Here is a 69203-nt window from a genome sequence, read left to right as displayed (position 1 = left end):
GCAGCCCCGCCCCAGCACCGGCTCGCCCCGCCCCGCATGCTGGGGACCTAGCTTCTTTCCTGCGTGGAAGGACATCCCCCCTGCTTAAGGACAGAAGTGGCCACTGCGTTGCTCTTTCCTGGCCTCCTGCACGTGCAGCTGGAGGCTGCAAGGCTGGCCTTTAACAAACGAGTGTTGTTTTCCACTGGGGCGAAAAAGGGCGAAGAGGACCATTGGTGCTCACCCATCTCCATTAGCATCTGAAAGTAATTTACAAAAAAAAGAAAACTGAAGGAAAAGAAATATCCTTGGTTGTGCCAGGTGGTAGCAGCCGGCCCAATATAAAGAACAATTCATGGAGTTTCCATTCCATAAAGGACCCCCCATTCGTAGAAATTCTGGAGGGACCTTGAAACAGCTGCGTTGGAAACAGGAGCTTGCAGGTAGGTAGACTTGTTAACCTCTCCCAGCGTCAGCCTCCTCTTCTGCCAAATGAACTTAATAATTATCTCCTCTTCTCTAGATGAATGTAATCCTGACTAGACTTCCGATGTTCAGAGGATATCGCAGGACGTGGGATACTGCACGTCCTGCCTTCAGGAAATGGTAGATGTTGTAACGACAGTATTCAACTAAGTAAGTTCATTTCCCTCAACCAACATCCTGGTGTGAGATTTACAACGCCTCCTCTCGACCATGCACACAACGGGTGCTTAAAAAGTGTGTGCTTTAATGCAGTGAACACTGGCGAGTGCTCAAAGTCCCACTTGCAGTTAAGTCCCCTAAACCTGCTTGTGCACATGTTATTGGGGATCCCCTCTAGCGTAGGCCCACACCTAGTTCTCCTGGTCTGGGCCCCTCTCTCAAGCTTCATTTTTTATGTCTCTGGAAGAGATCCTAGGCAATTTTGATTGCTGGAGGTGTTTAAAATCCATATTGTATTTCCTGACAATGGAAGAGGACACCCTTCTCCACACTCAGGCCTCAAGCAGGTATAGCCAGCCTCCTGACCTTGATGCTTCTCACATCTCTGAATTTCCAAGCACATAGTAGTTGCTCAATAAATGTTTGCAGAATGCAAGGGTTAGAGGGCTGTGTAGAAACCATCTAGTTAATATAGCGTTCTTTGCCCATTAAAAACAAAAAACTCATACCCTTTAAATATTGACATTTCTGTCTCTCCCACTTGATATTCCAACTTCCAGAGGAAACATGCCTCTCCAAACCTAGTTGAGGAACTTTACAAACAATGGAGTACTGTCTGGGTTCAGTGGTGACACACCTGCAATTTGAGCTTGCTGGGAAGGCTGAGGTGGGAGGATTTCAAATTCAAGGCCAGCCTCAGTGATTCAGCAAGACACTGTCCCAAAACTGAAAAATAAAAAGGGCTGGGGATATAGCTCAGGGGCACATTGCCCTGGAGTTCAATCCCTAGCATTGCCAAAGAAAAAGAAAAAAGAAAATGGAATATCTTTTATAATGTTTCCTCCAGGAAGATGCCCTGTACTTTGAATGACAAAGTCATTTTATTTCATTTTCAAGTTATAAAATTATACCATGCCTGTAAAATACTTGTCTAAACTATATCATGTCACAATACATGAATTTCCTCCCTGTCCGCACCCAGCCAAGAGTCACAGTATTCTGTTTTTCCATGGAACCCTGAGAAGAGGTAAACTTGTTCAGCAATCATGTATTAAAAAGAAGCAAGGAGACAGCAAGGTGGCACATGCCTGTAATCCCAGTGACTCGGGAGGCTGAGGCAGGAGGATCAAGAGTTCAAGCCAGCCTCAGCAACAGGAAGGCACTAAGCAACTCAGTGACCTTGTCTCTAAATAAAATTCAAAATAGGGCTGGGGATATGGCTTAGTGGTCCAGTGCCCCTGAGTTCAATCCCTGGTACCCTCCACCAAAAAAAGGAAGCAGGTATGGGTGTGAGATTGGTTCTCCAAGTTTCCAGTCCTCTTGTATTCTTCACCCATTCCGGGTGGATGTTCCCACTTCCAGATCCACCCAGCCAAACATGACCCACTTTGGTTTCCTGAATCTGGAAGGGTGGCGGACATTATGCCCCTGCTTCCTGCTCAGGGCCGGGCTGCCCTGGCAGGAGTGCTGAGCCCTGTGGCTGCAGTCTGGCATCCAGGGCCTAAGGGCCCCGCCCTCTGTCTCCAGGCTTCAGTGCCCACTGTTCCTCCGATGGCCATGGGTGAGGACAGGCGGATCACAATGACTCTGAAGATGCCCAGGAAGCAGCTGGGAGGGGCTGGCAGAGGGACCGTGCAGGGGAAGATGGACCCTTCCAAGGACTAGCCTGTTAGAGGGCTCTAACCCTCAGGGACCCTTTGCTGGCTTCACCCAGGAGCCCCAGCAGGGTGAGTGTGATAACACCCAGGAGCCAGCTTAGAGCTGACCAACAATCTGGGGGTGGGTGTGGCAGGGAGGAAGCAGGCTCAGAGACCCCCAGCACCAGAGCTGAGGGGGTGACCAAGGCTCTCCCTCCCCAGAGGATGGGGGCTTGTTATAAATGAGACGGTTTGGGATGTAGCCTCAATAGGAGATCCTGGTTGATGCCCAAAGCCCCTGTCCCCAAAAACTGTCTTAGTCCACCCCAGATACAGAATCAGAATCTGGGGCGGGAGATGGGGGGAAATTCGGGCATATTTTCAGCAAGCTCACACTGTGAGGGGGCTTCTAATGCACCACCAGGACTGGGAGGCTGCTGGGGCTGGGGGCCTCCTCTTTTCAGGATGGTTCCAGGTTTTCCTAGTTCCGCGTGGAGCGCTTACAGTAATAGCCTCCAAGATGCTAGGTGCTTTCTACCAGCGCGGGGCCCTTTCACTGTCACAAAGAGGCAGGTGCCCACAGAGGAGCACAGGGAGAGAGCGCTTGGAGAAATTCACTGGCTCCCCAAGTTTACAAAACTAATGAGTGGAACCAAGACCCCGAATACTAGTCATTTTGAACATAATAAGAATGGCCGCTTGCCTCGGTTGAGTATGTTCAATGTGCTTGGCACTGTTCCAAGCGACTGACATGTACTCGCTCATGTAAACGTCACAGCAACCCAAAAAGGTGGGTACTCTTGCCGTCACCACTTTTTCAGGAGAGGGAACCAGGGACTGAGCGGGTTCTAGCCTTAGGCCACTCTCTGTCGCCAAGCCGGTGGCATTGCCCCAAGCCGCACTGCCCCACGCGGGAGACCCGGGTCTGTCCTATGCCCTCCGGTCCAGCGCGCACGCCGCCCACCGCCCAGGCTGGCGTGAGGACGTCCTGAGCTGAGCTCAGCGCCCAGCATGTTCCGGCGTCACCCCGGCCGGGGGCCCCAGCAGGTGGCGCCCAAGGGGTGTCCCGGTGCTGGCGATCGACGGAGACCCCAGGTGCTGCCCAAGCTGCCCTCGCCGGAGCGCCGAGCCGGCCGTTGCGCGGGGTGCGCGGGGTGCGCGGGAGCCTCGGGGTGCTCACACGCCTCCAGGGCCTACTCTCCGTGGGTGGCCAGGAGCGGGGACACCAAGCCCGGGCGGGGCGCAGGGAGTCCACCGTCGCGCCTGCCCAGCCTGCACACCGTGACCTCGCGGGGCGCGCAGGACTGCGCGGGGCTGAGGACCCTGCTGCTTGCCGCCGCTGCTCTCCACCGACCGGCCGCGGGGGTCCGCGTGCCGGTGGCCCCCCGCCTGGGCGGGGGCCAGGACCCCAGAGGGGCGTGGCCGAGGAGGACCCCCTGGGCGCGCTGCTGGGAGAGTTCCTCCCCAGCAGGTTCCGAGAGTTGCCTGCACCAGTTGCGACAGAAGTGTGCGGAGCAGCCCGAGCCGCAGAGTGAGGCCGGGCCCGGCGGGGGCCGGGGGCGGGAGTTCGGGCCGGCTCGCCAGCCCGCGGCTCCAAAGCTGGTGCTGACGTTAGCTGAGGGTCTCAACTCCCTGAGGTCTGCGGACGCCCCAGGGTCATGAGTAAGAGGCTCCTAGTAAGGACTGTCCTCTAGCTCACAAGCACTTCCCTCCCGGTTCCCAGTGTCGGCAGCACCACGATATCAAAAGTGTGTGTACCAGCCCCGGGGAAGTTCTTCTCAGTGCCACACCTGCCCACTCCTCTCAGACCTGTGGTAAGTGTCAGGGGCCTTCTGGGCGGCGACTAGGCGTCCAAGGATGCTTACAGGTCGGGAGACCCTGACCATCTGACCACTCACGCTTGGCGTGGCCTATTTGTCTCCAAGGGGCCAGCCATCACACTTCCAGGACAGTTGTGGGAAGATTTCGCTCCATCAGACACGGTCCCTGAGTCACCAAAGAGGTGATCCGCCACAATTCACCACGGGCAGGAACACCAGCCAGTGAGTGGGGGCAGGGGGAGTGGTCGGGAGTGGGGGTGGGTGTTCTTTCCTCCCTACTTCCTGTCTTTTACTCTCAAATCTATCCATTCATTCACCTCTCCGTTCCATCATCCGTCCGTCTGTCCATGTGTCCATCTATTAATCAGGTCTTCCATCGGTGCGTTCCTAATTCATCCCTGAACCCATTCGTGTCCACCCATCCATCCTTGCACACATCACATCCGTGCACCAGCTCTGCTACAACCCATGTGTGAATCTTGCCAGCTATCCCGCCAGCCATGTAGCAACTCCCAGGGTTCTGTGCACCCATCCATGAGTCAGTGACAACCATCTACAGTCCTTCCATTCACTAGTAAATCCTGGACACCGTCCAGCCCTCCAGCCTGCTCCTAGTCATGAACCCGTCCACACGTGGCCATGCCCCTCTGCATATTCAGCCACCCCCATGTTCACCTACCCATCCAGCCAGGCTTCAGTCTTGCCTTCAGACCTGTGCATCAATCCAGCAGCCCATCCACCATCATTCATTCCTTTCTTCTTCTAACTTTTATTAGGTTTTACTATGTATCAAATATTGGTGGAGAAAATAAGAGATGGGCAGTCAGAGAAGAGCTTGGCAGTGGAGCTGCCTGGTCCTGGATGCCAGAGCTCTAAGGGAGGAGGGGAAGAAACCAGAAAGCCCCTCCTGCTTAAGCAGATTTAAGCAAGGGGAAGGGTGGAGAGCGCTGCAGAGGAGCTCCAGGTCCGGCGGCACAGATGCATCCCATATATACCACCCGCCCCTGCACGCAGCAGAGGCACTGAGGGCCCCTCACATCCCTCTGCTGGCCCCAGAGCCCTTCAGGCCCCAGTTCTCCACGCAGACACTATTGATGGGTCAGAGTAGGAGCCATAAGAGCAACACATTCACCAGCCTAGACACTAAAACAGACCAACAAGCGCACTGCTTCTCACCCGATGTGTCAATCTGTGTCAGTTGTGCATGGGACTAGGCAGGGACAGACGTGCACATTCAGGAGTGCAAACTTGAGCACCTACCAGGTATGAGATTCCCAGTGGGGGACACTGGGGTGCAGGAGCTCAGGCTCCAAGCGGCCCTCCCTGGAGGCAGAGACACCACCATCTCACACGGCAGGCAGATTTGGGGAAGGCTTTGTCTGGCCCTCAGCATAGAGCTGAGTTCTCAAACCCATGACTGTTGACTAGCTAGCTTGGACCCAACGCCTGTGGCCAGGCACTGTCCTCATCTCCCAGCTGCCTGGTTCTTTGGTGGGCCAAGGAGAAGCAACCCCTCTGCATCCACACAAAAATGTGGTCAGGTAAATGGATGCAAACATACAAATATGCTTATATATAAGGTGGATGTCAGAGCCCTGGGTGGGCCAAGCAGGCCTCCTGCAGCTTGGCCCTTGAAGGACAATAAATTACAATTTCACATTACTTTTTTTTTGGTACTGGGAACTGAACCCAGGGGCGCTTAATCACTGAGCCACATCCCTATCCCTTTGTATTTTTTATTTAGAGACAGGGTCTTACTAATCTTAGGACCTCACTAAGTTGCTGAGGCTGGCCTTGACTTTTGATCCTCCTGCCTCAGCCTCCCCAGTTGCTAGGATTACAGGCATGCACCACTGTGCCCAGCTCTTATGGTACATTTAAACATAACAGATAGACTTTATTGAGCACAAACCCCTGCCAGGTCCTGGACTAGATGCCACACTTGACACTCATCCAACTCATATGAGGCTGGAATTATCACGTCAGTATTATAGAAGACACGATTTGGAGGAGAAAATTGCAGAATGGAGATCTGAGGGTGGTCTGCTGACGGACATGCAGCTGGGACAGGGCATGATTGAGATTGAGATGGACAGATGCAGAACCCCGCCAGTTAAGGGTGTTCACACTGAGCCAGCTGACGGTGCCTGGTGGGGTGCTCTTCCACCTACATCATGTCTTTGCAACCCTGAGGTGTGCAGGATGCCCACCCCCATTTTACATACAAGGAAACCGAGGCCCAAGAGTCCAGATTGAAAGCCAGGACCACCTGATGCCTGGGCGTGAATTCTTACCCTTTCTGCTCACTCTGCTACATGAGCCTGCCGGCTCTGGAACCAGGACGCAGATCGCAGCTCCATCCCTTTCCAGCTGTGTGACTGCAAAATCTCTGCACCTCAGTTTCCTCATCTACAAAATGGGCAGAAAAAGCATATCCCATGAGGGAGTGTGGGTTTGGTGGGCATTCCTCGGGGGACCCGTGACCTCCAGGTGGGTCGTGATCTGCCAAGCCGGCAGCTGTGGCTAGGGCTGCTTTACTTCCTTGACTTACGGACAAGGGGAGCCGCCTGTTCAGGATCACATGGGAGACCGGTCTGGGGAGGTGTGCTGTCAGGTGAATGGGGGCTTCATGCTCAGGCCCCGCTCCCCCTACCCCTCTCTCATCAGGCTCCACAGCACACAGGTCCCCAAGGCCAAGGCTCACAACTCCTCTGGGGAAGGCTTGGGGTACCGCAGGCGCTGTTGTCCTTTCCGGGTCCGATTCGCTGACGAGACCCTACGAGACAGCGCCCTCCGCTACTTAGAGCGCCACTGTGCAGGTAAGCAGGCAGGACGGGAAGCCCTGGGACTCCAGAAAGTTCCATCCTGGAGTGTAGCGGGCAGAGGCTGTGAATCTGGGCTCCCAGAGTCAAGGGCGGCCCCTGGCTCTGCAGAGGAAGTACCTGTGGAGAAATTTCTCTTCAGAGGGTTTCCAGGTGACCTTCAAGGACCAAGGCCCAGAGTGTCCCAAGGTCTGTGATGTCAGGGGGCAGCTGCAGTATGAGCCAGAAAACAAAGGCCGCCCAGGTCTGGCCATCACTACAGGACTCATGACTGCCTCACCGCACACCGGCACAGGGGCTGGGAAAGGTCCGGAAGCCACCAGAAGAGGAAGCCTCTCTGCTGGGGATGGTCGACCCCAGCAGCCCACAGGATCTCAGGCCCACCAGGCCCAGGTTCCCAGGCATAAGTTTGCCTTCAGTTCTCCAGGGACGGACGTAATGACGTGTGTGTTGGTACAGTTTCCAGGAAGGTCACTGACGTGGGTGGTAGGAGGCAGGAGGGGAGAGGCGGAAGTCCTCGCGCTGGCTAACTATCACGCGGCTCCACCTTCTCTGCAAATCCAGCGGCACTAGGGCTTCCAGGAGGCGACACCTCCACAGCATCTGCTATATGCACTTTCAGGAAATGCCCCCAAACTTCCCTGTTCGTCGTCCTGCAAAATAGGACATTTGCTGATTCAGGAGGGATCCTATTTAGCCTCCTTAGAGTCACAGGAAATTGGAGACCAAAGCTGTCATGATTTTCACCCAACTTCTTGTTGTTCGATGGGGAAACCAAGGCAGAAAGGGCTTATGGAGGTGACATTGAAGCCAGGAGTAGAAGGCAGAGTATCCCTGGAAACCCAAGGACAGGATAAGCCTGAATGCCAGTTGGGAGACACTTGGTTGTTGGCCACAGGAGCTGAGCTGTACCCCAGAGCAGCAGGGCCTGCAGGGGACATGGGGACATGGGCCTCAGGAAGCACTTAGCCACCCTTTCCATCCCCGGGCAGTCACTGCGGGTTCCGGATCCCTGACCAGCTTGAATGGCCGCTTTGGGACCAAGGCAGGCTCCCCGCTGGGAGACACCCCTCCCTGCCTCTCCTCAGGATTCTCAGCATTGTCTCTGGGATTTCCGTGGGGGGAGGGTGATTGGCCATCGCTTTGCAGGAAAGAGGGTCTCTTTGGGGCTGGAGCCAGAGTGTGGGTACTGGGGGCACAGCTTGCATAATAGCAGCACAATAGTCACGCGAAGCAGTTTTAAAACCTGAGCCTTCTCTGGAGCAGCCAGAGGCACTGGGGAGCCTGGGGTTGCCATGGAGACAGGGCTCTGCCCGGCCTTGTCTGCCAGAGGGAGGAGGGAAGGGGGTGCCAGTGTCCCTCCAGGGCAAGACTCACAGTGCCCTCTCTCCTCTAGTCCCGTCAAACATCAAGAGCAGGACCACCCTGCTGCCAGCGGTATCGGATCAGGTGTTCGGGAGCGTTCAGAAATGGCTGGAGAGTTTGCCCAAAGCCGTATCCCCCAGGGCCAAGGAAGAAGCCAGGACCAGCTCCTGGTGCCGGGACTGCCCGCGCCTGTGAGGCTTTGGGGAAGGTGACGGGACTCACAAGCACTGACTGGCCGTGCCCCGCGGCCCTCCCCGTTCGGCAGCAGGAGGGCTGGGGGCTGAGCCTCATGGGGTACCTGACTTGGGGTCCACGGAGCTCTCGGGCTCCTGTCTCCCCCAGGTTCCCCCAGGAGCTGCAGGGCTACCTTTCTAAGGACGCCTCAGTGAAGAGCCGGCTGCCAGGGCCGTTCATCCCCAGGGCCCCCACCCAGAGGCAGAGGGGGCCCCTCAGAACCTCCCTGGACACCCTCAACATCCTGGATCAGGTGGGCAGATTGCCCTGCTCCTGGAGGCAAAAGCTGGTGAGCACCTGCTGGCAGCTGCCACCCAGTGCTCCGTGTGTGCCGAGGGCTCACAGTGGCCGGGAGTGCATTCCTGTCTCCCTGCAGGGGCACAGGAGGGGGCGGGCTGTCCGGCTGCACCCACAGGCCCTGCGCCTGTCTGCATCTCAGTTTCCTCGTCTGTAACAGGGGGTTGACGGCAGCACCTGCCCCCTCGGGCGGCGGTGCCGAATCCTGCTGGCCCCAGGCAGCCCCGGCTCCTGCCTGAGGCCCCGGCAGCGCCCAGCTGACCCTCCTCACTCTAGGAGTCCTTCCTGCCCAACTTGGTGCTGCAGTCCATCCTGAAGCGAGGCCGCCCCGAGGGCTACCAGCTCCTCCTGCCTTCCACAGTCCTGCAGCAGGCTCGGAGGTGAATGCCCATGCAGCCCCAGTCCAGGGGAGCGCCCAGGCCCGGCAGTGAGAAGGGTGCCCCCTGCCCCACCAATAAACGCACATCCCAGGTGGCCGAGATCTGCCACTAGGTCTCACGTACAAGCCTCTCAGTGCCTGATGGGGGCTCCAGGGGCTCCAGGGCTGGGGGAGGATCGGGCTAGACTCACAGCAGGGACGGGGCCGAGTGGGGAACCACAGCTTCCTCAGGCTCCGGGCTTGTTCCCAGAACCTTCCTGCTGGAAGGTGGGAGGCCCTGCAGGGCCTCAAGCCTGGAGCCAGTCTGGCGACCTAGACCAGCTCACACTCGAGAGGGGTCCCAGCCGTGCTCTCAGCCTGAGGTGAAGAAGGACACCCCTTCACCCCACCTGTTTTTGATGCCAGAGGCTGATCTGCTGACCTTCCTCTATGGGGTGAGGGCATCCAGACCCCAGTCCAGGAAAAAAAGCCCTGTACATTCCTGTGGGTTCCTGGGACCTGGTTCATGTAGGGCAAGCATGGGGCAGGCTGTTGCCCGATGGGCAGTGTTGGGGGCATAGAAAGACAAGGTGGTAGGTGCTGCCTGGAGTGTGGTCCCGCTGCTGCACTGACCCGGACGTCCCCATACACCTGTGTGCCAATCCCTGGGCAGAGTTTGAGCCCCCTCCTCCTCTCTCCCTGCCCTTTGCCCCCATCCCCTGGTCCTGGTCGGATCCAGGTCTTTATCGCCACCTCCTGGCCAGTGAGGAATCAGTCATGGAATCCACAATGGGCACCTCCTTGAAAAGGGAACAGGTTGCTCAGGGTGGGATTTGGGTTGAACAGCGGTGGGTGGGTGACCCTGGGGCCCCGATGGGTTGCGCATGCCGGAAGCCTTTTATGGAGAGAAGCCCCGGCTCGAAGAAAGGCAGGTGGCAGATCCAGACACAATTTGGACACACCCTGCGGGGGAAGCGATGGGCTAGCCCTCAGCCCCGACCCCGCACGGGGGCTGGAGCAGGCTCAGTCGCTGTATGGTCCTCCCCGCATCTGCCTTTCACGCCCAGCCCTTCTCCCTAACCCAGGATTTAATGTCCTGCAGAGCCGGCGGGGCTCGGAGAAGGCGGGTTCTACAGCACCTCCCCGCGGTGACCTTGAGCAGCCCACCGCGCCCGCTCTGCGCCTCAGTTTCCCCGCCCGGCCGCCGGCTGCAGCGGCCCCGCGCGCCCACGCGGGGGCAGTGTTGGCCTGGCTTTGGCGTCGCCCGGCGCGGCCCAAACTTCTCAGCCTCTCGCTCCGGGGTCGGAAACTTTTCCCCTCCCGCGGCGCGGGCTGCGCGGCCGCCTCCCCTCCTGCGCGCCAGCCCGCTGCGTCCCTCCGCCGCACCTGCCCGCGCCGCGGCCCGGCCCGGGAGGCGCGCGCCCCTGCCTCTCTCGTGCTTTGTTGTCATCGTCGTCGCCGAAGCTGCGGACCCTAAACTGCTCAGCCGCGGCAGCGCGGAGGGCACCTAGCCTGGAGACCCAGGCCGCGCCCAGCGCCGGGTCCAGCCGGTGCTCTCCGGGCGCGTCTGCGGGGTTCGGGCGCCGCGCGAGGGGACCCTGCGCGCCGCCACCTCCCGCCAGTCTCCTCCTGCCCTGCGCCACGGACCGGACGTGGAGACTGCGACCAGAGGACGCCGAGTCACGCGCCCCGCAGCCCACGGATCGCACACACGTGCGGAGACACGCGCGGGCACAGTGACACGCACGCGGGGACGCGCGCCACACCCACAGGCACATTGACACGCACCACCTAGAGGAACAGCACCCCCACGCGGAGGGGCACACGCCACACGCGCACGCCACGCAGCGCACACACCAGGGAGGCGCGCCGTGGGCAGGGGCGCACTCCGCAGCGCATTCAGGAAGGCAGCACGCCCCTCAAAGACACCTCACAGATGCCACTTCACAGACACCCCTGTGCACACCTGCAGCCCTGTGCCTGGCGCCCCACGCTTACAGCCAGGGCCTTTCGGGCACCCCAGCCCCCATATTTGGGCATCACGCGTTGACCTGGAGTCCTCAGGTACTTTCCCTCGGGCCTCTGGCCTGAGGAGGTACCTGGCTGCCCAGCACCGTGACCCCTGCTGCAAGCAGAACCAGAACTTGGGGTGACCAAGATGGGGGTGAAGAGGGAATGGGCATCTTCTGCTGTCCCCAGTCCTAGATCTCTCACCCTCCCTCCTGTGACCCTGATCCGTCCCCCCAGGGTTCCAACAGGGCCTTTTTCACTGGTACATTTCCGTTTAGGGCTGGCCACCTGCCAGCCTGGGCTCCAGGGAGGGGCATGGCGGGAAGGCTGGAAAATTCCTGCTCCCCCAGATTCAGGCTGCCCGAGCCCCTGGGGCAGGATGGGGCACCTTCCGACCACCTCACTGTGAGCAGCCGCAGCCAGTCTTTGGCCCGAGACCGGTGGTTGGGCACTGGCAGCCTCAGGGCCAGACCAGTGAGGGCGGACACTGGGTCTACGTGGGGGGTGCAGGGGGGGAGGCGGCAGGAAAGTCACTGCTCCTTTTTCCATGATGCTCCCACCTCAGAGCGTCCGCAGCCCTGCAAGGCGCTGCTTTGTCCCCTTGCTGACAAGGAAACAGAACCCTCAGAAGCTGGGGTCTCCCCACGCTGGGTCTGTGAGGAGCCAAGCCGCATCAGCCCCAGGGGGTCCCACACAGCCCTCACCACACACCCAGGAGTGGTCTCAAAAGCTGCTCTCAGCAGAGCCACTTGGTGGGGAAACTGCAGCCCAGAGAGGCCCAGCTCTCATCAAGGTCACACAGTTACCGAGTGTTGGAGCCCGCGTTCCAACTCAGCCCTCCACTAAGCACTGCGGGGGGCTCTCCAGGGTGCGTGGGCGGGGCGGGAACCCCTGCCTGCAGCATGCAGCCTCGTCCAAGGCAGGGGGAATCAGGGCAGGTCGGGAGAAAAGGTTTATTAGGAGCAGGTGGGGTTGGCAGGAATGTGGAACTGGACAAGCGGAACAGAGCAAGGGGTCCCTTTAGGGCAGGCGGACTCCGGGGGGCTGGAGGGAGAGGTGGGGCAACGGGACCCCTGGAGATGTGGAAGCCCAGCAAAGCCAGCTGCAGGCAGGTGCCCGGTGGCTCAGTGACCATCAGCCTGCCGGCAGCTCCTGGCTGTCCTGGGTTCCTGTGTTGGCTTCTAGTCCCGGGTGGTGGTCTGAGGAGGGGGCCAGGAAGGCATGGGGTCGTGAGGGCAGCGCCTTCCCACGAGAGGAGTGTCCTCTGAAGGGCAGCCATCTAGCTGGCCAAGCGAGGACGAGGACGCAGCAAGAAGCCAGCCCTCTTTGACCCGGAGAGAACCCTGGCCAGAGCCCGCCATGGGGCCCAGACTGCCAAGAGTGACCTCTGCTTCTTAGAAGCCACCAGGCTGTGCTGCAGCCACCGGAGTGGACGGCGGCACTGAGTGTCCCCACGCACACGCGGGCTGAGCTCGCAGGGGTGCAGAATGCCTGGCCTGCCCTGGGGAGCCTGCAGTCTGCTGGGGACGGGGACCCCCGTGGGCAATTCCAGGAGCCAGCCAGGGGTGCTGTGGCTGTGAGAGACCAGAGGGTCCCAACCCTCTGACAGCAGCAGGTGGGCGTGGTCAGAGCCAGAAGGGGAGGGAGGGGGAGGTGTGGGGGAGGCAGGGGCAGGCTGGTGTCTCCCTGCCAGGACGGGAGCACACACAGTCCCGCCCTCTGCCTCTCTGGGTCCTTCTGTCATTACCTCCTGAATCTGCCCTGAGTGGCAGATGGTCTGCAGCTTCCAAGGGCTCCTGTGGGAGGAGGTGGAACTCTTCCGTGCAGACGTGCAGACCCGTGTTGCCGCCTCCAAGCAGCCCCAGCAGCACAAGTGACATTCACGGCACCATTTGGGCCCATTGGAATTAGACTTGGGTGCTGGGCAGGGTCAGCCAGAATCGGCTCAGAACCACAGGCCAGGCCAGGTATCCCCCGGCTCTGGAACTCTCCCCAGCAGCCAGCCTGGGTATGAGGAGCAGCTGTCTGTCCCCCCACGGTGGAGCTGGAGAACCCCCAACAACTCCCCTGTTAGGGTTCCCTAGCTGTGGGACTTGGGACATGCCCTTGAACTCCCAGGAAGCCCTGCTGGGCTCTGAGCAGACTTCCAGCTCTGGTGACTGAAGATCCAGTGACCCCAAAAGACTTGCAGGAATCTCCTGCACCAGAAGCATGTTGTCCAGAGGGACGCTCCTCGCAGGCAGGCCGGTGTAGCCACGGGCAGTTCCGCAGTGTTCACAGGCACCTGGGATGCATGAGGGCAAGGGGGACCAGGCCGGCCCTCCCCGAGCTCAGCGCCCAGCAGAAATCGCAAAGAGCCACGAGTGTGCTGTGTGCACACTCCCACGCTGAGAGCCCACCTCCCCTTCAAAGAGGGCACAACTCTGGGAAGTAGACATGTCCCTATAGACAAAGAAACCAGGGCACAGAGAGGCCAAGTGCTTGGCCGGTGTCACACAGCTGCACACGCCCGAGGGTGAGGTGTCCTCGAGGAAGCAGGTCTGAGTCCCTCGTCCAGAATGCAAGGCTCTGAGGGCAGGCCCAGTCAGCAGGCCCCGCCTGCCTGCCCCTCGGGCTCCTTCCAGAAGGCAGTCCTTGATGGCTGTGTATCTGGGCTGTGAGGGAGGCAGTGGGCTTCTCGTCCCTGCACCAGGTCCTGGTGGACGGGTCCCGGATGGATGCTGCCCAGGTGCGGGTCCCGAGCTGGTTTCATGCTCAGCTGCTGCCATCTTGAAGTGTGTGGTACTTTATGATTCCCATTTGGCCCTGAACCTCACCAACTGAGGCTGCCCTGGACCTGGACGCTAGCCTGTGCTGCACTGTGGGGCCCAGGGAGGGCGGCGGGGGGCCCGCAGGGGATCAGGGGCGGGAGTGAGGCTGGAGATGATGGCAAGGAGTCCCCCAAAGCCCTGTCAGGGGCCCCCAGACTCCTCAGGACACCTCCTGGGCGGTAGCTAGCATCGGGCAGGGTCAGGACCAGCAAGGCCCTAGAGAACTTCTGAAGTACCCCTCCCGGCACTGGGGAGGCACAGACAGGAACAGGCGCGGAGAGGGGAAAGCCCTGCCCGGCGGGGGCGCCCCCCTCCTGTGCAGCCCCCTTCCAGGACCTTCCGGGCCCACCCACCTGGGGGCGCGCACATGCGTGGATTTTGCTTCAGTGTGGATTTCACACACGTTCTGCTCTCTCTGGTGCTCAGCTCCTCCCTCACAATCTAACCGCCATAAAAGACTCTTTCAAGGTCACTGAATTGTGTAGATGGAAAAACTGACCCAGTGTCACACGGCAAGTGGGGGCGTTCTGGTGGCCCGTGCAGGAGCCTGGCCTTGACTCGACGTGCCCGTGGGACACTGTGTGCCATAAGCCCTCCTCCCCAATTGCAAGGGCTTCAGGGGAGGGGGTGAAGGAAGGTCTGTGATTTTCCACAGGAGGCACAGAGAGGTGCGGCCACTGCGCCAGGGTCACACAGCCAAACCGACACTTTGACTGTGACTCCCCTCAGGGGTCTGACTCCCAACATCTCAGCTCCATAGTGCCAGAGGGGAAGCCCCTACGTCAGCAGGTGAGATTTAGGCAAAGGACCCTCCCAGCTGGCTGTAGTCCTGGCTAGGCTGAGGTCAAGCTGGACCAGGTGACCTGCCAGGGCAGGGCAGGTACTGGTGCCTGGTACCCGAGGTCCTGGCTACTGCCATGCCAAACCAAGGCTCCTGGCGCACAGGACAGCCTGCTGGCCAGGGAGGGTTGGGGTGGGCCTGGGGCTGTGGCTCTTGGTTCCACCTGAGCTCCCAGCACTTACTCACCGTGTTTTTATCAGGAGCCCCTCTGAGATCTGTTTTCTTGTGTTCCCACCCCAGAACAGGGAGCTGCAAGATGCTGTGTTGTCTCAGCCCTAAAAATATCCTGCCGGGGGACTGGGGACGTGGCTCAGTGGCAGAGACCCTGCCTGGCCTGCCCGGGGCCCTGGGCTCCCTGCCCAGCACGCTGCTCCCCTGTGCCTGTGCCTGTGGTAGGTCTGCAGGACAGTAGGGCACCCACCTGCCCTTGCCAGCCTGGGGATAGGGGACAGTTGCATGAGAATGAACTTTGGCTTGATGGGGGCAGGATGCATCTGTCCAAGAAAATGTCCCTACGCACAACACCTTGCAATGAATTCCAGAAGCTTCTAGACTCTTCTGAGACACACCCACAAACCCCTCCTTCCAATTCAGAACCCTTTTCTAAAGGAATTCCACAGTCTGCTTTTGGGGAATAGTCATAGGAGCTAAAATCCAGGCATCATGCCGTGAGATTTCTCAGACTCCCTTATTTTTCATGATTCAGGCACAGAGAGGTTGGGTCACTTACCCAAGGTGACACAGCAGGAAAGAGACTAACCAGAATCCAAGCCCAGCCAGTCTGGCCCAGGTCTGCACTGCTAACCTAACACACACACACACACACACACACACACACACACACACACACACACAGACTCTCCACCCTGGAGCCCCTGCCTGGGGGCCTTCAGCCCCACTGCCTGGGTGACTGAAACCCAATCCTTTGTGAGCCTCAGGTGAGACCCACCTGGAGATCCCCTGGCACAGGGCCAGCAAGCAGGTAGGGGCTGATGTTACCTTGAGGGCCGTTCCAGACAGTGGGACAGCCCTCGCCAGCGATGCCAGCCAGCAGCAGCCTGCCAGCGGCCTGTCCTTCTCCCCCCTCCCCCCTCCCTCCCCTGTCTTTTCCTGCCTCATTTCTCCCCTTCCTCTGCCTCCTCCCCTTCCTCGCTCACTGCTCTCCTTCTCCCTCCCTCCCTCCCTCCCTCTCTCCCTCTCTTCCCTTCTCCTCTGCCTCCCCCTCCCTCCCCCTCCCTCCTCCAGGCTGCCGGCTGTCCCCTCCCCCATGCCTAGACCTGGAGGACTTGCTCACCCCACCTCAGCCTGTTCCTCCTGGGGAGGAGCAGCCAGCCCTGTCCACAGCAGGCTTCTGAGAAGAGCGGCATTGTGTCTGGGGACCCTCTGGTCCTGCCAGGCTTCTGTGGGCAGAAGGCTGGCCGGCCAGGGCCAGGGCAGGGCCTCTGGCTGGGGGGACAGGAAATGGCCTGCCAGGCAGTGGAGTCAGACCCCAGTGCCATTTTCCAGCAGTGTTTGGTGGTCAGTGGAATGGAAGGTAAATCTAACTTGTGAATTCTCCCTCCCATCTCCTGCCCTCCCTAGGCCCCCTCTCCCTACTCAGCCAGCTCCTCCTGTGGCCTCAAGTCCTACGTGCCCGGCCTGGTCAGGACAGCCTGGATTCCTGGCTCCCCAAGCCAACACCTGCTAAGCAGGCCACTCCCAGCCCCAAGATCCCTGCTCTGCCCCCTCCTCCCGCCCAGCGGCTCTCCGTGCAGCAGGCCTGGGCTGCTCCTTCCACTCCACGCTCAGGGCCTTTGCACATCCTGAGCTCACCCTGAGCGCCCTTCCTGTAGCTCCACCCACCCCTCTCACGCTTCTCCGTGCTCCCTCCGTGGTTAGGCGCAAGCTCACCTTACGGCCCTAGCTTCCGTGCCTACCTGGTTCTCCAGGGAGGAGTCCTGAGCTCGGGCTGGGCGGTGTCTGCAGGATGCCTGGCACATCCCTCCTTCCAGCCTATGAAGGCTGCCCTTTCCGCAGGTGAGGCCTGGTACCCTCGAGGGCTCCGCACCCGCAGGGGAGGGACCTCGGCTGCCTTGCCAACGCTGTAGTGTCAGGCTGGGGGGGGCGCCTCAGGAGCCGGACAGGCTGGGGTCAAATTCTGACTCGGTCCGGACCAGTGAGACTGCCCCCCAGTCGGGCGTGTCCAGTGCGTCCACCCAGCAGCTCCCGGTGGGGCTCCGTGGGGACACTCCCTGCATGGCCCCTGTCCTCACTCCAGAGGCGGTAGCTAGGCCTCGAGTCTCTGGCGTCAAAACCTCCAGGTCAGTGCCCAGTTCTGTGCTCAGCAGGCAGTGTGACCGCCCGGTGCCTCCGTTTCCCCGTCTGCAGAAGGGGCTGCGGTGTGCGCCTGCCTCTCATGGTGGCTGCTCTCTGTGTTCCCAACGTCTGCTTCCATTATTCCCAGCCCACCCGCACCCCATGGTGCATGCAGGTCAGAGGAACGCATCCACGGCACCCTCTTCAAGGATCTTGCACCGGGTTTCACTTTCCCTGCTGGCTGTGTGACCTGGGGCAAGTCACCTCCCCTCTCTGCTCACCTGAGAAAGGATGGCCTTTATCTACCGCATAGATCAGTGCGGGGAGAGAGGCTGAGAGCGGAGGAGAATGGGGACAAGGGCAGGCGCGGTCCTCTACTGTGGTCTTTGCAGGCTGAAGGCAGGGCGGCCCCCAGGCTACTCAAGGCTGAAAGAAGGCGGGTGTTCATCTCAAACGGAGGGAGGACGCTCAGTGTCCACCCTGCCCTTCTAGGAAGCCCAGGCCCAGGGACAGGGAGGCAGGGACAAGGCCGACCCAGGGCTGGGGCCGTGCGGAGCGGTGGTGGGGTGCGTGAGGGCAGGCGCCCCAAGGTCAGCCCCGCGCTGCTCAGCTCTGCTTCTGTGCAGCCATCCACAGGCTGAGAATGTTCCCGAAGGCCCCTTCCCCAAACTCCCCTTCCGCCGAGACCCGTGCCAGGGCTTCCTGAGCAGGGCGGCTGGGCCCAGAGGCCGGCAGGGGCTGGCGCGAGGTCGCCCGGCCCGGCGGCCCCTCCCGGCCCGACTCGTCCTCCCGCCGCCGCGGGGACTCGCCCGGGGGCAGGCGCAGGCCCTTCCGCAATCTGCGCGCCGCGGGGATGAAAGGGGCCGCGAAGCCGCCCTGCGCCGCCCGCTCCGCCGGCTCGCGGCTTTGATGTCCGCGCCCCCGGCGGCCGGGACTCCCGAGGCCGACTTGAAAGGCAGCCGCGGGCCCTGCAGCCCTCCCGGACCGCGGGACTGGGGGTCCCGCCACAGCCCTCCGCAGGGCAGGCCTCGCCCCAGGAGCCGGGAAGCCGGTGACCCTGCGTTCCAGGTCCCACCGCCTCCCCCTTGACCCGGGAGGTCAGGACGTTGGTGGCCGCAGACATGGCTGGCCTGGGCCCAGTCGTTGCCTCCCAGGCCTCAGGACCCTCCCTGGAGGTGTGAGGGACTTGTGGACCTCCCTGAACCCCGTCCCCTCTTCTCTGGGCCTTCCTTCCTGCCTGATGCCCAGGGACCTCCGGCCCCGTGCAGACTCGGACTCCCCTGCCCCACACTTCAGAAGGGAGCTCTGGGGGCCCGGTCCTCCAGTGTCCCAGCCTGGACAGCTCGCGGTGAACTCTGAGATAATGTTGCTTGAAAATACTACCAAGCCTTGGGGACAGGCCAGCCCGAGGGCAGCAGCTGAGAGTTCAGGTCCTAGTTCAGGTCCACACACCATCCTGTCTCCTCCTTGCACCTCGGGTCACAAAGTAGGGGGACCCTGTGTCCTCACTGCTGCCTCCAGCCTGCCCTGCTCTCTGCCTGGGTCAGCCTGGTCTCCACCTCTGGCAGCCCCAGCCGCCAGGCCTCTGCCCGCATCTCCCATGATGCCTTGCAGCCCTGCTGGAACCCTCTCCTGGCCCAGGGGGCTAGCTGACTTCTTGGGCCCCTTCCAGCACCTGGGAGCTCATGGCTAGGGGCAAAGTGTTGGGTGCGAGTTGCAGATAAGGGCACTGAGACCCAGGGAAGTCCGGGTCCCCTATCTGGTGACTGAGGTGGCTGTGCCAGGACTCAGGACTCAGGACAGTCAAGAGAGAGGAGCCCAGCCTAGGACTCGGTTCAGGGCCTCCTGGGTCCAGAGGACTCAGCACCCCTCTCTGGTGCACAGGGAGGAGGGGGCTTCAGTACGTTAACTGCAGAAGCACAGTGACCTCAGGGCTCAGGGCAGCTTTCCGTGTCCCCTCCGAGGAACGGGTGTTCTGTGCACAGGGCACCAGAGGCCTGGTCGGCACATGCCCACCCCAAATCCAGTTCAGTCTGTCCCGGAGGCAGAAGAGTGAGGGGCCAGGCAGGTGCGGGGTGGCCCTGCTGCCTGCAGAAGCTGTGGCCTGGGCGGGGGACCAGTGATTTCCAGACTCCCCTCCTACCAGCTCCAGTTTTCTGGCCCCACCCCATTACTCTGGCAGAAGCCCCCTGCCACCTCTCCGACTTCCACCCCCAGTGCCAGTTTGAGCAGGGGAGGAGAGAGAAGGGGGACGGAGGCCATAGCCTGGGTGGCAGGCTGGAGTCACCCCTCCTAGGCCGGCTCCTTTCCCATCTTGCCAGGACTGCTCGCTCCCGTCTTCCCTTAACGGCAGAGAGCAGCAACGTGCCTACTCCCTGCTGGCCTGCGCCCCACGCTGCCATAGACCCACCAACATGTGCTGGGTGGCCAGGCCAAGGTGGCCCAGAGGAGGTGGGGCCCAGCCACAGACGTCAGGGAAGGCTTCCTGGAGGAAGTGGCCTGGGCGGAGGGGACGGGCTTGCAGAGGGGGTAAGGCAGGGCGGAAGGGGGAGTCAGGGGATGGGCAGGGCCCCCAGAGTCTGTGGAAGCCAGCCCAGGATGTCCCCACTCAGCTGCGGGGACCCCCAGGAGGGCTGAGATGGGATTAAAGTCCTAGCCTAGCTTTCAGACCCCCTGGAATGATCGGCCAGAGACTGCAATGGAGAAAGTCAGAGCTGGGTGGAGCTGGCTGCCTGGGTCCTCGCCCCCAGCCCACATGTCCCTCCCCTCTGAAGACCTCCCAGGTCCTCCCGGGCTGTGCCCTTCCATGGTTTCCTCCAAAACAGTCATCTCTCATCAAGCACCTACTGTGTGTCAGCTACGTGCTGAGCCCTTTGGCCCTGAGAGACAGTGGCTTTCCCAGGTCCACAGTCGGAGAGAGACAGGGCTGGGTGTAGTCGTGAGCTCCCTCCGAGCTCCTGACTACGTGGGCTTCTGCAGGGGTGCTCGCCCCTGTGCAGAGCTCGGGCATCCTCCCAGGTGGCCAGCGCCTCCCCCGCCCTGTCCCTCCTCCGGGCTCTTCCCTCAATGGCTCCTAATGCCCCCTTTGTTAGGTGGTTACTGTCTCTCCCCACAGAAGGACGAAGCCCTGGAAGGCAGGGACAGTGCGCCTTGCTCATACTGTGCCTGAGTTAGGAAGGATTCAGGAGCTGGGCTGTGGCTCAGTGGTAGAGCCATTTGGCCCTGGGGTCTGTCCCCAGCACTGGAAGAAAAGAAAGGCAGGGGATTAAAAAAGCAGGCAGACCTCAAATTATAGTGGTTTTAACAAGAAAGGCTTCATTTCTCGTTCACATAAATACAGGTGGTCCAGAGCTGGCACGGGGTCCTGGGGACCTGGTCTCCACTCTTACTGCTCTTCTGCCCTCAACACGCACCCTCCACCTCACAGCGCACAATCACTGCTCCAGCTCCAGCCTCTGTGTCCACATTCGGGTCAGCCCGAAGGAGGAGAAGGGGGAAAGGTGTCACCCTGTCTTCTAAAGAAAGCTCCCAGGAAGAGGGACAAATTACTTCTGCCCATATTCCATTGGCCAGAACTTGGTCACGTGACCACACTTAACTGCACAGGAGGCTGGGAAATGTAGTCTCTGTGCCAGGCAGCCATGCGCCCAGTTGCAGATGGAGGGATGCTGTTCTTATGAAAGAGGAAAGAAGAGACCCAGCAGACTCTGTCACGGCCCCCACCTCCTCGACATCGTCATAACAGCTGAGGCACACTCAATATTTACTTCGTATCTGTTCATTTAATCGTCGGAATCACTGTCGACGGTGGGGAACGGTCAGGAAGAGTGTTGGTCAGACTGCCTGCCCAAGGCCACCCCTCTAGAAACTAGAAGAGCTGGGATTTGAATCTGGGGCCACCTGGGGCCAGAACTAATGTTCCTCTGCTTCTCTGTGGGCCCTACTAATAGTGGCATAGTGAATGATGATCCCGACTGGCTTTGCTCTTGACTCCATGTGCCCATAAGTGAATTAGGCACCTGTCAGCATGCACTCCTCCCTCTGCCCCTGGCCCAGGGCAGGACGGATCCAAGAGGGCTCGCAGAGGCCAGCTACTGGATGGGACGGGGCAGCTCTGATGGAAGGTTCCAGAGAGCCAGGGGGTCTAGAGTCCAGGACTGAGTGGGAGTGAAGGAAGGCCTCCCAGGGCAGTGCAGGGCCAGCATGGCCCCACCAAGACCCCCGCTATGACCTTGTCCTGACCCGGGGCAGGAACAGGCTCCGACCTGGTCCCCAAGGAGCCCTGGGTGTTGCCCGGCTAGCGTCTCTGCGACCCTCTCGTGAGCAGTGGCTGCTTCTGCCTGGGTGTCTACCAAGGGCTCTTCCTGGGGAGGTTCCTACTCAATCTGAGCTTGGTGGCACAGGGACCCTGTGGTGACATGGCCTCCAGCCTGTGGCCTCGGCCATCAGGGAGAGAGGCCCAGACAACCAGCGGCTGCACTCTCCTCCCCACTCGGCCCTGGTGTGGACCCTGGTCACCTGCCTGCCAGGCCCCGTCCGATTCCCTCGAGTCTCCGGCTGTGCTCTGGGAAGCCCGAGGGCCTACCTCCTCCCCAGCGTCTCTCTCTGCAGTGGGGGTCAGGGGTGCTCTGGACCTTCACTTGGCCACCTTCGGCCGGGGCATCTAGTGGCACATTATGCCCTGCCTTGTTTGTAAATGTTTGTAGGGGGACGCAGGAAACCAAGGAACGTGAAGTGCAGCTACCAAGGCATCCACAGAGATGGCGCTTAAAGCCACGTGTGTCGGGGCTGGGGGTCCAGCTCAGGTGGTAGTGTTTGCTGCATGTGCACATGGCCCTGGTTTCAGTCCCCAGCAGCGCATGCGCGTGCACACACGCACACGTACACACAGGCACACGTGCACACACGTACACACACATACACGCACACATGCACATGCACACACACGCGCACATGTACACACAGGCACACGCACACGCGCACACACATACACACACGCATACATGCACACATGCACACGCACACACACACGCACGCACACACGCACTGGTGATGTAGCCACAGGAAGGCTCCTCTTTACTAAGACCCAGTGGTGGGTCTGAAGCGGAGGGCGGAGGGTGAGGTTTTAGAAAGCTGCACCCGCTCTGGAGTGGCCGGCAGCTCCCACTGACCTCCGTGGGGTCAGGGCTGCAGTGCCGCTGGCTGCTGGGTTCCCCGGGCACCTCCGTCACGAGGGAGCAGCTCAGCCGGAGTTGGACGTTAGTGAAAATGGGAACCCTTCCCGCCTGCTTCGTGAATGCACTGAATTCTGTCCCAGCACGCCCCAGGTTAAGGACCCCCGCTCTGCGCCAAACACTGGGGTGCAGAAGTCACGCCCACCAGAATCGGGGGTGGGGGGGGAGAGTGGGATGGGGTCCGGGAGGGCCAGGAACTGAGGGAGGGAGTGGCTGCCTGCACACTTGGTGTCATGGCCCCAGTGCTGGCTTGGTGCTGAACTTGGAGCTGCAGGAGGGCTCAGCTCCACTTCCTGTGGCCTCTCCAGGATCCAGGCAGGGACGAACCCTGTGAAGGACATCTACCTATTGAGTGGGTTTGTGCCCAGGGTCCTGAATTTTTTTTTTTTTTTTAGGTATCGGTGATCAAATCCAGGGCCTCACACATCCTGGGCAGACACGCTACCACTGAGCCACATCCCCAACCCTTTTCTAGTTTTTTCATTTTGAAACAGGGCCTCACTGAGTTGCCGAGGCTGGCCTCAAACTTGAAATCCTCCTGCCTCAGCCTCTTGAGTGGCTGGGATCATAGGCATGGCCATTTTGTGAGCTGTTCCTTGCAGGCAGCGCCTACAAGCAAGTTGTGTCAAAGTCCCCATGACCCAGTAGGAAGGTGTCACAATGTCCCCATCTTCCAAATGGGCCCTGAAGCTCGAGGGGGAGCAGCAGTGGCCCTGGATGGCCAGTGGGTACCTGGCAGAGCACGGATTTCCTGGCTCCCTGTAGGTGCCCTTCTCCCCTTGGGAGGGAGCCTGGAGCCCCGAGGGCCCTGGGTGGTCAGCTCCCGGCACCTGTCCCCCAGAGCAGTCAGGCCTCGGGCCACTGCAGGACTCAGGTCTGGCCCAGGGAGCCCGAGACCCTCAGGAGCATCTTGCTGTCTTCCCAGGAGGCCTGGGCCAGGACTCCCTGTCCCCTAGTTGTGGTGACGGGCCCTGCTGTGGTTTGAAAGTGGTTAGCATGTGTCTCCCAAAAGCTCAGGTCTAGAAGTTCAGTCCCAGGGTGACTTGAGGGGAAGGAAGCCTGTGGGAGGTCATTGGGTCAAGGTCACTGCCCTCAGAAGAGGCCATGTAGTTCCCCAGCCACTCCCTAGTTCCCCAGAGAAGGGATTGTCATAGAAAGAGAGGGCCTGGGCCCTGAGTCTCTCTGGCTCCCTGTCTTGTCATGTAATCTCTTTTGCGATTGCTCCTGCCATTGTGATACCCTCCCCAGAGTCTGCACCCATGGGGCTACCTGATCTTGGACTTTGAACCTCTGAAACTGTGAGTTAAATAAGCCTCTTTTTTTTTTTTTTTTAATAAAGTACCCAGTCTAAGGTCTTTTGTTATAGCAAGAGAAAATGGACTAATTTGGTTTCCATTCCTGTTCGGGGCAGTGTGGGGCAGCTGGGCTAGGCAGAGATGCACTAGGAATCAGTCAGGCTGGGAGATGGGCCCTGCTGTGGTCACAGGGGTCCTTGTAAGAGAGAGAAAGCCCACTGCACTGCGGGCTTTGGAAAAGGAGGACTGGGCTGCAAGCCAAGGAAAGCAGGTGGCTTCACGAAGCTCAAAAAGTGAGCCCACTTCCCGGGGGGCATGTGCCCTGCAGACACCCTCACCTGGGGACTTCTGACCTCCCAACTGTCAGAGAACAAATCTGTGTCATTTAGGCCACTACATTTGTGGTCCTTAGTTCCGGTAGCCAGGGGACGCTGATGCGGAGGGTTCGGCAGCCCCCCTGCCCGCTCTCAGCCAGCCCTGGTGTTCCTGAAAGAGTGGGGTGTGGCCCTGCTCTGTGAGCGGTCAAAGGTCAAGAGCGGGGGAGCAGCACCAGGCCTCCCTGGGTGGGGGGTCCTCCTCTGGAGCTCCTGTGACACCGACCAGACCTGCAGTGAGCCTGCAGGGCCAGCAGGAAACCCCCGAGGTGATAAAAGAAACGGGAACTGTCCGCGAAGAGAGTTGCTGGGCTTCTCTGGGTCCCTCTTCCTCAGGGCCGCTGAGCCCGGTGGTCCCGAGCTCAGCCTGGGGGCTGGGGTGTAGAGAGGGAGACGCCCCGTCCTGCCCCTCCGGTGCTGCTGACCTTGGCTCTAACCACGTCTGTACTAAACCTCAAGAATGTCCCTCCTCTCACAGGCCACATGTCCCCGAGGACTGGGATCCACCCATCTCATTCTCCTGTCCCTGGTGCCCGGCAGGGGCTGGGGCACTTTCCTTGAGTGGACGGATGAGCGAGGACCTGCTCAGGGTGGGTGAGCAGCAGCAGGGGGTGCAGAGGTGGGCTCCTGCTTTTAGCGCTGGGGACCAGGGACGGGGCCAGGACCCGCCTTGGAGGGCGCTGGAGGGACGTGCTGAGCCCCAGTCCTCTGGCTGAGGGGGCCCTGGCGTCAGGGACAGGAGGAAGTGTGCCTGTGGCCTGTAGTGCCAGCTCCTTCGGCTCCTTCCTCCTCCATGACCTCCCTGTGACCTGCGCCGCCTGCCTGGGCCCCTCCACTGAATGGGAGGAGGGGCAGAGACCTCCCAGGTCACCACAGGATGCCCCGCCCAGCGGCCCTTCTGTCCTGCATCCTGCCAGCTCCTGACTAGCCTGGAAGAGGTCAAAGGAGGCCGTGGGGGAAGGTGGGTGGGGCCCAGCCTGAGCCAACATCCTGCCCAGTCTGCTGCCTGCGCTGCCTCTGCCGAGGCCTGGAGCAGGCAGCCCAGGCTGTGCGGCTCCCAGCAGGTCACTCCACCTCTCTGACCCTGATCCTGGCAACTGTGAAAGGACACAACGGCAGCTGATGGGCTTGACACATGTCTGGCAATGGAAAACACTCAGAAAGCATAATTTTGGCCAGGCATGGTGGCGCACGCCTGTAATCCCAGCAGCTCAGGAGGCTGAGGCAGGAGGACCGTGAGTTCAAAGCCAGCCTCAGCGACTAAGTGAGGCCCTAAGCAACTCAGTGAGACCCTGTCTCTAAATAAAAAATAAAATGGGCTGCGTATGTGGCTCAGTGGTAATGCTCCTCTGGGTTCAATCCCCAGTATCAAAAATTAATCAATTAATAATGATGACATAAGTCGTGCCCAGTATGTAACAGAAGTGAAAAATAAATGGTAATGTAACCATGGTAATAAAATCAGATGGAGTCGGGCACGGTGACACATGCCTGTAACCTCAGCCTCTTGGGAGGCTGAGGCAGGAGATCTCCAGTTCAAAGCCAGCCTCAACAATGGTGAGGTGCTAAGCAACTCAGTGAGACCCTGACTCTAAATAAAATACAAAATGGGGCTGGGATGTGGCTCAGTGGCCCAGCACCCCCTGCAAAAAAAAAAAAAGGAAGCCTGATTTTTGCCACTTGGCCGTCAGCGTTTCCCCCCACCTCCCGTTTCCCTTCCTTCTTCCCACTGCTCAGGACCTGCTGTTTGTCCCCAGCACATGACCGGAGGGCAGGGACAGGTCTGTCTCCCATCTCTGCACCCCAGGCCCCCAGGGTCTCAGTAAGTGTCAGATGGAATCAGTGGCACATCGCTGTAGTAGCCTCCTGTCCCTGGGCCTCAGTTTCCTTATCTGTCAACCAGGTTCCCATGGAAGCAGGTGTTGACCCGAGTGTCCCTCCAGCTTGGTGGTGAGGGCTGGATTGGGCACCTGTCCGGCTGCGCTTTGTCCTGAAGCCCATTTTCCCTCTTTTTGAACGCTCATGCTGGCCAGGCCCCTGTGTGACCAGTGGACCTGGACCTGCACCAGCCTCTTGGCTTTCTTTCTTTTTCCGGGGAGGGTACCGGGGATTGAATTCAGGGGCACTTGGTCACTGAGCCACGTCCCCAGCCCTATTCTGCATTTTATTTAGAGACGGTCTCATTGAGTCGCTTAGTGCCTTTGCTGAGGCTGGCTCTGAACTGGAGATCCTCCTGCCTCGGCCTCCCGAGCTGCAGGGATGGCAGGCGTGGCCACCGCCGGCTCGCCTCTTGGTTTTCTCCAGGCTCTGTTCCCCACCACGCAGCAGCCGCACAGGGGCCTTGGAGAACGAGCCAGTGCAGGACAGAGACAAGCGTATTTACTCATCTGTCTCCGTGGTGCTGGGCAGGGAGCTCGGGCGTCGTGCATGCTAGGCAAGTGCTCGACCACTGAGCCCAAGAGTCACTGTGGTCACATGGCCTGCGTGCTCAGCCCTCAAGAGCCTTTGCAGCCTGTCCAGCGGCCTCGGCCCAGCTCGCCGGGCCTTCTCTCTGTGCTGGAGGCTCCCAGGCTCCCCCTGCACGGGCCACTGGGCATGCTGTTCCCTCCAGCTGCAGTGCAGTTCCTCCCCTTCAGCTGGGTGGCGCTCATCCTTGACAGTTCCACCCGCCACTCTTCTGAGAAGCTTTCCCAGCCTCCTGGATGGCGTCACCCCACTAGGGACCTCCTTGGCCTGTGCCACTCTGTCCCAGCCTTGTCAGCAGGGACTTAGGTCTGCTGCGGAATCAGGCCTGTATTTCCGCCTGCCTCTGCCTGTGCTGGGCCTGGCCTGGCTCCTGTTCCTTAGCTGCTGCCCAGTAGGTGCTACTGCTAGCAACTCTCCTTGGAGTGGGGGTCTTCAGAGCTTCCTGAGGAGTCGGGGCTGACACAGGAATGAGCGTGGGGCAGGTGCAGGACGGAGCTTACTCCATGGCGAGGGTCAGAGCCACGCAGGAGGGGTGGCCCCTGTTCCCCGTGCCCAGCTCCTGCCCGTCCCTCCACTGCAACCTGCTCTGAGGGAAAACCTTTTGTGAACCACATTTTGGACTAAACAGCATTATCCGCATTTGGTTCCTGAAGAGATGCTGGTCCTGTGTCCCAGGAGGAATCCCATCGCACCACTCATTGCTGTGTCTCCTTAGGCAGAGTCCCTTCCCTCTCTGGGCCTTAGTTCCTCATTATTCCACGGAGACAACAGTAGCCCCACTGCCTGGGGTGGGAGTCAGCAAGAGGATCCACGGAGCGCCTCGCACCAGGCTCCGCACTGGTGGAAGCCCCTCGCCGGGCAGCGGCAGAGGTGTGGTCTCCAGGGGAGACCCCAAAGCCACCCTGAGATTGGTTTGCAGCAGCATTAAGGAGGCAGTCAGGAGAGAGAGCCTCGAGGGTGAGCTCAGAGAGAGGGAGGAAGGAGGAGGGAGGGAGGCTGGCAGGAGAGCCTTCAGAGGAGGGAGGGAAGGGAATGAGCTGGAAAATCTCAACACTGCAGCACCAGGGAGCCTGAGCCCAGGGCGAGAGGCCGGAAGAGGGGCTCTCCATCCTGGGAGAGGGTCGGGAGAACCCTGGCTCCTGGGCACCTCAGGTCCAGAGCTCACACGGGCCGCAGATCCCGCAGGCGTCTGGGTGACGGGTGGGGGGAGGTGCGGGGGTGGGGGATCCTTTGCCTCTCAAGACCTCGACTGTCCCCGTGGGAAATGGGGATGAGAACAGATGGCAGTGGCCTGTTTCCAGGGCTTCCCTAACAAATACCGCAGCTAGCCGGCTGCAGGAGGCTGGGGACCCCCTGAGCCCAGGACTTTGGAGCCAGTCTGGGCAACACAGCGGGACCCTGTCTCTTAAAAAGAAAGGCAGGAAGGCAGGAGGCAGGAAGGAGGATCCACAAGAAACCGCAGCCCGGCCTGCGCTCTCTCGCAGGCCTCTCCCCTGGCTTGTGGACACCTTGCCCCGCATCTTCCTGTGTCCTCTGTCTTTACCTCCTGGGTCCTCCTGTCCTCTTCTTGCAGGGACACCATTCATGCTGGATTAGGCCACTAGTGACTGCATTTCAGCCTAATCTCTTTAGAGACCCTATACAGTAGTCTTGCCAGCTGCTGTGACAAACGCCCTAGCTGGGGGCTTCCCACGACAGAAGACCTGGAGGGGGAGGTCCAAGATCAAGGTGCCCCTCAGGAGACTGGGGAGGACCACTTCCTGGGGCCTCTGTTATAAGGTCACTCACCCCTTCAGGAGGACGGAGCCTCCCACCTCCAGAAGGCCAGCACCTCTTAAAACCCTCAGGGTTTCAACGTTTGGACAGGGGGAGGGGCAAGCCTTCAGACCCCTGCCTCCAAACGTGGTCCCTTCAGAGGCCCTAGGGGTGAGGACTTCAAAAGTGAATTTGGAGGGACGCAGTTCCCCCCTGAACACCTGCTTGTGTCCGGCTTCTTCTAAGAGCAGGCCACAAAGGAAGGATGGCCCAGCGGGAAGGGTCTACGGGCGTCCTGCTAGGCACCCGGCGAGGCGTGGCAGCAGGTGAGGCAGCAGAGAGCCTCACAGACCAGGCGCCCAGGCTCCCAGGGACCAGCTCGGGATCATCTGCCCGGGAAGAAAGGGGGAGGCCCCAGGCCCCCATGAGAGCTGGCCGGCGGGCCTTACCGCTGCGGCCTCTGCGCTGGGAGTGAGCAGGGTTTGCAGGGAGCAGGTGGAGCCGGGGAGGGGCAGAGACCAAGCTCCTTGGCTGAGGCGCAAGGGCACGGGTTACGGCTCCTTACGCCCGTCCCTTGCGCCCCAGCTGGGCCCTGCCCTCCACTGAGCCCACTGGGCCACCCGCAGGCTTTGCACAAGGGGGTCACTAAGATCAACAGAGCAGCCACAGTGGGGACCCTCACCCACACCTGGCGGGTAGCCCCTTTCTTCGCCTGCTGGTCCTGGCCCATGGCACGAAGACCCCTTGAGCCCCCTGTGTGCCCCGGAGGCCTCTCCCTCTGCCCTTCTCCCCCTCCCCCGCCCCTGCTCCAGGTGGCCAGGACCTCTCTTCTCACAAACTGTGAGAATACAAATCCACAAGGGCACAGGGAGTGCTTGGGGTCATCAATCCGTCCCCAGACCACGTGTGGAGCTCCTGGGGACACACGCCAGGGACTGACTGTTAGCTCTGGGCTCAGGATGTTGCCCGGGCCTGGCTACCCCAACATCCTATGGGGTCCACTCTAGGGTGCCCACTGAGACCCTCCCCTGCCATCAAGTGTGCCCTTGGCCCTAGGGGGTAGGGCCTCTCATCCCCAGACTGGGCATTCAGCTGCCTTCCAATGCAGGGCTATGGGGTTCTGTGGGTCTGGCTGGGCAGGAGGGGAGGTCTAATGGGGCAAAAGAGGGGTTGCACCACCCGGAGGGCTCAGAGGGCAGGCAAAGGAGAGTTCAGCGCCGCGTCCGGCTCCTATCAAACTGCCATCTGCCCGTTTTACAGATGGGGAAGCTGAAGCTTGGCCGAGGGCCAGTGCTAGGGCCACAGAGCTGGGCTGGACCCAAACCACACACATCCTGAGCCCCTCACCAGGCTGTGCCACCCCCGCCCAGCTGGCCCACCGGGTTCATTTCTCTTTAAAGAAGGGCACTTGTCCTCTGCTGCACCGACCCAGGGCATGTCCAGGAGGCCAAGGCCACCCCAGATGGCCTTCTTGGGCAACTGTTATTCAGAGGCTTTCAGAGATGGCCAGCAGCCAGAGCCACCCACCAAGGGACAGAACAAGGGGACTCTGAGCCCGGTCAGCCCCCACCCCCATGGCCTGGTTCCTACTAGAATACTAAAGTCCTGCCCAAAGGCTCAGACAAGGGGTAAGGGTCTGGGGCTTGGCAGACTCGAGCTCACCCCTTCTAACTTCAGGTGTGGGACTCAAGGTGAGTGTTGGTCTCTGTTCCTGCATCTGCCTTTGTGGGGAACTGAGGGGCTGTGTGACATCTCAGGTGGGAGGACCTTGGCCCAGACTTGCTATTAATCCAGAGCCATCCCCTCCTGGGTAGCATGAAGAGTCTACTAAAAGTCCTTGGTCAACCAAGGCACAGAGAGGGCGAGGGGCCTGCCTGGGTCACACAGCAGGCCAGAGTCCTGTCCTGACACCCAACCCAGTGCCTCCGTGACCGTAACCCAGAAGATGATGAGGGTGGACATGCGGGATTGAGGGGAGGGATTGAGAGTGAGTGTTCACTAGGCATTTGCTCAGCCTTCAGGTGGCAGATGGATGGGCCAAGGGGCCAACAGGTGGACCGGAGCCTGCTCTGAACTGCCCTGAGCCCCAGCGCCTGGCCCAGGGTCCCCACCGGCCTCCTCCTTGGAAACAGCCTGCTCTCACTTCCTGCTGACTCACTGCTCTGCTCATCCTGGGGCTGCGCAGGCTGACGTGGAGGGCAGACAGACAGGCAGAACCTCCACCTCACTGCCAGCTCCATTGGCCAGATGAGCACGTGGAGGCAGGGAGGGGAACACCTCCTCCCCCAGCCACCTCCCTACCCCTGCCTGGCTCACCTGCCACCACGGGGAGCCTTAGGATTCCCCTTCAGGGCTTTAGGAAACTGGGGAAGGGGCCATGCCGCAGCCGCCCTGCCAGTGGCGCTGGACCCTCCTGCAGAGTCACACACCACCAGCAGCTCCCAGGAAGCCCTGCTGGCCTCTGAGGGGGGCACCGCACCAGGGCTCTCTGGGCGCGCCAGCAGGTGGGCCCACCTCCCCTCAGAGATTCTCTTTCTCCCTTTTCCTCTCTCTCTGGTCCCTCGTGCCCTGCTCCAAGGTCTGAGAGCAGGGCCCTGGAGCCACACTCTGTCCCCTACAGGTACTGTGGCCTTGGAAAGCTTCCTGCACCCTGCCGGGTCCTGAGCCTCAGTGGCCCAGAGGGGCGGGCTGGCAACCTTCCGGGTGCCTTGCGAGCCCTGCAGGGCTCCTCCGCCCGAGCGTTCTCCCGCCCTGCACCTGCTCAGCTGCCCCGCAGCCCCACCCTCTCTCTCGGTCTTTCCGCGGACTCTCCCAGAGGGAGCGCTCCCACCCACCCTCGCCGTCTCCCTCCTCTCGCTCTCCCTCCTCTGCCCACCCTCCTCGGAGAACGCCAAGTCTGCAGGTTTCCAGCGACCTTGAGCAGCCAGCAGTTTGGGAGGCAGCAGCTCAGCTCCGCAGGGGAGCCGGGCGGGGCCTCTGGCGGGAGCCCTGCGGCTGGTGCTGGGGTCCTGGGGCCGCGCCGGCCGCGCTGACCCGGCTTTCCTTTCCTGCGCAGCTCCCCCGTCCTCTCCCTCTACTGCGTCCCCCGTGGGCTCTCTACCGTCCCTTCCACAAACTGCCGGCTCCACAAAGCCAGGGATGCCGCACCAGCACGGCCGGGGCCAGCCGCTGGCGCACAGTAGGTGCTCCAGGCGCGGCTGACGAAGGCGCCCCCTGCCCTCCGGGCGGCCCGCTCTCCGAGCCCTTCCGGGGCCTCTCACGCCTCGGGGCACCTCTGCGTGCCCGGCACTGTGCCAGGGGCTTTGGGGCGACCAGGCACACGGTGGGCAGAGACCGCGTGCCTGCGCATTGGGCTTTTCCCCTCCAGCCAGGGGTGGCCGCGCTGGCCACCGCCAGGAAAGCCGAGGGCCCAGGTGGGTCCAGCCGCGCCCCTGCTGCTGGCGCGGAGAAGCCGAGGCTGGAAGCCTCCTCGCCCAGCCCGCGCCGGACCCCGGCCCGAGGCGGAGCTCAGCCCGCGCCCACCGGGAGCCGGGAAGGGAGAGAAAAATGAGTTTTCCTGCCGCCCGGTGGCGGTGTCAATTGATCGCGCGGGCGGGGCTGCGCCGGGCGGGGGCCGCGCTCGCAGCTGCTGGCGCGCAATTATCGGGAAAAAACTGGGGCGGCTGCTGCGGCGAAATTAGTTATCGATCCCTCGGCGGGGCCGCGGGGCCGCGCTCGGCGCTGACGGCTGCAGACCCCGGCCGGCCCGCGGGGCGGGCGGGGGCAGGAGGGCCGGCGGGGCGGGCCTCCGGGCCTCCCCGGCCTCCCCGACCTCGCCGGCCTGCCGGCCTCCTCCGCCCGCCCTCGGCCGCCGCGCGCTCCCCTTTCCATTCATCCTGCCGCCCTATGGAGCGGCGGCCGACCCGGCGCCCCCTCCACTGCCCTGTCCTCCCGCAGCGCGTCTCCCCCAGGCCGCAGGGTGCCGCGGGGTGGAGCCAGCCCGGACCACACACCCCCACCCGCTTCTGGGAAAGTTGGAGAGCTCTCGGAGCCTCAGTTTCCTCATCTGTAAACTGGGGCGAAACTGCGCGATGTCGTTCCTGCGTCCTGCTGGTGGAAAGAATGAGATGAGGGTTCCTGGGAAGTGCCTGCACATGCTGAGGGTCCCCAGCCCGGAAGCTGCTGGGCCTTAACCTTGAGTTTACACTGATTCTTCTGGACACTCCAGGAGATGGCAGGTCCCTGGCTTAGAGATGAAGAATCTAAGTTCAGAGAGGGGAGATGCCTTCTCCAGAGACACACAGCAAGTGCCCCTACGACTGCAGAACCAGGCTCCAGAGGGCTGGGGTGGGATGGAGAGGTGAATTCTGGCCCTGCGGTCCTGCCTGCCTGCTGTGGAGGGGGGCCTAGCGCAGAGCCAGGGATGAAAGATGGGGACAGGGAATCAGTTCTGCCCGCAGGCTTCCCCGGAGAGGGCTCTGCCGCCTTCAGCGAGGGGGGAAGAGGGAGAAGAGGAGAGGGGAGGGAAGGCAGGAGGAGGAGGACTGCCACCCTCCTTTCCCAGCCCAGACTAGGGGCGGGGCTCCAGGCTAGGGCAGGAGACCTGAGTTTGAAACCTCACCTGCACTCGCCAGGGCCTGACCTGAGCAAGTCTCTGTCCTCTTGCAGGCTTTCTACAAACAGGGGTTGGACCTTATGGTCCCCAAGGCTGCCTTGGGCTCTGCTGGCCACAAGCCAGCCACTCTGCGTCCTCGGCAAGCCCCGGCTCTGCGCCAGGCTGGGCGCAGTGGCAGAGCTGAGGACAGACTAGCCCCTTTCCTGCCCTCTTGGGGCACAACAGGGATGGAGCACCTCACTCCACAGTCACATCCCTGTAGTGTGGTGAACCCAGGGACCGGCAGGCAGGACTGCGCTGGGGTGGTGACACATGCCTGCACTGGTGACACTGGAGCTGAAACTGAGGGAGACGCCATGCAGGGAGAAGGCACTGCCCGGCCAGAGCCCGAAGAACTCGGAGGAAGCCAGGCGCATGGTGCACCTGTAATACCAGCAGCTCGGGAGGCCGAGGCAGGAGGGTTTCGAGTTCAAAGCCAGCCTCAGCAACTTAGCGAGGCCCAAAGCAGCTCAGCGAGACACTGTCTCTGAACACAATATAAAAGGACTGGGGATGAGGCTCAGGGTCAAGTGCCCGGGTTCAATCCCTGTACCAAACAAAGACCCAGAAGAGGCCCTCCTCTGTGACAGGAGGTGGCAGCCACCTGCCCATCACGGGAGCCCTAACCTGATGCTGAAAAGCAGGCTGAGGAAACTGTCCCCTTGCTGCTCTCAGCCGAGCACAAGCTGGTTTGTGGGGACAGGGACAAACACTGGCCCTCACCAGCTCCGGGCTCCCATCCAGGTGTGTTACAGGACTCGCTTTGTACGGACGCCTACAAATGAGCACCTGGGATGTGCTGCAGGCCACCTGCCCCCCCCGCCCCCCGCCCCGTGCCTCCGGTGGCTGGCGCACTGCCGCTTGCTGGGTAGGAGCCAGGATCCCCCTGGGCAGAGGGCAAGAGCGCGGCTCTCCACAGGCCTGGGAGGGCACGTGGGAGAGAGACCCAGGCTCGTGCCTGCTGGGGGCTCTGCCTCCAGCACCCCCAGGCTCGAGGGCCCACCTTGCCAGTTCCTGGGATTGCTGGGATGGAGATGAGCTCCTTCTAACTGTCCACCAAGAGGACAGTAGCTCCCTAGGCATCAACCCCCGTCTTCCCCGGCCAGGGAGGAAAACCAAGGCACAGAAAACAAGGGACTGGCCACACCTCCCAGGACAGCCAGGATGGAAGCAAGGCCTGTTAACCTGGTTCTACTGCCACGCATCTTCTGTGACAACCCCCTCCCCGTCCCCAACATCTGACATTCCGCCTCCCGTGAACACACAGGAAGCCGGCAGAGGAGTCTAGTGCGGATCAGGGAGGGAGGAAAAGGAGGTGGGGAGGTGAGCTTCGGAGAGCTGCCAGCCCAGCCCGTCTTCCGCTGGCTTTCCTCTTCCTCTCCCACACCTGCCCCACCTTGTGATGTCCAGCCACATGGGACTCCTGGCCACTGCCCCACCTGCCCGTCACCCTCTTCCTCTGAGCCTTTGCCCAGGCTGTTCCAGTATTCCACCTAGCACATCTCTGTGCCGGGCGCCAGGGTCGCAGCTGAGAACCAGGGGCCGTGGTCCTGCTCTCAGGTAGCTTTCTGTGGAGCGTGTGTCCATGCAAGTGGGTTAGTGCTTTAGTTGGGCTTATGTAGTAAGCACGCAGGTACATCTGAGGTCACATGTGTATCTGTGTGTACGTCCTTGTAGGTACATAAGCACGCATGCGTTGTGTCTGTGGCGTGGCTGCCCATGCGCTTTGCTAAGCTTACAGGTACAGGTGCACATCTATGAACAGCACCACATATGTGACTGTGTGTGTCCTCATGCACATGCCTCCACATATATGTGCATGTTCCCATGCACATTTGCATGGGCCTGTGTCTGTACTTGGTCATCAGTGCACATTTATATGTAGGCGGACGTTCCTGCGAATATCAGTGAGCATGTGAATGGGCTTCTCCGCAGAGGCGTGGAGTCTTGTGGCTGTGCATGGGTTGACTGGGGGCCCGGGCATCTGACGTGTACTATTTGCACACATGTGTGCCTGATCTCTGTGCGCACCCGCGTGGTTTATTTCCCTGTGCCTGTGGTGGTTCTTCCACAGGCTCCTAGTGCTTTCGCGCGGGGGCTCCCCAAGCACATGGGCACACGTAGGTGCTGGCGTTGGCACCAGGTCCACGTTTGCCTCTGCACACGGAGCCCGGGGTGTGCACACCCCTGCTCTGCCAGGGGAAGGGGGTGCTTGCCTAGATGCTGCGGAGCGCTCGAGGGCAGAGAGGACAGGGTGGGGCGCGGCTGCTGGGTGCTGAAGAGGAAAGTAGAAGCGGGCCAGGGCCGCCAGCTGCCCCGCACTCAGCTGGGCCTCCTGCCGCTCCCCCAGGCCTCCAGGGCTGGCAGGGACAGGAGAGACAGCAGGTGGCCTTGAGGAGCAGGCCGAGGCCTCCCCTGGGCCCCTTGCCAAGGGAGGCTCTTGTGAGCCTCTGAGCTTACAGGGACGTGCCGCGCTGCCCCCATGTCCGCGGTGCAAGCCTCGCACACCTGCGCCCTGGCCTCTCCACCTGCAGAATCCAGCACCAGTGGCCAGGCGGTGGGGCCTGGCGTCTCTCCACTCTTTCCACATCCAGAGCCCTGGCTTCAAGGCCCAGCCTGGGGCTGGGCCAGGATGCTCCTTCCAGGCAGCTGGAGCTGCTGCAAAGGCCACAGTCCCAGGGACCCCCTCCCCGTGCTGCCCACCTGGGAGAGTAGTGGAGCCTGGTGTGCAGAAACCAGCAGCCCCATCTCCCTTCTCTCTCTCTCTCTTCCTCTTTTTACAGCACTGGAGGTTGAACCCAGGAACACTCTACCACCGAGTCACATCCCCAGTCCTTTTTATTTTTAATTTTGAGATAGTCTCACTAATTTGCTGAGGCTGCCTTGAACTGGCAATCCTCCTGCCTCAGCCTCCTAAATTGGGATTACAGCTTACACCAGCCTCTCTGTATTCCTCCCCCATGACAATGCCCAGCCTAAGTCTGCGAGGCCCTGCCCCTAAAGTCCCTCCCCTCTTTGACTCTGGCTGCCCTTGTCCCCAGGGTTGGCCACTCACCCTCAGGCACAACTCCTCATGCTCCCAAGACTTTGGGGCCCCTTTGGTCAACCTACTGGCCCTCCCAGGACCTCTGCAGGGCATCTGTACTGTGCCCCACCCTGACCTGGCTGTCACTTATATCCTGAAACCTGGAAAGCAGACCTACCCCCCCCCACCCACCCGTGCCTCACCCAGCCCTCCCTCTGCTAAGAAGGGCCGAGCTTCCTCTTCCAGGCCTCTGTCCCCTAGGTGCCCCTTCCCAGGACTCCTCATGTCTACCACTTTCTGTGCTCTTGACAGCCCCGCCCCGAGGAACCAGCCTCCCCCCGCGTGGCCTCTAGGAAAGGGCGCTGCCGCCCCTCAGTACCCTGCTCCCTCTCCGCGTGTCCCCTCAGGGCAGGGGTTGTTTTGCCCTGCCTCTCGATGAACAGATGCTGTGTCCTGGGCTCTGACCCTGGCTCCTGGCTCTTCCTGGCAGTGCCCACATGCCCACGGCCTCCTGGACTCCCACCTGCGGTCCCCTCACCCCTGAGGAAGACCCAGTCTGCTGCCCTGGGACACCTGCACCTAGTGTCCCCAGCCCACACAGGTCCTCCCCAGCCTGGTCCCACTCCAGCTGCCCGCCCCACCCTGCCCTCCACGTCCAGCCAGGTCCCCAGTCAGGAGCAGGGTCCCGGCTCTGCCTCCTCTGTCCCTGGCCACGTGCTGGTGCCTGGGGCTTGGCGAGCTTCTGGGCTCACAGACTCCTCACGTTTGGAAGCGTCTGGCCCTTATTCCTTCCATTCCGTTTCCTGCTCATGACAGGCAGGTGCTCTACTGCTGGGCAAATCCCCAGCTTTTTTGTTTTTTTAAATTTTTTATTAAATATTTTTTAATTTTTATAGACTGCATTTTGATCATTGTACACAAATGGGGTACAACTTTTCGTTTCTATGGTTGTGCACAGTGTAGAGTCACACCATTCATGTAATCATACATGTACACACAGTAATACTGTCTTAGTTCACTATCTTTCCTTCCCCCACTCCTCCAGCCCCATTTTCCTCTACACCATCTAAAGTTCCTCCATTCTTCTCTTCCCCCCGCCGCCACCCCACCTTGTTATATATCATCATCCACTTATCAGAGAATACATTCAGCCTTTGGTTTTTGGGGCTTGGTCTATTTCACTTAACATCATATTTTCCACTTGATCCATTTACCATGAAATGCCATAATTTTATTCTTCTTAATGGCTGAGTAATATTCCATTGTGTATATATACATATATATATATATAACATCCCCAGCTCTTTTCCAAATTCTATTTTGGAATGGGGTCTCACCAAGTTTCCAAGATTGGCCTTGAACTTTGATTCTCCTGCCTCAGCCTCCCAAGTACTAGGATTCCAGGAGTGGGCCACCTACCTGGTACTTTTGCTGGGTCTCCACGTTGACCAGTCTTTGCTTCTGTCTTGTTGATCTAGTAACACCAATCTGTATTTTTTCATCTCAAACATGGTCATTTTCAACCCAACAGTTTGGTAACGATCTTTTAAATAAGTTCCCTGTCTTTTTTTGTCCTTTTTGATTTGTTCTTTTTAGTCACACAGGACAGCAGGGTGCATTTTGTCACATCCTATGTACATGGCATGACTTCCCCTTCTGTGGTTGTCCGTGGTGTGGTTTCACGGGTCTCACATTCGTAGATGAGCACCGGAAAGTGACCTCCGATTCGTCCTACTGTACCTTCCACGTCTTCACTTAACTTGCAGTTATGACAACTCTTTAGAGTCCTCTGTTCCTTCCAACCCCAGTGTCTCTTCTGGGTCAATTGATCTCTCTTCCTTCTGGGTCCTAGTGTCCTCCTACTTTGTGTGTCTGGTAATTTTGTATTTGATTCCAGACATTGTGTGTTTTGGATATTTTTGTGTTCATCTAAATCTTCCTGAGCTTGGTTCCAGGAAGCAGTTTCATTACTTGGGAACCAATTGATGCTTTGGGGTCATGCTTCATGCTTTGTTGGGTGGGTCGGGGGCCATTGCCTGCCTTCCTGGGTGCTTTACCCAGCATCGGCTGAGCCGGGCTTCTCCAGCCTGGCTGGCGGAAAGGCACTATTCCTGCCACGGGTGAACCCTGGGCACTCTTCCCTCGAATCCTCTCAAGTAGTTTTTTCTCCTGTCTTTTGTGTTTTTATTTTCTCCACTTTTTAATCCGAGCCTTATAATTTTACAAAATAGAGGGATCCATCGTGACATATTTGCACGTGAACAAACTAAAACAATAGAGTCTGGTCAATTTTGTTCCCTAGGACCTCCTCTCTTCCCTCTCCTGGGCCCCTTCCTCTGTTCTACTGAGCTCCTTCCATTTTCATGAGACCCCCATCTTTCTTTTCCTTTCTCCTCTCTAGTTTCCACCCGTGAGAGAAAACATGACGGGTGACCTCCAAGTCTGGCTTCCGTTCCCTAACAAGGTGCCTTCAGGCCCAGTCCACGCTCCTCCGAACGCCGTGATCCCATTCCTCCTTCCGGTGAGGAGATCTCCGCTGCGCGCAGACACCACACTCGCCATCCATTCACCTGCTGATGGCACCTAGGCTGCTCCTGCGACTCCAGCGCTGTGAACACAGGTGTGCGTGTGTCACTACAGCACGCTGACTTTGGTTCTCTAGGATGAATAATGAGGAGCGGGACAGCTTTTCTCCAGCCTTCTGAAAATCACTGTCAGACGGACAAAGTGGCACTCACCATAATCCCAGCCACTCAGGAGGCTGAGGCAGAAGGATCACAAGTTTGAGGCCAGTCTCAGTGACCTAACAAGACTCTGTCTCAAAATTAAAAATAAAAAGGACTGGGGGTGCAGTCCAATGGGAGAGCACATGCCGAGCATGTGCGAGGCCCTGGTTCTGTGCTCAGCACCAAAAAGGAAGAAAAGAAACCATGGGTTCACATATTTATTTCTGAATTTGGGGATGTTTCAGGAGGGCTGGTAAATCTAGCCTATCACTCCAGGTTGGCCCAGAGTGACAGTCTGTCACCAGTGACTTCTGGATCTATTGGCTTTTCTCCCCTCCCACCCAGACCCTCTCCCTCTCCCCTGGGTGACACCCAGAGCGGTCCAGGCCGTGGCTCTGCCCCTTCCGTCACTTTGCAGGCAGCAGCGGCCACAGCCATTCTTCCAGACGCAGACCTGACCGCGCTCCCCAGACCCAGAGCTTTGGCTTCTCGTGGTCTCTGGGCTGACCTCAGCTCCTGCCCTGGGCGCATCAGCTCTCTGCACAGCCGGGGAAACTGAACTGCTGTAATTCTCCCAGAGGGTCCTTCCTCCCTGTGGGGCTGCACCCTGTGGTTCCTCCGGCCAGCGTCTGCTGCCTCCCTCCTCCTGGCCTCTTCTGGAGGCCTCCAGGCGGGCGAGTCCTGCTCCAGGCCCCCAGCTCACAGGTAGGGAAGGCGCCCTCGCGCCCTGCACTGCCCTCAGCTGCCTGGGTACAGGTTTGGCCTCCCAAGGGCAAGACCTGCCTGGTCCAGTGTGGTCCTCATGCTGAGCCCTGCCTCAGAGACCTGAGTGAACAGAACAGAACAGAACAGAACAGAACAGAACAGAACACTGGGCCAGGCTCAACAGAAGGGGCGGCAGGAGGGGGCCGAGGGCCAGGACTACGGGACCCTATTTCCTCCCAAGTGCTGCCCCCACTCACCAGGTCATTTCTGGCTGGTCGCTGCTCTGAGCCCGGTCTCACCATGACAGAGTGGTCTCCCAGGCCTCAGCTGGCTCGTCACAGGCTGCCCAGTTCCCATAGCACCACGTATGACTGACGTTCATGCTGAACTCATCCTGTGACGGGTGGAAGACCCGAGGCCCAGGGCAGGGGTGGCCAGGGTGGGGGACCTGGACCCCGGGTAGCTGGGAGCATCAGTGGCAGAGCCCAGCCTGTCAGGCGTCTCTGGGTTCTGTTCTTCTAGGCTTGGGGGTGGTAGAGAGGAGTCCGGGGCAGGCAGGCGTCCTGGAGGGATGGCTGGGCCCCCGGGCGGCAGGACTTCCCTGGGTCTTGCAGGTACCCAGGACTCAGAACCCACCAGCAGAGAGGAAAGAAGGGCCTCTCTGAAATAAATGCTCACGTTCTCCCCTGAGGGGCGCTGCGGGGGACTCAAGGCCAGCCGGGGGTCATGCCCCGTCCAGCTTCGTTAGTTATTCATTAACCGGGCAGATTGGGGCATTGAGTTAATGGCCCCAGGAGGCTGGGCAAACTCCTCCTGGGAGGGAGGCATGGCCTGCAGGAGCAGGGGGCCCCCAGGCCGGCTCCCTTCATCCCACCGTTAGGTCACTTCGCCCTGGAGGCCAGCGGCAGGGTAGGGGCAGCCAGCAGAGCAGACGGACTGTGGAGCGCTGGGCGCAGTGGCAGGGGCCTCATGGGGGCCGAGGAGCTCAGAGCAGACCCCAGGCCAGCGTGGAGAGGCCCCACGCGCCACCCCAGCCTGCCCTGCCCCACCGCGCCAGCTCCCGGGACCTGCCCTGCTTCCTCTGGGCTGGTGCCAGCAAGCCTGCCCTACCCCGCGTCCCGCCTCAGAGAGGCCATACTGGGGGCTGCCTCCAGGGGTCCTCAGGGCCTGAACCCCGACCCAGGCGCCTGGCCCTCCTGCCCTACTTGTGGCCGGAAGAGGTGGAGGGAAAGCGGAGGCTGAGCGAGAAGGAAGGCCCAGGACTGGGTCCCCAGTGGGAGTCGCGAGGGGCCATTCAGGGGTCAGGGCACGGGGTGCCCAGGGAGCAGCCGTGCCGCCTGTCCTGCTCCTGCACAGGGAGGGGACGGCCTGTGCTCAGAGGAAGTACAGATGGGACTTGGGGGCGCGAGGGGACGCGGTGGGGGTGGGAGAGAGGAGTTTTGGGGTCCAGTAAGGCCGGGAAGAGATGGAAAGGAGAAACAGACTGAGCCCCCCACAGGTCAATCAAGTCCGGAGCCCTGAAGCGGGTTGGCACAGGGATGGGGTGGGACAGGGACGGGGTGGGACAGGGACAAGTCTCTTGAAGTGTGGACAGTGGCTGGGGCTTTGCAGAGGACACCGCAGGGGGTTCAGTCCCCATCCCGGGGGCTCTCCCAGTGGGGGGTGCTTTGCGTGACTGCGTGTCATTGTGTCATGCAGGTGTCCCTCTGTGTGGGGACGGTGGGGGCGTGTGACAGGAAGGGAGACACTGTGGCCGGCTCTCTGCCTCTCAGCAGCCCTCCTGCCATCCTCCCCTCTCTCTTGCTCTGAGGCTGAGCAGCCTGTCCTGGACGGGTGGCCACAGGCCCAAACCTGGCTCTGGACCATGCACGGCCCTCGTCCAGCCGCTCCAGGTTGGAGAACCAGGATCCCAGGGCTGGAGGACGCCGGCCTCCATGGGGAGAGTGAGGAGGCAGGGGCCCCGTCCTGGGGCGAATCTGGCCCGAATCGAGGGGGCCAGTCAGGTCAGCGCCGCAGAAGGCGAGGGGACAGGTGGCGGCTGGGCCCTGGGGCCTGGCGGTGGGCGGGTGCGTGTGGCCCCAGCCGCTGGCAGGCGCGGGGCCTGGGGGGCCCAAGGGCGGCGGGGCCTGCGCGGGGCGGGGCAGCAGGCGCCTTCGAAGGCTTCGCCCGTTACCGCCAGCCCCGCCCCCGCCCCAGGCCGCATTCCAGAGCCCCAGGGGGTCCTGCCCCCGAGAAGGCCGCCAGCGAGCAGGCTTGGCTCGGTTACAGCCAGCTGCAGAGCCTTCGCTGCCCCATGCTCCGCTGCTGTCCCCACTCAGGGCCACCTTGTTCCCCGCCTTGGGACGCTTCCAGGTCTGGGCCTCAAGAGGGACACTACAGGAGCTGGGAGGAGAAGAGAAAGGGGACCAGTCGGACCCCAAACTCCTGGGCCATGGGGGGAATGGGGCTTAGGGTCCTGGTCTGACCTCGGTCCAGAGCACGCAGGGAGATCCAGGGTGTGGGTGAGGGGCTGGGCCTCCTCTCTGGGGACTTCGGACTGGGTTTCCTCTTTTTGAAATATTTTTTGAGGTATATGTTGCCCTTGGTAAAGTGCTGTCATCTGAATCCCAGAACTGCATGATTTCTTACATTTTTGTCACCGGAGCAAGACACAGAATGTTCCTGTCTCTCCAGAATGTTCCCTTGTGGCCTGGTCTGTTCTCATACCCACCCAGACCAACCACCGGCAGGCCTCAGTTCTTACAGGCCTTCTTACACATGGAAGTACAGAGCCTGTGTGTACTTGAACCTGTTTTTTTTCCCTACGTATGCTATTTTGGGGATCCGTTCATCATTGCTTGCCTTACTAGCTGTCCTTTTTCATTGCTGTGTAGTATTTCAGAGTTCGTTTAGCTGCTCTCCTGTCAGTGGCCTTTTGGATTGTTTCTCCCTTGGATTCTGATGAGTGAGCTCTGTGGATGTCCACGTACCCATGTTTGTGGAGAGTTCGAGACTGCATTTGATGTTTTGGTTCATTGGATGATTTCCTATTAACTGGGAGCACTAAGAGGCGGAGGGCCTTTGCACATGCCGACACTGCTCCCTGCCCTTATTATAACTGGCTTTTTCTTATCATTCGAGTCTCAGTTTAAACTTCTTTGCAGAGACGCCCTCCCTGCCCACTCGGTTTCAAGATGTCTCTTTCCTTCTTGACTTTTGTGGCACCTCCTGACGTTTGCTGCCCTGGGCTTTTCCTTCCCGAGGTCCCCTGCAGAGGTTGCTGTCCTCAGAGTGCAGGCTCTCCCCGTGTCCCCGCGCCGGGCTCTGACTGACAAGTGATCACGCATCTGTAGGTCCATCGTAGAGCCTGGCGACCTCAGGGAGCCTGGCAGCCTGCTGGGGGAACACACGGGGAGCTCTCTGAAGTGGGGTCACCGGCCGCATGAAAGGCATCGGTGCTGAAAGCAAACTCTGGGCAGGGTGCCTCCACAAGAGCACCCATGGGAGCCAGGGACCCTGCTCCTGAGCACCCAGGGCCCTGGGGTCGAGCCAGGAAGGGAACGGGTCCTGCCCACGGCTGCCACTCAGCTGGTTAGAGGCAGGGGCCAGATGAGAACAGGTGTCCAGAGTCCAGAGCAAGCTGGCTCCCTCAAGACCACCTCCCCAAACGTCCGCCCTTCCTTCCCAGCGTCTCCTCTTCCCCTGCCGGCCTGCCACCCAGGCAGGGGTGCCTGAGCAAGGGCAGGGTGGGTGTGTGAGGCCCGCCTAAGTCCCTGCGGGGTATGGGCAGGCTGGATGGATGCCCCGCCCCGCCACAGGAGCTCTGGGCTGGAGGCGCATCAGCGCTTCTTCCGCGCAGCCTGGAGTGGAGTGAACGGGGTGCCGTGGGGTGGTGCAGCGCTGGCCTCGCACGCACCAGGCTGGGGTTCCATCCCCACCGGGTGAGCAGGCAGGGATACCTGTGGTCGAGCTACAGGCCAGGGCTCTGATGGGAGTCGCTGCGTAGCAGGGGGGGCGGACAGGTGAAGGAGAGAGCAAGAAATGACCAGCGGGGAAGGTCACAAGCTTTCCAAGACCAGGAACAGCATGTGCCAAGGTCTGGGGGCAGGCAGGAACCGGAACACAGGTGAGTCCTACAGGGCTGCGTCCTCAGAGCCCCAAAGAGGCTGCTGCAGACCCTCGTTAAGCAACTGGCCTCCTCCAGGGCCGTTCCCTTTCTGTCCTGCCGCAGAGTCTCTCATTCCAGTGGGAGAAAGCTTGGTGGGAGGGAGAGGTAAGGAGGACTTGCTTAGATACAGAGTCTGGCTCACTCCCGGGGAGGGACCCAGCCTCTGCATTTTAACGACTATTCTGGATTAGTAACAATGACTAAAAACTTGGTGGCTCAAGAGAACAGGAATCTCTTCTCTCAGAAGTTCCGAGTCTTTACTGGGGTGGCAGGGTGGATTCCTCTGGGGGGCCTGGGGCCCGTTCCCTCCACCTCTGGTGGCTGCCAGCATTTCTTGGCTGGCGGCTGATTCACTCCAATCTCTGCCGCTGCTCTCTGTCTGGTATGGAATCTTCCTCTGCCTTCCTCTTATCCTTATCCTCACCTCTTATCCCGCCACATGTGGGAGCCCCCTGGGTAATCCAGGGTACGCCCCCATCCCAAGACCCTCAATTTAATCACATCTGCCACAGGCTTCAGGGATAGGGCCTGGGCATCTTCAGAGTCCTGCGCGCAGCCTGCCAAACTGCCCCCACCCCATCCCGGTGGTTTCGGCGTGAAGGGTACAGATATTCCCCGGGAAATCCTCATGGGCAGGCTTAGCTGAGGCTGCCTTCGCCTTCGCAGGATGCTCTGAGCTTAAAGAGACATTCAGCATTCACTCAACAAACCTTCACGGAACACCCACCCCCATGCGAGGACCTGTGCTGGGCACGGCTGCCCCACAAAGGGCCTGCTGACCAGTCCTCAGGGCTGAGGTGGAGAGAAGGGGAGGGAAAGGGGAAAGGAGATCTGGGCTCCTGGACTCGCTCTGCTCAGCTCTAGAGGAAGCACTCCAGGCAAGAAGGCTTTCGCTGCGTGTGCGCAGGTCTGTGTGCATGCACGCATGCGCTCACCATGCTGCAGAGACAACCCAGGGCCTCGTGCATGCTAGATGGACGCGCTCCTGCGAGCTACGCCCTTGTCTGAAGTTCACGTTTCTGGCTCTCAGTGTCTTAGTCTGATAAGTGGGCATGGTGTTGATATCCCCCGAGGAGATCACCGTGAGAATCAGAGCCATTCCGTGGGCAGTTCCACCCGTAAGGGACCAGCTGATTAGTCTCAGCTTGAATGACCACCCCCCCACAAGTCCACCTGCTCTGGTTTGAAAGTTGCTTGGATTTTTGGTTTATTTTTGTCTTGGTGCTGGCGATCGAACTGGGGCCTATGTATTCTAAGCATGAGCTCTACCCCGAGTCCCATCCCCAAACTTGAAAGCTCTTGTCCCTTCAAACTTCCTGTTGAAAGGTCATCCCAGAAGCAGTGGTGTTAAGGGTGTGTTAGGTGGTGACTACGCCCGGCAGGTTCTGCCTCAGTGTTCTTGTAAAAGCGGCCTGAGAGGGCCCTTTGACCCTTCTGCCCTGCCTCCAAGTGCGAACAGACTGGAAGGCACCATCTTGGAAGCAGAGAGCAGCCCCCACCAGACCCCAAACCTGCAGATACCTCGAACTTGGACTTCCCAGCCTCCAGAACTGGGAGCAGTACCTTTCTATTGCTTATAAGTCACCCAAAGACATTCTTTTAGAGCGGGGAATGGACTAAGTCACCAGCACTCTCCAGCAGCGACCCACTTCTGCGGGGCTCTCCTCTGACCTTGCTTATTTATTTTTAGCCCTTGCCACAGGCTATACTTAGTGCTGGCGTGTGCGTGTGTGGTGGGAATTGAACTCAGGGCCTTGCGCATGCTCGGCAAGCACTCCCCAGCGAGCAATGTCCTGGCCGCAGCACTAGCGGTTCTTAATTCCACTGCCCCTTTTCCTCCAGACTGTGGGCGCCATGAGGGCCAAAGACTCGCTGCCTCCCAGCTGGCACGTCTCCAGCGTCTGGTGCAGAGCTTGGCAAGAGGGGAGCTCGATAAGCTCCTGTGGAAGAGGCGAAGGCACCACAGGAAGGAAAGAGGGTGCACAGAAATGCCTCCCACAATAAATAAACGGCACAGCGAGAGCTCAGTGTGCTGGTGGTTCTTACACAGGCAAACACAGACTCAAAATTTGAAGCTGCCCACTTGTAACACCTAGGGGTCCCTCTGCTCCACTGCCTTGGCGAGGGAGGGTGGGGGTGGGCGCTCCCCACAAACCTGTTTTCAGCCTGTTCTGGGGCGAGAATGCCAAAGGGACATGTCAGCAAGGCACATTCTGGAAATGAGGCGGCGGGTGCAGGGCAGCTAGGTGCCAGTGGACCCACGAAGGCCTGGACACCCCAGGCCCTGCCACACCCCCTTGTCATCCCTCCTCATGCCTGTCCTCAATTTCTTCCCAGCCTCAGCACCTACAACAAACGCTCGTTTTTCTGGGAGATCTAGTTCATGGCTGCAAACCCAGGACTTGGTGTGCATGTGGCACCCAACGGTCTCCACCAGTGTGTGGCACAGATCCGCAAAGTGCCAGGGAGGCCTCATTCCTAACCTTCATTCACTGCCCTCTGAAAAGCTCAGGGAATCTTTGGCTCCCGCCTCAGACAAGAGCACCCACAACGGAACCTACGATTTCAGGGACCCCCCCAATCATCCATAAAGCCCAGCCTCAGACCTGGGGGGTGTCCTTGGGACCCAGAGAGACGGTAGTGGGGCAGGTGGCACCCAGAGGGGGACCTTGGGCAGCCCTGGCCTCCCCCTCCCCGCCGGCGAGGAGTGGGGTGAACGGCCCCTCTTCTCACTCTGTTCTGGGGAGGAGGAAAGGAAGCCAGGAGGGGGCGATCTGGCAGGCGGGGAGACGGGGGACCCCCGACAGGAGGAGAGGGGGAAGAGGCGAGGATCGGAGGAGGGGGCGAGGGCGAGGCCGGCGAGCCGGGAACAAAGAGCGGCGGCGCGGGGCGCGGAGGCGCCGGCGGGGAGCGCGGGCCGGCGCTGTCAGCGCGCTGATGGACGGGCCGCCTTCCAGCTCCGCGCCGCCGCGTTCCTGGCAACCGCGCCGCTTCCTGGCGGGGGCGGGGCCTGCGGAAAGGTTACATTTGCACAAAGTGCCTCCCGCAGCCGGCGGGGGAGGGGGACCGGGAGGCGACGGGAGGGGGCGGCGGGCGAGGGCGGCGGCGGCGGCGCTGCCCGGGTTCTGGAAGCAGCCCTCCCGCGCCGCGCAGAAGGATATCCGCTTCCACGCGGGCAGCACCGCGGCCGCTTCGAGGGCGCGCACGCTGCACCCGGCCTCGTCCCCAACCGACCCCGGGGGCGTCGCCTCGCCGGCACCGCTCCCCTCTTCCACACCGGAAGGCAGGTGGAAGGTCCCGGCTTCCCAGATCCGAGTGTCCGGCCCTCTCCGCTGGCAGTCCCCCTGACCCCTGTCCCCCTGTCCTCCAAGAAGGGCGGTGGATGGCCCGAGCCAGGCCCTGCGGTGATGGGGCCCTGATCGGTGTGTTCGCTCGGACTTGGGAAGAGGGGGTGCTGCTGGCGTCCACCCCTCCTCCCACAGTGGTTGCTCTGCCCTGCTGCCCAGTGCTGATGGGATTGGGCTGGCGCCTGTGGCACCCAATTACATGGTGTAAGCGTCCCCTATCCCCCGCACGTTGCGCGGGTGCCCTGCGCAGATCGTCTCCAGCTCCCTGTTACCTTCTGCTTTACACCCCGAGTGGAGTCTATCCCCTTGGGGAGGCCAAAGTATCAAACTCCAGCACTGGGTGTGTGCGAGAGTGGGGGGATCTCAGACCCCTTCTCCTGTTTTTTCTTTTCTGTTTTGCCGTACTGGGGATGGAACCCGGGGCCTTGGCTGGGCAGGTGCTGAATCACGGGTCTATACTATTTTTCTCCCCCACCCCCGCAAGCTCTGACTCTGACTTTCTCCGTTTCTCCTTGAGCTGGCTCTTTGGCACACCCAGCATTCAGTCCATGCCGCCTAGATCCTAACCTGCTCTGCTCTGGCTGGGCCTTGCACCCAGCCTGGAAGGGGCCTGGGCTGAACTAGAAACAGACCCTTGGCAGGGAACTCAGGCACCGGCAGGCAGAGTGTAGGCCACCAGGTCAGGAGGTTACCACGAACCCTCCAGTCCAGATTTGGATTCAAGTCCCTCGCTGTGTATCCTTGGCAAGTTACTCTCTGAACCTGTTGGCCCAGCTGTCAAGTGGGGGATAGAATAGCGGTGAGAGCGCCCTCTGGGCCTTGGCTGGGGAACTTAAGATATCTCCAGCGCTCTTGGCACAGTACAGAGGGCTTGCTTGATGGCAATGGTTATTGCGTGGGGCCATACAGGAAGTCCACAGTTCGGGGACCTGGTGCCCGCCCGGCAGGAGTCTCACTGAAGAAGCCTAAGCTCGGTGAGTGGGGTAGACCGGTGGTAGTCCTGACTCTCCAGGGGCAAACATGTCCGTAGGCCTAAAGCATGACTCCCTGAGGACAGCGGCCCTGGGCCCACCAAGGTTCAGGCTATGGACCTCCTTCCGCCAGGCGGGCCCCATGGCGCCAGGACCCTGGAAGGTACTGCTCTCCGTGCAGCTGGGGCCAGGGCTTTTCTCTGGCCCAGCGAAGCCGTAGCGACCCGCTCTGCTCCTGCCTTCCTGGGAGAACAGGCCTTGCGGAGCCCAGAAGGTGCAGGGACCACGAAGAGGGGACTTTCTGTAGGACGCCTCCAGGGACAAGACAGGCCTTTGCAGCTCTGGCTCCCACGGGTCCTGGCTTCTCAGGAAAAGGGCCGCAGGCAGTGGGGAGAGGACCGGGATCAGGAACAGCGATCCTGGATCACTCCCTGGAGCCTCACCATCTGGGCTGGAAGCCAAGGGGGTGCTGACTGTCTCTGAGTCAGTGGCTCTCACTGGGCCAGCGTGGACCCTTGAGGTCTCCAGCAGACCACAAAGTGTCAGCACTGAATACTTACCACATACCATGGGCTGCAAGGCATTATCTCCCAGCAATCCTGGGGAGGGAGTACACACTACATTCCTTCTTACAGAAGAGGAGACTAAGGGTCTGAGAGCTTGAGTTGTTCGCCACGCATTTGGTCGTTGGTGAAGCTGGGACCCCCACGCCAGCCTTGCCTGACACCAGGGTCTGAACTTTTAACTGTGAGCCATGACCCACCTCCACGGTGGACCCAAGCTGCCTTCAGCAAGGGGTGTGTTGGGGTGAGGGTTCCACTCCAGTAGCCAGGCTGCCTCTAGTGATGTACCCATTTTATAGATCAGCTACCAAGGGCTTTGCTTTGGCAACCAGCCCAAGGCCCCGTGGCTCAACAGTGGAGTCCAGGGGCTGAGTGTTAGGCTCAGTGGTAGAATGCTCGCCTGGCATGCATGGGGCTCAGTCTCAGCACTGAAAAAATAAAAGTGCTTAAAAAAAAGATCATCTCAGCAGATTGAAGCTGAAGGGGTCTCAGAGTACTTCTGATCCAAGGCGAATTTTCCAGACGGAAACTGAGGCCCAAAGAATGCCGGGATCCTCTCAATACCCACTGTAGCTCTTTCCCCATCAGCTTGGGTCACTGGACCCTCCCCAGAGAAATAAGGCCCCCAGCCAGTGAGTTCTAGGGAGCATTTCAAGGAAGAGAAAATTGACTGGAGCAAAGTACAGCTGAGTAAGAACCAGGTCCTCATTCGGAGGCCCGTGAGCATGCTTCCCTGACCTCGGTGACGGTCCTCGGCAGGAGGGGGCAGCAGGCAGCCTTGTGGCCCCGTCACGGCCTTCCCACTCCCTCCTGGGTGCCCCCTCGTCGCGTGCTGCCTGGCCCTTCCTGGCCTGGGAAGGAGTGGTGGGGACAGGGCAGGGTGCGCAGTGATGGTGGGGCCCTCAGTAATCAGGAAAGAACCTTCCTGCACCTCCCTCCTCAGAGAGGGACTCTGCAGAAGCTGGAGCCACGGATGCCCAGATTTGCATCTGAGAAAAGTGAGGGCTGGCCAGCGTGCGACCTTCAGCAGGGGCTGGCAGGCCAGCAGACCCTGAGCCTGAAGCTCTGATGGTGGCCGACATCTGTCACTCACCCATTCCACCAGGATCTGAGGCCCTCGTTGGCGTCAGCCCACCCCTCCCTACACCAAGGCCTGGGGCGCGACCGTGGAGGAGGACCCAGCCCTGCCCTCCTGGCGCTTCCAGTCCAAGGTCGCGTTGGTGGGGTGGGCGCTCAGTTCTGTCAGACGGTCCTGGAAGCGGGCGGGGGCGGCGGGAGAGGCGGGCCACGAGGGCACTGATTCTACTGTCCACTTTCAGCGAGTGTAATCTGCTGGGATCTGTCGCTGCTGGGACTCGAGTGGCTTAAAGTACCACTGCTAAGAGAATGCAGTGCTGGGCTCTTCAGCGGCCCTCCGCTGCCGCGTCTGGGCACGTTCATTAGTTAAGCCCCAATTAAATAGTGCCATTGACCGAAAAGACGTTTTCTGCAGCGCATTCTTCTGGCCGGGTTCCGGGTTGTGGCTCAGCGCGTGTGTCATCGTGCTTGATAGGCGACGGCGGGGCGCCGGAGGCCGGAGATCCTCTGGGCATGCGCACAGGGCTGCGGGCGCGGGCCTGCGGGAGGACGCTGGCTCCGAGGACTGCGCGTGGGCTCGGGTCTTGTCCAGTCTTCTCGTTCCTTCCTTCCAGGTGTGCCAGACTCCCGGAAGAAAGGTCACCCACGCCCGAGGCCTGAGCGGGTCCCTGTCCACTTCTCACTTGAGGAGGGCGGGGGTCCGGGCGCCTTTGAACTCTGCCATTCAGGAGCACTTGGGAGACTCGGCTCAGTGGTCTGGCGTCTCTCCTCCGCCTCCCACCGGAGGGCACTTCCCTGTGGGGAACGCTGTGCCAGCTCCAGGGTGGGGGTGACAGTGACAAGCCCTGTGCACTGAGAAAGGCCCTCCTGTGTCACCCAGGAGCTGAGCACCTTGTGTGGAATATGCCCAAGAGTTCTGAGATAACTGGGCTTTCAGGTGCCTTACAACAGGACCTTTCCCAGCATGCAGGGGCCCGAGGCCTGGGCACAGGGCAGTGGACATGGAGGTCCCTGTCCTTGCCACCCTTCCCCAGAACAGCAGACAGGACAGAGCCCAGGCTGACTGGGCCGATGGGCACAGAGAATGGAAGAAGTGGTCATCTGGGAGCAGGGGACCTGGGCAGGTGTTTGTGCGGCAGAGGCAGGAGAGGGTTTGCTTTTAGTAATCCCATCCTCCATGGGATCTTCTGGAAGCACAAATACAAAGGGGGTCCTGGGACTGTTTGGGACACCGTTCGGTTGCTGCATTCTCTCTTGAAAATGACTGGGACGTGTGGCACCTGGCTTGTGTTTGGGTTACACCCGTGGCAGACCCCAGTCACAGTTGCTTAAGAGGGAACTTAGGAGCTCACAGGAGAAGGCATGGCGAGGACAGGAAAGGACCCCTCTGGACCTCAGTGAGGACTGGGCCCTGGGATCACAGGGTTCCAGGTCTCCAGCCGTCCTGTCACCTCTGTCCTCTGCATCTGCAGTTTCTTTTGGGTACAGGGATTGAACCCAGGGGTGCTCAACCTCTGAGCCAAATCCCCAGCCCTTTTTATTTTATATTTTGAGGCAGGGTTTCCCTAAATTGCTTAGGATCTCGCTAAGTTGCTGAGGCTGGTCTTGAGCTTTCAGTCCTCCTGCCTTAGCCTCCCTGGCTGCTGGAGTTACAAGCACTCGCCACTGTGCCTAGCCTTTTCTCTCTCCCTTCTCTCTCTCTCTTTTCTTTTCTCTTTTGTAGTACTGGAGATTGAACCCAGGGGTGCTCTACCACTGAGCTACATCTCCAGTTTTTTTTTTGTTTGTTTGTTTTGTTTTTTTTTAAAATATTTTTAGTTGTAGAGGGACACAATACCTTTATTTTATTTATTTATTTTATGTGGTGCTGAGGATCAAACCCAGTGCCTCACAAGTGCTACGCAAGTGCTCTACCACTGAGCTACAGCCCCAGCTCTCTCCATTTTTTTTTTTTTTTTTTTTTATCATTTATTTTGATACAGGGTCTCTCTGAATTGCTGAGACTGGCCTCAAACCTGCAATCCTCCCAAGTCACTGATAAGCATGTGCCATTAAACCTGGCTGATCATTTATATTTTTCTATAAATTCTCAATTTAAATTTATGATTCTGAAAACTTCAACTGTATTCTTCTTTCATTAAAAATTAAAACGAAAAATTTTTTGGCAGGACTGGGGATGGAACCCAGCGCCTCACACGTGCCAGGCAAGTGCTCCACCACTGAGCCCCAGCCCACCCTTCTCTCATGTTTCACATTAGGTACTTCTACCTTTATTCTCTTGATTAACTTTACCAGATGTTTGTATATTTTATTTGTTGTTTCAATGAACCGGCTTTTGGCTTTGTCGATCACCTCTGTAATTGTTGATTTCCTTTTTTATTCGTCTTCTTTTCTTTATTGGTTACTTCAATCAGGTGGAAGTTTTCTCTTGTATAAGTCATTCCTGTTTTAGAACCAGTGCACCTAAGACTATATATTTCTCTACAAATGTTGTTTTAGTTGCATTCCACACATTTTATTTCTTTTCCACACTCTACGGATTTCATAATTGACCTTGTGGTTTCTCTTGATGTCTTTGTGGGGGCTCAATAATTAACTTCCCTTTCCCCTCCTGGATTCTGAACAGAGAGGGAAGACGAAGAACTAGCAGCTGGGGGATCAAAACATTTTATCTTTTTTATTTTTTAAACTGGTAGAAACAAGGATGAGAAAGGTGTGAGGGCAGATGGGCTTCTTAACACTGACAGTGGGGATTCAGCAGCCTTAAGCCCTAGTCAGGCGGTGCTGGAGGTGGTGGGTGGAATGAACCCTGCTAGCGTTACACAGATTCAGTTCCCTCCACGTGGAGGGAAACATCAGAAGGAGGGAAGAAACATTCCCACTACACTTTCCTCTTGAACCCATGGTGAGATACGTGTGTACTTTTTCGTTTCCAAAACTCAGTTGTTTTAATCTGCCTTTATATATTCGGGTCTATTTCTGAATTCTCTGTTCTGTGCCACTCACTGATCCATTTGTCTATCCTTAGGCCAACATCTCATGTCCTGATTACTACAGCATTTTATTAAGTGTGGATATTTTATTAAGTCTGGAAAAAATAACCCTTGTTATTTTTGTCTGGAATTTTATTTACTACATTTAATTTTATTCTGCCCTTTTGTTTATGTCAGGTTGATGGTGGTTAGGTGTCCAGCATAGCCACCGACTCGCAGGTCTGAGCACCTCTGTCTAATTCCTGACGTTGCCTCTCATCACCTTCCGTGCGTGGAAGTCTTGGTCTTCGGGTGCTCCAGATGAATCCTCTTTGATGTGAGAAGGAAGTTTTGCTCAGAGGCACATGCTTGGCACCAAGCGAGGGACTCATTTAGCTTCTATACCTTTCCCTAATCCAGTTTTGTTTTGTTTTGCTTAGACATTTCCTTCCTGATCTAATCATATTCTTTAATGTTAAAAAATGAGTTAGGAATATATAGCTTTAAAGACCATAGTTCTGGCAGAGTTGCTGGGGCTCCCCCAGTAGCCTCCTCTATCTTGCAGAGTCATAGAACGCACTGGCCTGTGGCAGTCTGGATAAAGACTACATTTCCCATCCTCCCTGGGCCTACAGGATGCCAGTGGGAGGAGCACTGTGCAGCCTGCAGGTACTGCTCCTCCAGGGAACAGCCTGACCCCTCCTTTCTGCCCATGGGAAATGGGGTGCAGGGGGAGCCATCTTGGGCTTGGGAGATAAGCCCACACCACGGGGATCAGGAAGCGACAGAACATCAGGAACTGAGTCCCTGAGACCCTGGAGCTGCTGCGTGAGCTCAGACTCTTAAAGAAAAATAAAATTCTACACTTTCGATTTTGGACCTCTGTCAGAGCAGCCACGCCTAGAAGGGAGTGTAATAGATTTACCATATTATTTACCAAAGTTTTTGCTCATGATTGTTTCTAGATTCGCCTTTCCTTTGGGTTGACATTTCTTCTTGGCAGAATATCTCTTAGGAAGGAATTTTTTTCAGTCAGAGTTTGGGGATGAAAGATTCTTGATTTTTCAATGTTTGAAAAGGTTTTCCTTTTGCATGCACTCATTTGTGATAGTTTAGCTAAGTATATTATTCCAAGTTGGTAGTTAATTTTCTTCAACACCAGAAAGGCATCATCCCATTGTTTTCTTTCCTGTTTGTAGATGAGGAAAATTCCACTACTGGTTTGTTGGTCATTTCTTTGTTAATAACTATATTGCTCCCTCTGCATTTCTTTTAAGATTTTCTCTTCATCTAAGGGATTTTTATCTTATTTTTATTTATTTAGCATGACTTTTTTGTTTTGTTTTGTTTTTTTGTTTGTTTTTTTTTTTTTTTTTTTTTTTTTTTTTTGGTACTAGGGATTGAACCTAGGGGTGCTAACACTGAGCCCCATCCCCAACCCTTTTTAAATATATATTTTTTTAAATTTAGAGACAGGTTCTCTCTGAGTTGCTTAGGGCTTTGCTGAGTTGCTGAGGCTGGCTTTGAATTTATGATCCTCCTGGCTCAGCCTCATGGGCCACTGGGATGGCAGGCATGCATCACACCTGACTTTTTAATTCTGAGACTCATGTCTTTGTTCACTTCTTAAATTTTCCCTATTATCTCTTTCAGTATTGCTCTCTGCTCATTCCCTCCATGCCATACTCTGGAAATCTCTCTCATGTATGTCAGGCCTTCTAATATTACCCTCCATTTCTCTGAACTTGTTCTTCATCACTTTTTGGGGGGAAGCCCATCTCTAGTCCTTTTAATTTTTTGAGACGGGGTTTTGCTAAATTGCTTAGGGCCTTGCTAAGATGCCCATTCTGACCTCAAACTTGTGATCCTCCTACAGAGCCTCCAGCATCCCTGGCATTACAGCATGTGCCACTGAGCCCGCTTTGTCTGATTTGTGTGATGCCATCTATGCGAATTCTTTGGTGACATCTTCCTATTTCCTAGATATTTCTCTCTGTCTCTCTGTCTTTCCCTCCCTCCCTCCCTGCCTCTCTCTCTCTCTCTCTCTCTCTCTCTCCCCTTAAATTATTAAATTATTACAGGACTTGCATCTTATTTTACCCAGATCTCTTTTTGTGTCCAGCCAATTGTTTATTCCATCTTTTGAGATTTGATGTCAATGATCATATTTTTTACTTTCAGGATGGATTTTGTTTGGGTCCTGGGGGCGGAGCCGAGGGCCTTGCGTGTGCAGGTGCAGCTTCACCTCCAGCGCGGGGAACATTCCCACTCTGTTCTTGATTTGCACCTGCTTGCTTTGGGTCATATTTTTGTTATTTTCCCTTATCTCTTAGACCTTCTTAAGCATGTTTATTTCAGAGAGTTCCACGGAAGGTTCCACGTTTGAATTTCAACAGCAGAGAATTCAGGGCTGGTTGTTGAGTCCGGCGGCTGCCGCGGTGGACGGACGCTAAGTTTCAACAGAAGGTGGCAGAAATGCTGGGCTGTGTCGCCCCGGGCCTTGCTCTGAGACTTTCCCGCTGGGCTGATGAATACGTGGTCAGGCTGGGAAGGTCCGGGCAGGGAGCTGCAGGCCGCCCTGGGACCCCGCGCCGCCTGCCCGAGCTGAGTGCAGCCTCCAGCGTGGTCAGCTAGAGGCCGGGCCCCAGTCCTGCAGCCTCAAGGGAACTTCCAACCACAGGCGCCGTGGTGGAGGCGGGGTCCTCCCCGTCAGACCTCAGAGGACAACACAGCCCGGCTATGTTCTGCAGCCACACGGGACTCTAGGCGGAGGAACCAGCCGAGCTCTGCCGGGATTTCTGGCCCATGGAAACTATGAGATGCCGGGTGCTGTGGGGCACGCCTGTCATCCCAGTGACTCGGGAGGCTGAGGCAGGAGGATGGAGTTCAAAGCCAGCCTCAGCAAAAGCGAGGTGCTAAGCAACTCAGTGAGACCCTGTCTCTAAATAAAATACTAAATAGGGCTGGGGATGTGGCTCAGTGGTTGAGTGTCCCCGAGTTCAATCCTCAGTACCCCCTCAAGGAAAAAAAAAAAAAAGAAACTGCCATGACTCCGGTGTGTTGTATGGGCGCATCCTGTTGGTGGCCATTTGTTGAAGTCCAGCGCTGATTGCACATGGCCCTCCAGCTTTGATTTTCTCTTCACCGCTGGGGATGGAACCCAGAACTTTGCACGTGCTAGGCGAGTGCTGCACCACTGAGCTGCGCCCCCACCTAGCAGCCCTGACGTTTGCTCTGTAGGTCACGAAGGTCTGTCCCCCGTGTGAGAAGGCTCTCAGATCTTACACACACTGAGCGGGGGGCCCACCAATGTGTGCGGTCTAGGAAGAAGGAGGATTATTTTTATTTTCATAACAGTCGTTGAGACATCCTTCATGTTGGTTGGATCCCATTATGGGAACTTTCCACACTTTTGCTATACGCCCCCAGCCATGGTTTTGCTCTCTGTGGTTTCAGCTGCACACTGTCAACCACATTCTGAAAATATTAAGTGGGAAATTTCAGAAATAAAAATGTGTAAGTTTTAAATTGCTTACATTCTGAGTAGAAACTTGAAGTCTTGTATGGTTCTCCTCTGTCCTGCCTGGGATGTGCATCAGACTTGTGACCAGCGTATCCCTGCTGTATACACTACCTGCCCGTTAGTGATATTTTAGCCAACTAGGTTATCAGATTGACTGTTGTAGTATTACAATGCTTGTGTTCATGTAACCCTTATTTTTCTTAGTAATGCCTCCAAAACATAAGAATAGTGTTACCAGAAAGGCACTAGGGCTTCGTATTAGTTCATTTCCTGTTGCTATATCACAATACTAAAGCTGAGTAATTAGAAGAGATTTATTTATTTACTTTTTTCCTTTTTCATTTAAAAAAAATTTTTTTTATCATAAACAAATGGGATACATGTTGTTTCTGTTTGTACATGGAGTAACAGCATACCATTTGCGTAATCATACATTTACATAGGGTTTGATGTTTGATTCATTCTGTTATTTTTTCCTTCCCCCCACCCCTCCCACCCCTCTTTTCCCTCTATACAGTCCTTGCTTCCTCCATTCTTCCCCCCCCCCCCATTATGTGTCATCTGTCCTTTGGTTTTTTGAGATTGCCTTATCTCACTTAGCATAATATTCTCCAATTTCATCCATTTGCCTGCAAATGCCATAATTTTATCATTCTTTATGGCTGAGTAATATTCCATTGTGTATATATATACCACAGTTTCTTTATCCATTCATCAATTGAAGGGCATCTAGGTTGGTTCCACAATCTGGCTATTGTGAATTGAGCAGCTATGAACATTGATGTGGCTGTATCTCTGTAGTATGCTGATTTTAAGTCCTTTGGGTATAGGCCGAGGACTGGGATAGCTGGGTCAAATGGTGGTTCCATTCCAAATTTCCTAAGGAATCTCCACACTGCTTTCCAGAGTGGCTGCACTAATTTGCAGTCCCACCAGGAATGTATGAGTGTACCTTTTTCCCCACATCCTCTCCAACACCTATTGTTGCTTGTGTTCTTGATAATCGCCATTCTAATTGGGGTGAGATGGAATCTTAGTGTAGTTTTTTGATTTGCATTTCTCTTATTACTAAAGATGTTGAATATTTTTTCATATGTTTGTTGATTGCTTGTAAATCTTCTTCTGTGAAGCATCTGTTCATATCCTTAGCCCATTTGTTGATTGGGTTATTTGTATTCTTGGTGTAGAGTTTTTTGAGTTCTTTATATATTAGTGCTCTATCTGAAGTATGAGTAGCAAAGATATTCTCCCACTCTGTAGGCTCTCTCTTCGCATTGCTGATAGTTTCCTTTGCTGAGAGAAAGCTATTTAGTTCGAATCTGTCCCAGTTATTGATTCTTGCTTTTATTTCTTGAGCTATGGGAGTCCTGTTAAGGAAGTCTGATCCTAAGCCAACAAGGTGAAGATTTGGACCTACTTTTTCTTCTATAAGTTGCAGGGTCTCTGGTCTGATTTCAAGGTCCTTGATCCATTGTGAGTTGTTTTTTGTGCAGGGTGAGAGATAGGGGTTTAGTTTCATTCTGTTGCATATGGATTTCCAGTTTTCCCAGCACCATTTGTTGAAGAGGCTATCTTTTCTCCATTGCATATTTTTGGCACCTTTGTCTAGTATGAGAAAATTGTATTTATTTGGGTTTGTGTCTGTGTCCTCTGTTCTGTACCATTGATCTACATGTCTATTTTGGTGCCAATACCATGCTGTTTTTGTTACTATTGCTTTGTAGTATAGTTGAAGTTCTGGTATTGCAATATCCCCTGTTTCATTCTTCCTGCTAAGGATCGATTTAGCTATTCTGGGTTTCTTATTCTTCCAAATGAATTTCATGATTGCTTGCTCTATTTCTATAAGGTACATCATTGGGATTTTAATTGGAATTGCATTGAATCTGTATAGCACTTTTGGTAGTATGGCCATTTTGACAATATTAATTCTGCCTATCCAAGAACATGGGAGATCTTTCCATCATCTAAGGTCTTTCTCAATTTCTTTCTTCAATGTTTTGTAGTTTTCATTGTAGAGATCTTTTACCACTTTGGTTAGATTGATTCCCAAGTATTTTATTTTATTTTATTTTATTTTTGAGGCTATTGCAAACGGAGTTGTTTTCCTCACTTCCCTTTCAGATGTTTCGTTGCTTGCGTATAAAAATGCTTTAGATTTATGCGTGTTGATTTTATAGCCTGCTATTCTGCTGAATTCATTGATGAGGTCTAGAAGTTTTCTGGAGGAGTTCTTTGGATCCTCTAAATAGAGAATTATGTCATCAGCAAATAGTGACAGCTTAAGTTCCTCTTTTCCTATTCGTATTCCTTTAATTTCTTTAATCTGGCTAGAATTTCAAGGACAATGTTGAATAGAAGTGGTGAAAGAGGACATCCCTGTCTTGTTCCCATTTTTAAAGGGAATGGTTTCAGTTTTTCTCCATTAAGAATGATGTTGGTCATGGGCTTAGCATAAATAGCCTTTACAATGTTCAGGTATGTTCCTACTATCCCTATTTTTTCTAGCGTTCTGAGCATGAAGGGGTGTTGTATTGTGTTGAATGCTTTTCTGCATCAATTGAAATAACCATATGATTCTTACCCTTAAGTCTATTGACATGATGGATTACATTTATTTTTTTTACGGATGTTAAACCATCCTTGCATTCCAGGGATGAACCCCACTTGATCATGGAGCACAATTTTCTTAATATGTTTTTGGATATGGTTTGCCAATATTTTGTTAAGGATCTTTGCATCTATATTCATCAAGGATATTGGTCTAAAATTTTCTTTCCTTGATATGTCTTTGCCTGGTTTGGATATGAGGGTGATATTAGCTTCATAGAATGAGTTTGGTAGGGTTCCCTCCTTTTCTATTTCCTGGAATACTTTGAGAAGTATTGGAATGAGTTCTTCTTTGAAGGTCTTGTAGAACTCGGCTGAGAATCCATCTGGTCCTGGGCTTTTCTTGGATGGTAGATTTTTAAAGGCTTCTTCTATTTCATTGCTTGATATTGATCTGTTTAAATTGTGTATGTCCTCCTGGTTCAGTTTGGGAGGAGCATATGTCTCCAGAAATTTGTCAATGTCTTCGGCAGTTTCTATTTTGTTGGAATACAGATTTTCAAAGTAGCTTCTCATTATGTTCTGTATCTCAGTGGTGTCTGTCATGATATTTCCTTTTTCATCACAAATTTTAGTAATTTGAGTTTTCTCTCTCCTCTTTGTTAGTGTGGCTAAGGGTTTGTCTATTTTGTTTACTTTCTCAGAGAACCAACTTTTTGTTTTGTCAATTTTTTGAATTGTTTCTTTTGTTTCAATTTCATTGATTTCAGCTCTGATTAATTATTTCCTGTCTTCTACTTTTGCTGTTATTCTGTTCTTTTTCTAGGGCTTTGAGCTGTAATGTTAGGTCATTTAGTTGTTGACTTTTCATTCTTTTCTGGAATGCGCTCCATGCAATGAATTTTCCTCCTAGTACCACTTTCATAGTGTCCCAGAGATTTTGATATGTTGTATCATTGTTCTCATTGACCTCTAAGAATTTTTTTGTCTCCTCCCTGATGTTTTCAGTTATCCATGTTTCATTCAATAGCATTTTATTTAGTCTCCAGGTGTTGGAGTAATTTCTGTTTTTTATTTTGTCATTGATTTCTATTCTTAGTCCATTATGATCTGATAGAACACAAGGCAGTATCTCTATTTTTTTGCATTTCCTAAGGGCTGCTTTGTGACATAACATATGGTCTATTTTTGAGAAGGTTCCATGTGCTGCTGAGAAGAAAGTGAATCCGCTCGTTGATGGATGGAATATTCTATATATGCCTATTAAATCTAGGTTATTGATTGTGTTACTGAGTTCTATGTTTTCTTTGGTTGGTTTTTGTTTGGAGGATCTATCTAGTGATGACAGCGGTGCGTTAAAGTCACCCAGAATTATTGTGGTGTGGTCTACTTGATACCTGAAATTGAGAAGGATTTGTTTGATGTATAGGGATGCACCATTGTTTGGGGCATAAATATTTACTATCGTTATGTCTTCCTGATTTGTTTCCCTTAAGCAGTATGAAATGTCCTTCTTTATCCCTTCTGACTGACTTTGGCTTGAAGTCCACTTTATCTGATATAAGGATGGAAACCCCTGTTTTTTTACTGCGTCCATGTGTGTGGTAGGTTTTTTTCCCATCCTTTCACCTTTAGTCTGTGGATATCTTTTTCTATGAGATGAGTCTCTTGCAGGCAGCATATTGTTGGGTCTTTCTTTTTAATCCATTCTGCCAGTCTATGTCTTTTTTTTTGGGGGGGGGGTGCTGGGGATCGAACCCAGGGCCTTGTGCTTACAAGGCAAGCACTCTACCGACTGAGCTGTCTCCCCAGCCCCAGTCTATGTCTTTTGATTGATGAGTTTAGGCCATTAATGTTCAGGGTTATTATTGAGATATGATTTTTATTCCCAGACATTTGGCTTATTTTTGGTTTTTAAGCTGGCTTGGTTTCTCCTTTGAGTGCTTTTTCTCTAAGGTAGTTCCTCCCTTTGCTGACCTCCATTGTTGTTTTTCATTTCCTCTTCATGGAATATTTTGTTGAGAACATTCTGTAGTGCAGGCTTTCTATTTGTAAATTCTTTTAACTTTTGTTTATCATGGAAGGATTTTATTTCATCTTCAAATCTGAAGGTTAGTTTTGCTGGGTATAGGATTCTTGGTTGGCAACCATGTTCTTTCAGAGCTTGAAATATGTTGGTCCAGGCCCTTCAGCTTTTAGAGTGTGGGTTGAGAAGTTGGCTGCTATCCGTATTGGTCTCCCCCTATGTGTAATCTGATGCTTTTCTCTCACGGCCTTCAAAATCCTATCTTTATTTTGAATGTTAGGCGTTTTCATTATAATGTGTCTTGGTGTGGATCTGTTGTGATTCTGTGCATTTGGTGTTCTGTAAGCCTCTTGCATTTGATTTTCCATTTCATTCTTCAGGTTTGGGAAATTTTCTGCTATTATTTCATTGAATAGGTTGTTCATTCCTTTGGTTTGTGTCTCTGTGCCTTCCTCAATCCCAATAATTCTTAAATTTGGTCTTTTCATGATGTCCCATAGTTCTTGGAAATTCTGTTCATGATTTCTTACCATTTTCTCTGTTTGGGCAACTTTATTTTTCAAGAGTAAATATTTTGTCTTCAGTGTCTGAGGTTCTGTCTTCCAAGTGGTCTAGTCTTTTGGTGATGCTTTCCATTGAGCTTTTTATTTGGTTTATTGTTTCCTTCATTTCAAGGATTTGTTTTTTTTTTTTTTTTTTTGAGACTATCTCTTTGTTGAAATGATCTTTTGCTTCCTGCAGTTGCTCTGTCAGCTTATTGGTATTATCATTCATTGTCTGCATTTGCTCTCTTATCTCATCCTTTGCTTTGTGAATCATCTTAATCATGTATAATCTGAAGTCCTTTTCTGACATTTCTTCCACCATACTGTCATTGGATTCTATTAATATAGAATCTAGATTTGTTTGGATCATTTTCTTCCCTTGTTTTTTCATGTTGTTCATGTATCTTCCCCGCTAGCAGTGCAGATCTGGGGTATTGCAGATTTCCCCCTATAGGCTTATAGTGGCCCTATAGGTTTCCAAAACCTTTTCTTTAAGGGGAGATCAACATTAGCAGTGCCTAATTCAGACACTATGCAATCCTAGTCCAAATAGCCCCATGAGGACAATAACAAAGTTGTCATAATAAACAGAATGAGTTCAAATATTATCTTCAGTAAAACAAACAGATTTGCAATAAGGTCTGCAGTTTCTAATGGAGGACAAAGAGGATGCAGAGGGATGTACAATGTGGCTGTTAATGGGATAAGAAAAGAATATACAGAAGTTCTAGAAAATAGAAAGGGTGAGAGTGTAATCAAAAGAAATCGGATGTTAGCATGCAAAAAAGGGAGAAAGAGACTCTGAGGGTACAGGTAAACAAAAGGAAAAGAGAGCAAGAACAGTAAAGAAATAAAAACTTACATTTTTTTAAAAAGGAGAAAAAAGAAAATCTACAGTATAACAGTCATATAGTAATGAAACCTCCCAGTGTTCAGTAGCATGGTGCATGAGAGGTACCTGACATTGAGCTTCAGGTCTCTAGAAGGTGTCTCAGGATGGGATTTGCCCCACCTAAAGATTGGAGCTCCGGCTTCCAGGATTATCCAAGATGGCCACTCTGGCTTCCAAATGTGTTGGCAAATGGGGAGCTGCAGCTCAGGGTGTGGGCGTGGTCGGCTGGAGGTCCTAGAGGCGGGGTGAGGTTGGTCAGGCAGGGATCCTGGAGTTTGGGTGTGTTTGGTGTAATTGCAGGATCCTGGAGGCTGGGTGCTGTTGGTCTGGCGTCCCAGTGATAGGGTGCAGTCAGATGGTCTGGGGGTCCTGGTGGCAGGGAGCAGTCAGTCGATGTGAGGGTCCCAGAGGCAGGGAGTGATTGGTTGGGCTGAGGGCTTCCAGAGATGGGTCTCAGTCAGTCTGTCCAGGGGTCCTATGGGACCTGGCTGTTGTCTCAAAATGGTGGCAGCCACATGTAATCAAACCTGCAGGTACTGTCACAGTGAACTTCCAGGCAACAGCAGGCAGCTGGTGCTCCACTGGAGGTCAGCGATCAGTTTGCTGACTGTTGTGGGATGATCAGGAGGTGAACCTCCTGCGTTGGGTGATGGATAGGTGTAATGCTGGCGATGGACAGGCGAGAGGCAGGCAAATGGTGGATGATAGGCGCCTGACAGTGAGCAATCTGCACTCAAAATCAGAAGAGATTTATTTAGATCACAGTTTTAGAGGCTGAGAGTTTAAACAGCATGACATCGGCTCTGGCGTGGGCCTAATGGTGGATGGCATCATAGAGGGAAAGTGGGTAAGAGGGAGGAATCACATGGTGAGACGGAAGCCGGAAAGAATGCAGCGGGGCCAGACTTTCTCTCTCTCTCTCTTTTTAAAAATATATATATTTGAGTTGTAGGTGGACACAATACCTTTATTTTATTTTTATGTGGTGCTGAGGATCCAACCCAGGGCCTCACACATGCTGGGCAAGCACTCAGCCACTGAGCCACATCTCCAGCTGTTTTATATTTTATTTAGAGACTGGGTCTTACTAAGTTGCTTAGGGGCTTGCTAAATTGCTGAGGCTGGCTTTGAACCTGCAATCCTCCTGCCTCAGCCTCCCAAGCCTCTGGGATTATAGGTATGTGCCACTGTGCCAGCCCAGTCTTGCTCTTTTATAGCAACCCTCTGGAAAGGACTATACAGTCCCATGAGAACTACCTTAGTCACTTCTGAGGGCAGTTGCCCTCCAGTGCTCCAAGGACTTCTCCCTAGGCCCACTACCACAACACTGGGGACCAAGCTTCCAGCACAGGAAACCCTCGCCTGTGTGCACAATCATGCTGTCTGTGAATAGTTTTATGGATTGTACTTTGGGTGTCATATCTAAGATACTTTGCTTATTCCAAGGTTACAAGGAGTTTCCTTTATGTTTTCTTCTAAAAGTTTTGTTCTTTTTCATTTTAAATTTAAGTCTGTGATTTGAGTTAATTTTTGTATAATATGTGAGATTAGGATTGACTTTTGGGGGGCTGGCAGTGGTTAGCCAATTTCTCCAACCCCATTTGTTGGGAGTAAAAAAAGATATCCCTTTTCAGTTAAAAACCTCTGCACCTTTGACAAAAGTCACTGGGTCACATTTGCATGGTTCTATTCATGGCTTCTGCTCTGACATGTTCTGTGTCCACCCCTTCACTAATTCCACATTATCTGGTTACCAAAAGCTCCATTGATTACCATAGTCTTGAAATCAGGTGGCATGAGTCCTCCAACTTTGTTCTTCTTTTAAAAAATTATTTTTGCTATTCCAGTTGCTTTGCCTTTCCATATAAATTTCACAATAAGCATATTACTGTCTATAAAAATAAAGTCTTATTGGATTGTCTTTGAGATCAAATTGAATCTATAGATCAATTTGAGGATAGGTGTCAGCTTAACAATATTGAGTCATCCAATCTATGAACATGGTATGTCTCTCCATTTATTTCGGTATTTCTTTTTTTTTTTTGTACTGGCGATTGAACCCAGGGGTGTTTTACCACTGAGCCACAACCCTGCCCTTTTTATTTTCTATTTTGAGACAGGGTCTTGCTAAATTGTTTAGGGCCTTGCTGAGTTGCCGAGGTTGGCTTTGAACTCATGATCCTCCTGCCTCAGCTTCCCAAGTCACTGGGTTTACATTCATGACCACTGTGCCTGACTTTATTTAGGTATTTTATTTATTTCATTAGTGTTCTATAATCATCAGCATTTGGGTTTACACCTGTCTTCATTTTTTCTCAGTGTAATTTCTTAGCTTCACTCTCTAGTCGTTCATTGTGAGTATATAGGAAACGTGTATGTTACAGTGGCCTTGTGTGTGCTGAGCACATGTTCTACCACTAAGCCACACCCCCACCTCTGAGTCTCTAATTTTCATGTCTTTTCTATACTTTGTCTTTTTGCTCTATCTTCTAGAATATTTCCTCATTTTCAACCTTCTCTTTTAACACTACCACTAAGCTTTTAATTTATGCTATCCGAGAAATACTTTTGTTCTTAGAATAGTTCTTTTTTTGGGGGGGTGAGTGAGTACTGGGAATTGAACCCAGGGGCATTCTATCACTGAGCCCTTTTTATTTACTGAAGACGTCTATCATTTCCAGCCCCTTTTATTTTTTATTTTTCCTCTCTTCTTTTTTAGTTGTAGATTGACACAATATTTATTTATTTGTTTGCTTATTTATTTATTTATATGTGGTGCTGAGGATCGAACCCAATGCCTCACGCGTGGTAGACAACTGCTCTACCACTGAGCCACAACCGCAGCCCTTATTTTTATTTTGAAACGGGGTCTTGCTAAGTTGTCCAGACCAGTCTCATCTCACAGTTGTCATCCTCTTGTCTTTGCCTCCTAAGTAGTTAGCATTGCAGGCATGTGCCACTGTGTCCAGCGGAATATTCCTTTTCAATGACATTCTGTTCTTGTTTAATGGGTGCTATGTCTCAAATCTTGATAAGTTAGTTTACCATTTTCTTCTTGTCATTTTGATTCCCTCCGAGTTTCTTTTACCCTATGTTTTTGCTTCTCTCTGTGTTAGAAGCATCCCCTGTGTGCCTGATAACCCTTGGCTTCTTCACACAGAGGCTGTCAGAAGCTCGGCACTCAGAGTTGTCTGCCCACCAGGGTCCTCCTGGGCGGGTGACCTGGATGGGCTCCTTCTGCAGTCAACTCCCCTTGTGGAGACCCTTTGTTCCTTCCTCGCGGGGTTCTCAGGACCCCTGCTCAGGCTGCCTGCCAGCCAGGATTCTCGCCTGCAGTGCAGACCTCCACTTAATCCTGTTATCAGGAGGTGCTGTCACCCTGAGCTGGGCCTGTGCCTCCCCAGCCCCGAACCCGTGGTGCCACCTGCTCCATGGAGCAGACCCTGTCTTCTGCGGGCGTGGTAGAGTCTCCTTGGGGCAGGGCAGGGGGTCGGGGTGTCCAGCTGCTCTTTCAACAAGTCCCTGTGGTTCACTCTGCTCTTTTCTGGTGGCGCCTGAAGTGACTGGTCCTCGGGACCAAGCCTCGGGGCTCTCTGTTTCTGGACTTCCTTCACACCGTTACCATTCAACAGTGTTTATCTACTGAGTCAGTTTCAACCCCAAAATTTTGTTCTGTTGCCTTGTATCCCATTTTCTTTGTCATTGTGATGTTTTGAAAATTCCTTTTCTGCCATTTTAGATGGGCTCTGGGAGGGATGGGGGTAAATACCTCTCTCGAATCTGCTGTCTCTAACCAGAAACTCTTCTTTTTGATATTTCCTAAAACTTCTTTAGGTCTTTAGTCATTTGAATTGCAGGTTTTTTTTAAATTTATTTTTGCTGTGCTGGGGATGGAACCCAGGGCTTCCCACAGCAGGCGAATGCTCTGCCAGCTGAGCCACACCCCCTCACGGCTCTGTCATGATCTCTGTCTCGTCTCCATCATCTGAGGCTGATGGGCACAGCGGCTATTTCCCTGCTGTGACTAAATGGCCTGATCAGCACAGCTGTGAAAGTTGATTTGAGGGCTCATGGCTTCAGAAGTCTTGGTCCATAGAAGGCCGGCGCCGTTCCTCAGGCTCGAGATGAAGCTGAACATGGTGGAGTGTGAACAGGGAAGCAGCTCACATCCTCAGGAAGCAGAGAGAGACTCCACTTTCCAGATGCAAACATATACCCCATAGCCAGCCCCAATTTCAGTCTCCTCCAGCCACACCACCACTTTAATGACTCCCATCAGGGTTAGCTCACTGATTGTGTTAAGACTCTTACAACCCAGTCATCTCTCCTCTGAACCTTCCAGCACTGTCTCACATGTGCGCTTTTGGGGGACGCCTCACATCCAAACCATAACACAATCTCTCTCTCTCTCTCTCTTTTTTTTTTTAGTTGTAGATGGACACAATGCCTTTATTTTATTTACTTATTTTTATGTGGTGCTGAGAATTGAACCCAGTGCCTCACACATGCTAGGCAAGCACTCTACCACTGAGCTGCGGCACCAGCCCTGGAAATCCAATCTTACCCTTGGTTTTGCCACCCGATCTCTCTCCCTGCTTCCGTTTTGTAATTTTCCCTTTGTGAGCTCATCTGCAGGCGTGTTTGTCTGTGGGAACCCTGGGCAGCCCAGGCTGAGGTCAGGGCCTCTATGGAGTGTTCTGCCCTTTTGTTTTTGCCCAGGCCTAGGGGCCTTTTCTGTGTTAAAGGCTTGCTTTGGGAGCCTCCAGAGGCTGTGGGAGCTGAGTCGTCTGCATTTGAATACCACCCGCTTGGCGCTAAGTCTATGGTCACAGGCTCCCAGGCAGCCCAGGCTGTGCTGGAGCCTCCTGGTGATCTGCCTGGGCAGAATGGGTTTCACTGAGAATACAACTGAAAAGTCTGGCTTGGGGTGGGGCCCAGGTACAACCCCCACCTTGTGGAGCCTGAAGCCTCGTTTCTTGTCCCCACAGGGGTTGTGAACTCCAGTCCCCAGGATGCTGAGTGAACCAGCTCCGACCCTGCCAGGCCCCAGGCCGGCCAGCTCTGCACCAGCACCAGCCGGCAGATTCCTGCTCTGCTTTTTAGCTCCTTCTTTGTTTCTGTCCCTGGGGAGTTCCCTTCCTCTCTTGCAAGCTCAGCCATGCATTTAAAAGGATGTTTGTTATATTTTTTGCTACCATTTCCAAGTAGTATTTTGTAGCAAAAGGGTTTTCTGCTGTTGAATCTACAATATTGCTGGGAATGGAAATCTGTGTCTTGGTTTTTGTTGTTGTTTAAAATTTTTTTTTATTTTTATTTTTTATCTGTATTCCCCGCAGCAGAGCAAGCACAGAGGCCCTGAGAATATTGGGTAAATGGAATTGAATTGGCACATTTCTACCTATTTGGCTGTTTTTCCAAGCAGGCCTACTGTCTGGAGCAGTTGACTCAGGGGAGAGGACCTCGCTTGTGCTATTTTGGGGGGGGCTGCTGGAGATTGAACCTAGGGCTTCACTCATGCCAAGCACTCATTCTACCACCGAGCTCCACCCCAGCACCGGGCCTGCACTCCAGAGCCTGGTGTTCAAGACCCATCCTGGGCTGGACCCCACCTGCCCTTGGGCCCCCTGTCTTGGGGCCAGCCCTGGGCAGCATCCTGCCCTCCAGCCACGTCCCTGATCACGCCCACCCCACCTCCCTTGGCTTTGCCGATCCCGCCCTGGCCTAGGCGGGGCTGAACGTCCTCCACCCCACCGCGAGGCTTCGGAGCCTCTGGGAGCGTCGCCGTGGCTGTCTGCTGGCTCTCGCTCTGGCTCTCCCGGTTCCTCCTCCGGACTTGCGCTCCGCGGGGGCGCTGGAACTTGCGGTCCTCTCGGTCTCCAGCGTCCTCGAGCCCGGCTCCAGCCCAGCCAGCCCAGGCGGAGTTAAAGGAGCTCCTTCCGCCTGTCCCTGAACCTGAACTTGACCCCTCTCCCCACTCCCAGGCCGGTCCAGCGGCTTCAGGGGCAGAACTGTCCTCCTGCGTAATAGGGAGATGCGGACCCTTTGGGTTTAAATGGACTGGTGAGCCCTCCTGAGCTCGGCTTGGGAGACGATGAGAGAGGGCCTGGCTTGCAGGCTTCCCAAGGCAGAGGACTTGGGGGTGAGGTTGCGTCCACGTGGACTCATCAGTGGTATCAGCGGGCCACTCGCTGGGGAGGAGGTGGGGCATGGACAGTCTCCACACCTTCCTCTCATTTTGCTGTGAATCTAAAACTGCTGATAAAATTTTAAAAAATTAGTCCTAAGGAAAGAGCCCAGAGTGACCTGGTCACTGGCTCCTCCCAGGCCCTTCCTCTCCCCTTCTCCCCTGATTGGGTGGGGTTCCAGTGCCCAGGCTTGGGAAGAGAATCCCTTCCCTGCCTGCTAGGGGAACTGGCTCCCCAAACCTGTAGCTCCCAAGATTAAGAGGTGCATATTCAGTAGCTTGGTCTCTGTGGGCCCCTTGGCCACCAAGTCACAGAAGGCCACAGCCGGCTCCCAGTGGGTTCACAGAGTCCTTTCCCTGGACATCTCTGCTGAAGACACATTGCAGGGGAATCACTCTCCCCATGTTGCAGAAGAGCTGGTGGAGACCTGCAGATGGGAAGGGACTTGTCCGAGGTCACAGGGATAGTGGTGACCAGCCAGGGCTAGGGCAGGACTGTCCACTAGGGCAGCCACTAGCCCCATGTCACTACTGAGCCCTTGAAATGTGACGTGCTTTGAGTGAGGCGTGAGGCACAGGCCAGATTGCAAAGGTGTGGTGTGGGCAAGAAGTAGCCATCTCACTAGTAATCAAAACTGTTTATATCATGTCAAAATGATGATATTTTAGGTCTATTGGGTTAAATACAAATATTATCAGGAAGAATCCCGCCAGTTGCTTTTCACTTTGTCTTAGTGTGGTTACCAGGAAACTTCAGATGACATATGTGGCTCATGCTGTGGCTTTGGTCAGAGCTGGCCTGGGGCCAGGGCCTGGAACTCCTTGGACAGGTCCACAGACTGCCCATGGCCACCACCAGCACAGGCAGGATGACACCAGGCACCCAGGAGTCCCTGAGGCTCCTGATTAGCTGCTGCGGCCTCGGCTCTGCCAGACCTTCCCACAGCCACTCCTGGACTCTGCCTCCCCCTAGGGCCGGCACCCAGCAGGAGGCCCAGGTCATGCCCAGTGAAGGGGCACCCTTCCGACCCACTCGGCTCTGGCTCCACGCCCTTGGCTAGGAAGAGGAGCGCCCCTCGG

General features: G+C 56.1%; 1 protein-coding gene and 2 long non-coding RNA genes across 8 annotated transcripts in view; 2 read left to right on the top strand and 1 right to left on the bottom strand.

Annotated features, from left to right (window-relative positions):
* Positions 1-9318, top strand: part of LOC306645469 (uncharacterized protein C9orf50) — a 13265-nt gene extending 3947 nt beyond the window's left edge. The window contains exons 1-7 of one of the 6 annotated variants that reach the window (XM_079113357.1): positions 95-422; positions 3985-4075; positions 4187-4303; positions 6749-6900; positions 8300-8459; positions 8611-8755; positions 9076-9318. In XM_079113357.1, coding sequence (XP_078969483.1) covers positions 335-422; positions 3985-4075; positions 4187-4303; positions 6749-6900; positions 8300-8459; positions 8611-8755; positions 9076-9183 — 861 coding nt within the window. In that variant the 5' untranslated portion in view covers positions 95-334 and the 3' untranslated portion in view covers positions 9184-9318. Of the gene's footprint in view, positions 1-94; positions 423-3984; positions 4076-4186; positions 4304-6748; positions 6901-8299; positions 8460-8610 lie in introns of those variants that run through there. The other 5 variants (XM_079113355.1, XM_079113354.1, XM_079113353.1 and 2 more) reach the window with 5 other exon arrangements.
* LOC306645472 lies at positions 5155-11208 on the bottom strand. The gene is made up of 3 exons (XR_013759666.1): positions 10544-11208; positions 7024-7556; positions 5155-6490 (listed from the first exon to the last, which is right to left on the bottom strand). It is a non-coding gene; the product is annotated as an uncharacterized lncRNA (long non-coding RNA).
* A 38750-nt stretch (positions 11209-49958) lies between these two features.
* Positions 49959-67336, top strand: LOC306644734. Its single transcript, XR_013759452.1, has 2 exons — positions 49959-50045; positions 66928-67336. It is a non-coding gene; the product is annotated as an uncharacterized lncRNA (long non-coding RNA).
* The last annotated feature ends 1867 nt before the right edge of the window (positions 67337-69203 follow it).

This window comes from Sciurus vulgaris, assembly GCF_902686455.1.
Source record: "Sciurus vulgaris genome assembly, chromosome: 15".
Classification (NCBI taxonomy): Eukaryota; Metazoa; Chordata; class Mammalia; order Rodentia; family Sciuridae; genus Sciurus; species Sciurus vulgaris.
Note: the sequence above shows the minus strand (reverse complement) of the source record. Positions and strands in the feature narration are given on the sequence as shown.